General features: G+C 46.1%; 2 protein-coding genes, 2 long non-coding RNA genes and 1 pseudogene across 4 annotated transcripts in view; 4 read left to right on the top strand and 1 right to left on the bottom strand.

Annotated features, from left to right (window-relative positions):
• The first annotated feature begins 9,341 nt into the window (after nucleotides 1-9,341).
• Nucleotides 9,342-22,006, top strand: LOC142915865 (uncharacterized; annotated as a pseudogene).
• A 1,639-nt stretch (nucleotides 22,007-23,645) lies between these two features.
• Nucleotides 23,646-26,072, top strand: LOC142915864 (uncharacterized). The gene has a single exon (XM_076061493.1). It carries the CDS (start codon nucleotides 23,646-23,648, stop codon nucleotides 25,545-25,547), a length of 1,902 nt encoding a protein of 633 aa, XP_075917608.1. The 3' UTR covers nucleotides 25,548-26,072.
• Nucleotides 26,073-34,714: 8,642 nt separating this feature from the next.
• Nucleotides 34,715-67,498, bottom strand: LOC142915863 (uncharacterized). Its single transcript, XM_076061492.1, has 7 exons — nucleotides 67,420-67,498; nucleotides 58,426-58,531; nucleotides 55,375-55,786; nucleotides 46,520-46,634; nucleotides 43,967-44,173; nucleotides 35,519-36,735; nucleotides 34,715-35,003 (listed from the first exon to the last, which is right to left on the bottom strand). The coding sequence occupies exons 2-7, from the start codon at nucleotides 58,529-58,531 to the stop codon at nucleotides 34,715-34,717; spliced, it is 2,346 nt and encodes a 781-aa protein (XP_075917607.1). The 5' UTR covers nucleotides 67,420-67,498.
• Nucleotides 43,721-48,234, top strand: LOC142915892 (uncharacterized). The gene is made up of 3 exons (XR_012936146.1): nucleotides 43,721-44,297; nucleotides 44,785-44,918; nucleotides 46,612-48,234. It is a non-coding gene; the product is annotated as an uncharacterized LOC142915892 (long non-coding RNA).
• A 3,807-nt stretch (nucleotides 67,499-71,305) lies between the features above and the next one.
• LOC142915852 (uncharacterized) overlaps nucleotides 71,306-72,089 on the top strand; it is an 8,292-nt gene continuing 7,508 nt past the window's right edge. Inside the window, exon 1 of the long non-coding RNA XR_012936136.1 lies at nucleotides 71,306-71,365. This is a non-coding gene — a long non-coding RNA (uncharacterized LOC142915852). The remainder of the gene's footprint in view (nucleotides 71,366-72,089) is intronic.

Raw genomic sequence — 72,089 nt, 5'->3', positions numbered from 1 at the left:
CAGACATTTCACTTTACCTTAGAACCTGAGGTGGCACAGCATTAGCAATTCCAAGTTCTTTATGTTACCAATAGCGACGAAAAATGTGGCAAACATTTGCAATGAGTGGGTTATGACGTACCGTACTTCACTCTTATCGAACATTAACATAAGTCTGTGTTACTGGCGTTGTGCTGCCTCGGCTGGTACTAACTTCTTCTTTGACCACGTGGACCACGCGGATGAATGGTCTACGCGGGTCGAGCGACCGATGGAGAAGACCTATGGGGGCACGCGGGGGGAGACTCTCAGGCGAAATCGTGGAAGTGGCGTGACAGAAGCCACGCGTGGAGGATAGATGCATGCTGGCGAGACGTCGTCTTCAGTTTAATTTAAGTTTCACGTGTCAGGTGTAGAGCCCTGTGAGCCGTGCGGCCCTTGACTCGGGTGCAACCGCAACAAACAAAAACGTGAACATATTCATGTTGTGGGTCACTGTTGACGATGTGGGTCCCGATTGAAGATATGGGTCCGGATTAAAGAGGTAAGCGTCCCTTTTGATGTGGGTTTCTATTGACGAGGCGAGCATCCCTGTTGACGATGTTGGTCCCTCATGACGATGTGGGTCCGTGTTAACGATTTTAGCACTGAATTGGTCCTCGTCTAATAGCCTATATGTTCTACCATATGTAAACCCATACGACAATGTTACAATACATAGCATAAGAATTCAAATTCATGTCAACCACCACTCACCCTCCCCTCGACTCACTCCCACGCTCAGCCCTCCACTAGGGTACCCCCCCCCCCGCCCACACCGGTGGCAGAGGGCCTTGTTTGAGCCAAGACACCTCTCCTTCTTTCCACAGAGCTACAAGACAATCAGAGTCTAGTCGTCCTACACATCGTCAGCAAGACGGATGAGGTGAGCTACGTCTGGCTGTGTGTGGCGCCGAGCGTGAAGATTTTCTTCTCTTCTGCAGCGTGCGTCCACGTCAACTTTCACCATCAAGCGCGCCCAGACTCCTCCACGGCTCCGCTGCCTCTCCTGCCCTCGTCTTCCTGCTTCCGCTCCGTCCGATCGCCCCCCTCTCCTCCCGCCCCTTGCCGTCTCTCTTCACACGCGCTCCGACCTCCCTCGCCTTCCACGTCAGGAGGTACGCCCGAGATCACTCGTCCTGCCCGCACCAGCGGCTCACCCATCGTCTGACCGCGTCTCCGTTCATGCAGGTAAGGGCACCATCACGGCGTAGCGGTTAGCGGCGCTGCGCCATTCTCGCTCACGGCCAATACCAGCGACAATTAGGGGCCGTCCGTGAATGACGTCACGCACCTAGAGGGGGGGGGGGGGGGCGGGGTCAGACGTTTGTGACGATGTGTGACAAGGGGGGGGAGGGGGGTTTGAGAAATGTGACGTCACATCAAATTGCGCAACTTTAAATAGACAACACGTTCTACTTACATTTTGATTTAAAGCTTTCGTGACTGCAGTAATTCATATTCTTAGCTCTTTCGGTAAAGTCACGTTGAAGGGAAACAATAAAATAATATATATTATTTTATTGTTTCCCTTCAACGTCACTTTACCGAAAGAACTAAGAATACGTTCTACTTTATTAAAGACTTTGTAATGTTTTCTCCTACATCAGAGTGCAGCGCCACATTAACAATGCACTACAATGACAACAATAGTTTAAAGAGATTTGAAGCATGTTTTATATATATTTTTTGGGGGGGGGCAGAGCTTTGTGACGTCATAATTGAGGGGGGAGGGGTCTGACTTTGTGACGTCGTGTGACGATGGGGGGGGTCAAAAATCCTCTAAAATCACGTGATGTCATTTAAGGTTGGCCCCTTACCTGAAGCAGTCCTGAGCGTCACTTAGGTGGACTCAGCCATAATTAAGGAGGTGGTGAGGTGGGTGGGGGTGCTAACATCAGAATTTGAGAGACGAGCGGCCAGCCGTGGTTCGGTCCACACCAGCCCCTGGTGTTGTTCCATCGCGACCCTCACCGGTGCTCGCTAACAGCGCACGCCCAGTGGGAGTCGATGAGTCCGTGGGTTTCTGTGCGAGTCCGTGGGTCCATGTGTGGGTCTGTGGATGCGTCAGTCTACATTGGGGAGCCTTTGTCTTTGCAGTTTGGGGACTAGTGCAGCACTAGTGTATAGTAGTGTATAGTGTAGTGTATAGTAGTGTAGTGTATAGTAGTGTATAGTGTAGTGTATAGTAGTGTAGTGTATAGTAGTGTATGGTGTAGTGTATAGCTTAGTGTATAGTGTAGTGTATAGTGTAGGGTATAGTAGTGTATAGTGTAGTATATAGTAGCGTAGTGTATAGTGTAGTGTATAGTAGTGTATAGTGTAGTATATAGTAGCGTAGTGTATAGTGTAGTGTATAGTGTAGTGTATAATAGTGTTTAGTGTAGTGTATAGTGTAGTGTATAGTAGTGTAGTGTATAGTGTAGTGTATAGTAGTGTATCGTGTAGTGTATAGTGTAGTGTATAGTTTAGTATACTAGTTATCACGTGACTAGTGTAGCTAGCCAGGTGGTGACCACACTCGTGCGTGCATCTCCACTCGTCCGTGTTTGCAAGTAAGCTCTCGTGTGTATGTGCACCCGCGTGTTTGTTTGTGTCTGTATGTACGCACACTGTTGCACGTGGTTCGCTCGTGTGGGTGTGTAGTAGAACGCACTGCTCATGAAAACGTTGCCTCGTTACGCGGTAAGTGATGCGGCACAACAGGAGGGAACTGCAGGGATGAGGTTCTCCGCTCTTCGTGCTGTGAATTAAAACAGCGTCAGGGTGGAGAGTCCCGTCCCTACAGCTCGTAGCTGTGACGGAGTGAGACAGCCACCATGGTTGCCAGGTAAGGGGAGACTTCACCCGGAACTCTCCTCCACACGTGTTCCCCGTGAACATTGTCGCAATAAACGTACAATCAGGAATCTTTAACATATCCGACCTTTGTCGTTCGGCAAGAATATTAACGCTCAAACTCGTATCGGACTCTTCAGGAATTCACTTGGTCAAACAGTTCAGGTACTCGGCAAATGATTTCACCACCCGGTATGTAACAGTTAAACAATCTACTCCAAATCAACACCGAAGTGTCAAATTATAATCCACCATTGACTTCCACATCGATGGAAGCCATTTGCCAAGACGTCCAAGCCATTAAACACCGGAACAACGAACGTGCCATTCAAGTACATCTTGAAACTCATTATCTGAAGTAGTTTGTATTAAACAATAACTAAATAATAGAAACACGTTTACAATATTGAGCAAAAGTTATAGTCACGGACTCTTTCCAACTTTAGCTCAACAGGACCACAAAAGCTCAGATATGTGGTGCATAATAAATGAATCAATCTGATTGAAATCATCAACTGGCCAAACACTTTTCGATTTCAACATCACCTTATAAAAGAATAACATTTTAAATATGTTGTTTTATTTTTTACCTACGTGACTTTACCGAATAGAACCAAAGAGTATGGATCCTTGCAGTCACGAAAGCTTCAAATCTAGAAATAAGCGCGCAACTTTATCTGTGATGAGCGCTGCACTTTACGTTGTTTTCATGCAGGAGGCGCTGCAAACCGACGCACCCCCTGCATGGACGACGGAGGCGCAGGGACAGACGTTCGATCACGTTGGAATCGATCTGCAGACGGCGGTCTTCTCGCACGGCCAGCTCCGTGTCGCCTTATCTCGATCCCGCAATCCCAAACAGGTGAAAGTTCGCATCGAACCGAACCCCCGGCAAGGCCATCTACTTAATGACGAGAGAAAATTCACACGAAATGTCCTTTTCAATGAAGTCTTCCACATGTAAATTGATACAAGCTTTTAATGAAGAAATAAAATCATCTAATTCAAAACATAACACAATTCAAAGATGTTTCATTTTAAAACTTCAAAACGGAGCATGGGGTACTTGAGTGAATGCGTCCTTCGTGTGCAAATGTTGTTACTTTCCTGGCCTGAAGGCCGTCAATGTGTTGGACCCTTATTGGTGCCCAGCATCTCAACAACAGCAGTGGGGTTAGCTTCAACCGATAGGTACGAACATCCAGACGTGAATCAGCAAGGTGCATTTCTAGTCCCAGTTAGACAAAATCTACGTCAACACGTAAGACAAAACTACAATTCGTGTTGTAGAGAATGTACCTCCTCCTATACGTGTAACTTTTAAGTGGTATGCCTTGTAACTGATGAATGATCCGAGCATGCTTCCTATTTCAAAGAAAATGAGTTGCTCCAGAGGCAGACGCTTCGTGAAACACAAAAGTACCCTTTGACCTGTATCACAAGAACAACGGGTCTCACCTGAGTTCTCTGTACAGGTTACTTCCAAAACACACACACACTTTGACCTAACATCACTTATTCAATGTTTGTTCCTCATACAAAATGTTACACGTACGCACACAATCAGACAAGTATTCATTCTAAATCATTGACGGGCATATTAACATTGGATTACTGCAGCGAAATTGACTGTATCACGTTACATCGTATTAACAAGAAGTTATTTAACAAATACGCACCGTCTGCTTAACAGTGTATGTACAACGTACTATTGTTGCGTCATTCAAAATGAGTAGGCCGTTGCATGCTGGCGTCTGGGTCAAAATGTAGCAAATTTAAAACATTACGCTACAAATAATAGATGACGGCGTTTCGATGGCAACACAAGCAATCGTCATCAAGTGGGACAAGCACAACAGCAATAAGAAGAAACTACTGGAGTAGGCGCCTACTACTTCAGCAGTTTCTCTTGCTGTGGTTGTCCAACCTGATGACGATTGCTTGTGTTGTGATCTAAACGCCGTGATCTGTTATGTTTCTACCCACGTGGTGACTTTACCGAAAGAACTCAAGAGTGTGGATTCCTGCAGTCACGAAAGCTTCGAATCAAGATTACCTACAAACTACACAACTGAGATGACGCATCAATCATCGCCCCCTACTGACAGGCTCTTGTCCACATGCAGGCCGGTGCAGGGCCACCACCTTGTGCCACCCAGGGGCAGCTGCTACTTGGGGATGCTCTTCGAATGTTTCAGACGAGGTACGACACAAAACTCTGAGTTGCTGATGCGATTAAGCAAGCACCGTGTAAATGCAATTATTATTATAACATAGTGAATGCTTGGGGGCTTATTGTCTTTCCCTTCTGGTTAAAGATCTACCCAACCCACAGGTCCACAAAGATTGGCCGCCCTTACTCTGCAGGTTGCACCTAGGAACTGAGTGTCCAACTTCACGTTCTTGTCATTAAAGGCCTGTGACAAAGGTGCATCTATTGGAGCGACATCGTCTCTGGCTTACACATCTACCGGGTCACCACTTGACTTTGTATTGTCTAGGAGGAAGTCCACCCACACCTCCACTTCCACAAACTGCTGGGAGTTGCCTCGCTCTGCCTCACAGTCAGAATTCTCCTCCTGCTTTACGTTGCCTCCATCGATGTGAAGGTCCCATTTTGGAGTTGATATAGTAATAGGTTTTACCCTTTTAACTGGCACAAAAACTGACACCTTTATTCAAGGCATCATGTTTGCAATAACCACAACACAAGCAGTCAAAATGCAAACAAAAGGGTAAAACCTATTTCTGTATCTTGTTACTGGCAAAGGTTTCATAATGTAAATGCTCACCCTGAGCCCTCAATACTCTGATAGTGCGCTGTTTTTGAGTTGTACGCCTTTTGGCGTCTTCTGGTCCAACACCAGTGGAGACTGGGCTCTTAAGAAAAGCCATCTCGGGTGTGGACCAATCAAATTCAAGGACAGTGACAATATTATTATCAGAGTTGTCTCTTTTGTTTGCATTTTGCCTGCTTGTGTTGTGGTTATTGCAAACATGACGCCTTGAATAAAGGTGTCAGTTTTTGTGCCAGTTAAAAGGGTAAAACCTATTTCTATTGACACGTATTCTTGGTTCTTTCGGTAAAGTTACGTAGATAGGAAATAACAATAACAGATAATACAATCAAATTAAATAAAGACCACTTGTGTTGCAATCAAAACGTGTTTTTTTGCTTTATTTAATATATTTTTATTATGTTATTTTATTTTATTTTCTATCTACGTGACTTTACCGAAAGAACCAAGAATATTAATTCCTGCAGTCACCAAAGTTTTAAGTCAAAACATTCACACACGTTGACAAAGCCTCACCTTGTGTTGTTGTGGGCAGGTCGCTTCTGATAACAAGAGCGGTATAGCAGCTCAAGCGGGCTTGGCCTGCTAACAAAAGAAAATAAAAACAGCGTGAATATTTACAATAAAACAAAAGTTACAAAGTGGCGAGCCGGGTGAAGACAAATTAAACTTAAGCGAGATAATTAAAGTAAACGCAATCAGGCGAGGGCAGGAGGCAAGGCCCTGCGTGGCTAGGCCCCGCGTTGTAAAGTTCCAACCTGGACATCGATTCCCATGCTCGCTGCTACTCAACTGACATCCCTATGAGAGAGAGAGGCTCTACCTTGGTAAACAACAACAACAACCACCACAACCACCACCACCACAACGATGAGAATTTCTCACCTCGGATTTCAGTGCAAGCGCGCACACGGCAGCTTCCTGTTGCCTCGCGACAGCAGGAAGTAGTATGACGTCACTTCCCTCCCACGAGCGGCTCTCTAACTGAATAAATTATATTTTGATTTAAAGCTTTCGTGACTGCAGTAATTCATATTCTTAGTTTTTTCGGTAAAGTCACGTTGAAGAGAAACAACAAAATAATAAAATATATATAAAACAATAAAAAATTCTCACGACGTTACGACCATAACTCAAACGGTCATCTTCAGGTGTGTTGGTTTGCATAAATTTATTTTAAAAAAAGATCTCCAAAATCTTGAATAAACACAAGATCCAGGTCCGTTTTAACACATTACATAAAATCCGTGATCTGGTTCCGTCTGTAAAAGATGTGATTCCGGACATACAATACCCTGGTGTCTACAAACTAAGTTGCCTCTGTGGTAGTAGTTACATTGGAGAAACCAAACGCCATGTCTCGGACCGCATTCGTGAACATAAAGCAGACCTTAAACACGGTAGGACCAACACCTCGGCCGTAGCAGATCATTGTTCTAATTCAGTAGGCTCACATGCCATTGACTTTTCCAAGACAGAGGTTCTTTGTAAGCCATCTGGCTTCCATGAGAGATTCGTTCATGAGGCTATCCACATATACAAGCACAGAGACAATTTCAACCGAGAAGATGGATTCTATCTTAGCAATCATTGGAAAGATTTGATAAACCATTTCAGTTCTTAATTGATTGTTCACGCTTACAGTGGCTTTCAGACAGCATACATTATAAAAAAATTTCGTCTCCCCCCTCCTCTTTTCAAAAAATAGAGATGGACTAGTCCTGGGCAAACTGGCAAATCGCTGCGCGTGACGCTAACGTTTTTTTTATAAATAAATAAATGCGCCGTTTAAAAATAAATTTATGCAAACCAACACACCTGAAGATGACCGTTTGAGTTATGGTCGAAACGTCGTGAGAATTTTTTTAATTGTTTTATATATATTTTATTATTTTGTTGTTTCTCTTCAACGTGACTTTACCGAAAAAACTAAGGATATACATTAACATAATGTTCCGTTAAAGCCGTCGCGAGTTTATTGCGACGGGTTCAGCGCCCACGCCCCCATCCCTCGACATATGGGCCGGCCTCATTAACATAATTTATTCAGTTACAGAGCCGCCCTAGGGAGGGAAGTGACGTCATACTACTTCCTGCTGTCGCGAGGTAACAGGAAGCTGCCGTGTGCGCGCTTGCACTGAAATCCGAGGTGAGAAATTCTCATCGTTGTGGTGGTGGTCGTTGTGGTGGTGGTTGTTGTTGTTTACCAAGGTAGAGCCTCTCTCTCGTAGGGATGTCAGTTGAGTAGCAGCGAGCATGGGAATCGATGTCCAGGTTGGAACTTTACAACGCGGGGCCTAGCCACGCGGGGCCTTGCCTCCTGCCCTCGCCTGATTGCATTCACTTTAATTATCTCGCTTAAGTTTAATTTGTCTTCACCCGGCTCGCCACTTTGTAACTTTGTTTTATTGTAAATATTCACGCAGTTTTTATTTTCTTTTGTTAGCAGGCCAAGCCCGCTTGAGCTGCTATTCCGCTCTTGTTATCAGAAGCGACCTGCCCACAACAACACAAGGTGAGGCTTTGTCAACGTGTGTGAATGTTTTGACTTAAAACTTTGGTGACTGCAGGAATTAATATTCTTGGTTCTTTCGGTAAAGTCACGTAAATAGAAAATAAAAATAACAGATAATAATTTTTTCTTTTTTTACAATGAAGCAAAAAACCCCACGACGTTTCTATGGCAACATTAATGTTGAAGATGCGAGGGCTTACAGGAATATTTATGACATTTGCCCTCTCATTCCGTGCCATGACAGTGCTGTTTGCACAGTCACACATAGTCACTGTAAGATGTTTTTCTTGGTCGTGTTTTGTTTTGTTGCTTGTTGTGGTTGCACCCGATTCAAGAGCCGAATGGCTCACGGGACTATAACCAAAATAAATCAAACTGAAAATAAAAAAAAACTGAAAACGCGGGAAGAATTTTGGGAAAGTTTTTCACTGCATCTCCAAATATATATAAAAGGCAAAGTTGTGATTGTGTGTTGTCTGTTCAAAATGTTTAGCGTACTTCCCGACATGCAACAAACTGGAAATTTGCCATGTGGGTACTTTCCAGACTTTACACCGTGCAAACATTATACAAATACATTTTTGTGTTTTTTGGGGGGGGGAGGGGAGCTCAATAATGTATAGTGAGCTGTGACGTCAAATCTGTCTCGTGACCCTCGCATGTGGAAGCGTCACTCATTGTAGTGTAGCGGTTAGCGTTGTCTGTGTGTCTGTGTGTGTGTGTGTGTCTGTGTGTGTCTGTGTGTGTGTGTCTGTGTGTGTATCTGTGTGTGTGTCTGTGTGTGTGTCTGTGTGTGTGTCTGTGTGTGTAAGCGTAACGCATTGTAGTGTAGCGGTTAGCGCTACGCCGCGCTACGAACCCGGCGACCCGAGTTCTATTCCCGCTCTCGGCCACCACCGGTGACGATTATTTGAACCGCTTCTGGGCCTCCCCTAGGTCGACTCAGCCTCGAACGAGTAACTGCTGTGGTGTGAACATCGCCACTGGGGAGACAAAGGCGGCCGAACGTGGTGGATCCAAGTCCCGGGCGAATCCGGGTAGTACAGCTAGTCATGAATACATGAATGAATATAGACGTGTAAGTCACGTGTGACTGTTTATATTAATTCCTCCATGGCTCGATACTGACGTGTAGATGGTGTGGATATTCTTATTTTCTGTCTGCAGCTGACGCTGGTCTAATGGAGCAAAGGCAGTCAGCGCAGCAGCTCGGTACGACAAGTCAACAATGTGACCAGCGTGCATACAGCACGGATCGGACTGGAAATTTGACACAGCACCAGAGAACTCGCATAGAAGAGAAACCCTTCAAGTGCACTGTGTGTGACAAGGCATTTGCATGGCCATCAGTTCTTGAAACCCACCAGAGAACACACACGGGAGAGAAACCCTTCAAGTGCAGTGTGTGTGGGAAGGCATTTTCACGGTCATCTACTCTTAAAATACACCAGAGAACACACACGGGAGAGAAACCCTTCAAGTGCACTGTGTGTGGGAAGACATTTTCAGATTCATCTACTCTTAAAACACACCAGAGAACACACACGGGAGAGAAACCCTTCAGGTGCAGTGTGTGTGGGAAGACATTTTCATGGTCATCTGCTCTTAAAACACACCAGAGAACACACACGGGAGAGAAACCCTTCAAGTGCAGTGTGTGTAGGAAGACGTTTTCAGATTCATCTACTCTTAAAAAACACCAGAGAACACACACGGGAGAGAAACCCTTCAGGTGCAGTGTGTGTCGGAAGACATTTTCAGGTTCATTTGCTCTTAAAACACACCAGAGAACACACACGGGAGAGAAACCCTTCAAGTGCAGTGTGTGTGGGAAGGCATTTTCAGATTCATCTGATCTTCAAAGACACCAGAGAACACACACGGGAGAGAAACCCTTCAAGTGCAGTGTGTGTGACAAGGCATTTGCATGGCCATCAGTTCTTAAGACCCACCAGAGAACTCACAGGAGAGAAACCCTTCAGGTGCAGTGTGTGTGGGAAGGTATTTTCACGGTCATCTGCTCTTAAAATACACCAGAGAACACACACAGGAGAAAAACCCTTCAGGTGCATTTTGTGTGGGATGATGTTTGCAAAGTCATCAAATCTTCAAGTACACGAGAGAACACACATGGGAGAGAAACCCTTCAAGTGCACTCTGTGCGGGAAGGCGTTTTCACAGTCACCACATCTTAAAGTACACCAGAGAACACACACGGGAGAGAACCCCTTCAAGTGCAGTGTCTGTGTGAAGGCATTTTCATGGTCATCTGCTCTTAAAACACACCAGAGAACACACACAGGAGAGAAACCCTTCAGGTGCAGTGTGTGTGGGAAGACATTTTCAGATTCATCTAATCTTCAAAGACACCAGAAAACACACACGGGAGAGAACCCCTTCAAGTGCAGTGTCTGTGTGAAGGCATTTTCACGGTCATCTGCTCTTAAAACACACCAGAGAACACACACGGGAGAGAAACCCTTCAGGTGCAGTGTGTGTGGGAAGGCATTTTCAGATTCATCTAATCTTCAAAGACACCAGAAAACACACACGGGAGAGAAACCCTTCAAGTGCAGTGTGTGTGGGAAGACATTTTCAGGTTCATTTGCTCTTAAAAAACACCAGAGAATGCACACGGGAGAGAAACCCTTCAAGTGCAGTGTTTGTGGGAAGGCATTTTCAGATTCATCTAATCTTCAAAGACACCAGAAAACACACACGGGAGAGAAACCCTTCAAGTGCACTGTTTGTGGGAAGGCATTTTCACGGTCATCTGCTCTTAAAAAACACCAGAGAACACACATGGGAGAGAAACCCTTCAAGTGCAGTGTGTGTGGGAAGTCATTTGCAAATTCATCAAATCTTCAAGTACACCAGAGAACGCACAAGCATCAGAAGATCCACAAGGAGTGCAGTCTGAAATCAGCTTGTGAAAGTCAAAGTGCCGCAATGAGCCCATCCCTCATGAAACACGAACCGGAGGAAAATCCCAGCTTGGACACTTTTAAAGGTATCGAGGTGAAATATGAAGAGGTGATGGTGAAATGTGAAGAAGTGAAGGTGAAATGTGAAGAAGTGATGGTGAAGAGTGAAGAAGTGAAGGTGAAATGTGAAGATGAAGATTCAAATTCAAAATGGGACCTTCACATCGATGGAGGCAACGTGAAGCAGGAGGAGAATTCTGACTGTGAGGCAGAGCGAGGCAACTCCCAGCAGTTTGTGGAAGTGGAGGTGTGGGTGGACTTCCTCCGAGACAATGCAAAGTCAAGTGGAGACCCGGTAGATGTGTAAGCTTGAGACAATGTCGCTCCAATAGATGCACCTTTGTCACAGGCCTTTAATGACAAGAACGTGAAGTTGGTCACTCAGTTCCTTGGTTCAACCTGCAGGGTAAGAGCGGCCAGTCTTTGTGGACCTGTGGGTTGGGTAGATCTTTAACCAGGAGCGAGAGATAATAAGCCCCCAAGCATTCACTATGTTATAATTGCATTTACACGGTGCTTTCTTAACCGCCTCAGCAACTCAGAGTTTTGTGTCGTACCTCGTCTGAAACATCCCCAAGTAGCAGCTGCCCCTGTGTGGCACAAGGTGGTGGCCCTGCACCGGCCTGCATGTGGACAAGAGCCTGTCAGTAGGGGGCGATGATTGATGCGTCATCTCAGTTGTGTAGTTTGTAGGCAATCTTGATTTGAAGCTTTCGTGACTGCAGGAATCCACACTCTTGAATTCTTTCAGTAAAGTCACCACGTAGTAGAAACATAACAGATCACGGCGTTTAGATCACAACACAAGCAATCGTCATCAGGTGGGACAACCACAGCAAGAGAAACTGCTGAAGTAGTAGGCGCCTACTCCAGCAGTTTCTTCTTCTTGCTGCTGTGCTTGTCCCACCTGATGACGATTGCTTGTGTTGCCATCGAAGTGCCGTGATCTATTTGTAGCGTAATGGTTTGAATTTGCTACATTTTGACCCAGGCGCCAGCATGCAACGGCCTACTCGTTTTGAATGACGCAACAATAGTACGTTGTACATACACGGTTAAGCAGACGGTGCGTATTTGTAAAATAACTTCTTGTTAATACGATGTAACGTGATGCAGTCAATTTCGCTGCAGAAATTCTATTTTGTTAATATGCCTGTCAATAATTTAGAATGAATACTTGTCTGATTGTGCGCGTACATGTAACATTTTGTCTGAGGGTCAAACATTGAATAAGTGATGTTAGGACAAAGTGTGTGTGTGTGTTTTGGAAGTAAGCTGTACAGAGAACTCAGTTGAGGTCCGTTGTTCTTGTGATACAGGTCAAAGGGTATTTTTTTGTTCCACTAAGCGTCTGCCTCTGGAGCAACTCATTGTCTTTGAAATAGGGATCACGCTCGGATCATTCATCAGTTACAAGGCATACCACTTGAAAGTTACACGTATAGGAGGAGGTACATTCTCTACAACACGAATTGTAGTTTTGTCTTACGTGTCGACATAGATTTTGTCTAACTAGGACTGGAAGTGCTCCTTGCTGATTGACGTCTGGATGTTCGTACCTATCGGTTGAAGCAAACCACACTGCTGTTGTTGAGACGCTGTGCACCAATAAGGGTCCAACACATTGACGGCTTTCAGGCCAGGAAAGTCACAACATTTGCACACGAAGGATGCATTCACGCAAGTACCCCATGCTCCGTTTTGAAGTTTTAAAATGAAACATCTTTGAATTGTGTTGTGTTTTGGATTAGATTATTGTATTTCTTCATTAAAAGCTTGTCTCAATTTACATCTGGAAGACTTCATTGAAAAGGACATTTCGTGTGAATTTTCTCTCAACGTTAAGTAGACGGCCTTGCCGGGGGTTCGGACTATCACCTGTTTGGGATTGCGGGATCGAGATAAGGCGACACGGAGCTGCTGGCCATGCGAGAAGACCGCCGTCTGCAGATCGATTCCAACGTAATCGAACGTCTGTCCCTGCGCCTCTGTCGTCCATGCAGGGGGTGCGTAGGTTTGCAGCGCCCCCTGCATGAAAACAACGGAAAGGTGCAGCGCTCATCACAGATAGATAAAGTTGTGCGCTTATATTTAAAATGTTATTCTTTTATGAGGTGATGTTGAAATCGAAAAGTGTTTGGCCAGTTGATGATTTCAATCAGATTGATTAATTTATTATGAACCACATCCGAGCTTTTGTGGTCCTGTTGAGCTAAAGTTGGAAAAACTCCGTGACTATAACTTCGCTCAATATTGTAAACGTGTTCTTTGGTTCTTTCGGTAAAGTCACGTAGAATGAGAATAAAATAATAAATTGATAAAATAAAATAACACAATAATATTCTCACGACGTTTCGGCCACAACACAAACGGCCTTCATCAGGTGAAGGGACGAGACTGTCTACGAGACTGTCTACCAGACAGTCTCGTCCCTTCACCTGATGAAAGCCGCTTGTGTTGTGGCCGAAACGTCGTGAGAATATTGTGTTATTTTATTTTATCAATTTATTATTTTATTCTCATTCTACGTGACTTTACCGAAAGAACCAAAGAAGATGAATCATTGCAGTCACGAAAGCTTTAAATCGAAATTGTAAACGTGTTTCTATTATTTAGTTATTGTTTAATACAAAACACTTCAGATAATGGGTTTCAAGATGTATTTGAATGGCACGTTCGTTGTTCCGTTGTTTAATGGCTTGGACGTCATGGCAAATGGCTTCCATCGATGTGGAAGTCAATGGTGGATGATAATTTGACATTTCGGTGTTGATTTGGAGTAGATTGTTTAACTGTTGCATACCGGGTGGTGAAATGCTTTGCCGAGTACCTGAACTGTTTGACCAAGTGAATTCATGAAGAGTTCGATACGAGTTTGAGCGTTAATATTCTTGCGGAACGACGAAGATCTGATATTTTAAAGATTCCTGATCGTACGTTTATTGCGACAATGTTCACGGGGAACACGTGTGGAGGAGAGTTCCAGGTGAAGTCTCCCCTTACCTGGCAACCATGGTGGCTGTCCGCTGATCACTCTCGCTCCGTCACAGCTACGAGCTGTAGGGACAGGATTCTCCACCCTGGCGCTGTTTTAATTCACGGCACCAAGAGTGGAGAGCCTCATCCCTGTAGTGCCCTCCTGTTGTGCCGCATCATTTACCGCGTAACGAGGCAACGTTTTCATTAGTGCGTTCCACTACACACCCACACGAGCGAACCATGTGCAACAGTGTGCGTACATACAGACACGAACAAACACGCGGGTGCACATACACACACGAGCGCTTACTTGCAAACACGGACGAGTGGAGATGCAAACACGGGTGTGGTCACCACCTGGCTAGCTACACTAGTCACGTGATAACTAGTATACTAAACTATACACTACACTATACACTACTATACACTACACTATACACTACACTACTATACACTACACTATACACTGCAACTATACACTACACTACTATACACTACACTACACTATACACTACACACTATACACTACACTACTATACACTACACTATACACTACTACACACTAGTGCTGCACTAGTCCCCAAACTGCAAAGACAAAGGCTCCCCAATGTAGACTGACGCATCCACAGACCCACACATGGACCCACGGACTCGCACAGAAACCCATGGTCTCATCGACTCCCACTGGGCGTGCGCTGTTAGCGAGCACCGGTGAGGGTCGCGATGGAACAACACCAGGGGCTGGTGTGGACAGAACCACGGCTGGCCGCTCTCAAATTCTGATGTTAGCACCCCCACCCCCCTCACCACCACCTTAATTATGGCTGAGTCCACCTAAGTGACGCTCAGGACTGCTTCAGGTAAGGGGCCGACCTTAAATGACGTCACGCGATTTTAGAGGATTTTTGACCCCCGCCCCCATCGTCATATGACGTCACGAAAAGTCATACCCCTCCCCCTCAAATATGACGTAACAAAGCTCTGCCCCCCCCCCCAAAATAAAACATGCTTCAAATCCCTTTAAACTATTATCATTGTAGTGCGTCGTTAATGTGGCGCTGCGCTCTGATGTTGTAGGTAGAAAACAATACAAAGTCTAATTAAGTAGAACGTGTTTATATTTATTTAAAGTTGCGCAATTTGATGTGACGTCACATTTCTCAACCCCCCCCCCCCCTAGGTGTGTGACGTCATTCACGGATGGCCCCTAATTGTCGCTGGTATTGGCCGTGAGCGAGAATGGCGCAGCGCCGCTAACCGCTATGCTGTGATGGTGCCCTTACCTGCATGAACGGAGACGCGGTCGGACGATGGGTGAGCCGCTGGTGCGGGCAGGACGAATGATCTCGGGCGTACCTCCTGACGTGGAAGGCGAGGGAGGTCGGAGTGCGCGTGTGAAGAGAGACGGCAAGGGGCGGGAGGAGAGGGGGGCGATCGGACGGAGCGGAAGCAGGAGGACGAAGGCAGGAGAGACAGCGGAGCCGTGGAGGAGTCTGGGCGTGCTTGATGGTGAAAGTTGACGTGGACGCACGCTGCAGAAGAGAAGAAAATATTCACGCTCGGCGCCACACACAGCCAGACGTAGCTCACCTCATCCGTCTTGCTGACGATGTGAAGGATGACTAGACTCTGATTGTCTTGTAGCTCTGTGGAAAGAAGGAGAGGTGTCTTGGGTCAAACAAGGCCCTCTGCCACCGGTGTGGGCGGGGGGGGGGTACCCTAGTGGAGGGCTGAGCGTGGGAGTGAGTCGAGGGAAGGGTGAGTGGTGGTTGACATGAATTTGAATTCTTATACATGCTATGTATTGTAACATTTATTCTCGTATGGGTTTACATATGGTAGAACATATAGGCTATTAGACGAGGACCAATTCAGTGCTAACATCGTTATCACGGACCCAAATCGTGATCAGGAACCCACATCGTCAACAGGGATGCTCGCCTTGTCAATAGAGACCCACATCAAAAGGGACGCTCACCTCTTTAATCCGGACCCATATCTTCAATTGGGACCCACATCGTCAACAGTGACCCACAACATGAATATGGACACTCACCTCGTCAGTAGGGACCCACATCGTCAACAGTGACCCACAACATGAATATGGATACTCACCTCGTCATTAGGGACCCATATCGTCAACAGTGACCCACAACATGAATATGGACACTCACCTCGTCAGTAGGGACCCACATCATCAACAGTGACCCACAACATGAATATGTTCACGTTTTTGTTTGTTGCAGTTGCACCCGAGTCAAGGGCCGCACGGCTCACAGGGCTCTACACCTGACACATGAAACTTAAATTAAACTGAAGACGACGTCTCGCCAGCATGCATCTATCCTCCACGCTTGGCTTCTGTCACGCGACTTCCACGATTTCGCCTGAGAGTCTCCCACCGCGTGCCCCCATAGGTCTTCTCCATCGGTCGCTCGACTCGCGTAGACCGTTCATCCGTGTGGTCCACGTGGTCAAAGAAGAAGTTGGTACCAGCCAAGGCAGCACAACGCCAGTCACACAGACTTATGTTAGTGGTCGATAAGAGTGAAGTACAGTACGTCATAACCCACTCATTTCAAATGCTTGCCACGTAATTCGTTGCTATTGGTCACATAAAGAACTTGGAATTGCTAATGCTGTGCCACCTCAGGTTCTAAGGCAAAGTGAAATGTCTGCTCTGGGCCGGTCAAGGACACCATTTCTGGGATGAAACTATCACATTCACGACACGTGATAAAGCATTTAAGCAGTATGCCTGCTGTAATCATAGCAGGTACCACCACAGCAGTATGCACTGCTGTAGTGAAAGTAGGTACCACTAGTCAGTATACCTGCTGTAATCTTAGCAGGTACCACCACAGTATGCCCTGATGTAATTATAGCAGGTACCTCTAGTCAGTATACCTGCTGTAATCTTAGCAGGTACCACCACAGTATGCCCTGATGTAATTATAGCAGGTACCTCTAGTCAGTATACCTGCTGTAATCATAGCAGGTACCACCACAGCCAGTATGTACTGCTGTTATAGCATAAAAAAAGTATAACGATACTATCATAGAATGTTAACTAAACGAGCATAAATTTGTAACTAATTTAGGATAAACATTGAACTTAATGAGTATGGATAAATAAACTACATTAGCATACAGATTAAAACTAACTAGCATACCAAAATTAGCATAGGACAACCGTTGACCAATCGCTGCGCACCATCGCCGGAGACGCTCCCAGGTTTGCCTCTCGACCAATCGGATCACTGGCCTTCCCCCCCCCTCCCCACTTTGGCACGCGGCGACCAATCAGATCGCGGGAGGACGCTACCATTTTTAATGCCCTGCACGCTGAATGCCGCGCGCCCATGTGCGTGTGAGTGTTTAGTTTTGTTTTAATTATTTTCATCATTAAAGTTCGCGAGTGTCAAGGTAAGCTACGTTGACTTTATTTTTTTAATCATTTTCTCAAGAGAACCGTTGTTGCTGCTGCTGCGGCTGTTGTTGTGAAAGGCCCGGTACACCCTGAGGCCTTGCCTAGACTAGGACAGCCTTGATGTCACGTGGGTCCACACTCTTTGCGTCTTTCGGTAAAGTCACGGAGGTAGAAAATTAAATTTATTTATGATTTTATTTAATTACTTTTATTTATACCTACGTTAAATTTTATTTAAATTGTAATAAATAAAATTGTATTTATTTTATTTCATACCTACGTTAAATTAAATTGAATTTTTAATAAATTATATATATTTTATTTACATTTATTTTATTTAATACCTACGTTTAATTTAATTTTTAAAATATATTACATTACTTTATTTAAATTAATTTTATTTTATACCTACGTTAAATTAAATTTGTAATAAATTAAATTTATTTCATTTAAAAAATTTAAATTAATTAAATTTATTTAATTTAAATTGCATTCATTTTATACCTACGTTAAATGAAATGAAATGCTTTAATAAATAAAATTAATTTTATTTAAATTAAATGTATTTTATTTCATACCTACACATGTACAGTCATTTTAACTGCTCTGACTGCTACAAGCTAAGTGCGGCCTGGAATCGTATTTATAAGTAATACATTTTACAATTACAATTCCTTATAGAGGAACCCCATACTAATGAACTGACTACGTATATATATAATTAAAAGACCGCACGCAGATATCGCAAAAAAGGACCCCGTTGTCAATGATATAATTCGATACACGTACAGCAGTTGCTGTACGTACATCATTAAAATTACACCGATTGTAATACGTCAACAAAGACACAATTTTAATTTGACCCCCGGGTCTGATCGCGTTAACTGTGCAGGTGGCGGGTCTAGAGGTTACTTGCACGTGTGTGCAGCTTGTTGAATATTGACGTGCGATGACTTGTGGAGAGGAAGAATGATGATGATGGCGATGCAAGTCTTGAAGTCTGACGCTGTTCTCTGAGTCGTGTAGCCTACCGCGTGCCACTTTGGGGATTGCGTAATGTCATTTTAGTTTCCTCTGTGGAACTTTTTATTTTGTTGATTCTAACGATGTAACTGACGTAGGGCGGGCTTGGGAGCGGCGTTGACGATGTGTTTTGGCGTTACACCAACCAGCACCTTTGCATTCAGAAGTTGGAGGTGCTTTGATTGTTACAGCGAGAGGTGGAATCGTCACCGCCATCGTCATGGGTTTAAGTGGGCACGGAGCCCGTCAAGGGAATGGGTAGGTAGAGGAATGGGGTTGGAGAGTATACACAACTTGCATTTCTAGTAATTTCAACAATTTATGGGCATGCGCATCATTAACAGTGTCCTGATGAGCAAAACAAAATCGCAATTTAATCGTGAATCTATTGTCATAAATGAGTCTGAAATATCAATAATCTTGCTCAAAACCGCATTCCTATTATTAAAAATCATTGTACCCCCATTCATGATGACAATTCCAATATCGTCATTATGATGCTCAGAATTACACTTATATTCTCAGAATCATGAACATTTATTAAAACAGCAGTGTGCTCAAAATGCTCATTTAACAATTTCAACATGTACACAATCAATTCCAAGATTCTTATCAAAGTAAGTCCTATGTATCGTGGTGTTTTCATGCTTATCCATTATTGCGCTCCAAAAAAAATAAACAAAAGTCTATTTGTATAATGTTTGCGCGGTGTACAGTCTGGAAATTACCCACATCGCAAATTTCAAGCTTGGTGCGTGTCGGGAAGTACGCTAAACATTTTGAACAGACACACACATTCACAACTTTGCCTTTGATATATATGGAGATTAGTAATAAATTGTTAATTTAACTACTTTCATGTTGACGGATTGGAAATAGGAATAGCACTGGCTCACCACAGGGCTTATCGCGTGGTATCTGGGCACTTTATTTGAAACGTAAACCCCAGTTTGTGAGTACAATTCCTCGCAAGCTGCCTCCACAGAGACAGACAATGAGGTTTCTAGGTAAGAGTAAGAAATGAATCTACGTGTCGAGGAGAGACGAGAGAGCCAAGAGGTCACCTCGGGAGACTGGGCGGCGCGTCAACCTTAGTCACGTGACTGAAGGAGTGTGAGCGTGCCGTGCGGACGTGTGTGTACTGTGTGTGTGTACTGTGTGTGTGTACCGTGTGTGTGTACCGTGTGTGTGTACTGTGTGTGTACTGTGTGTGTGTACTGTGAGTGTGTGTGAGTACCGTGCGTGTGTGTGTGTGTACCGTGCGTGTGTGTGTGTACCGTGCGTGTCTGTACCGTGCGTGTGTGCGTGCGTACCGTGCGTGTGTGTACCGTGAGTGTTTGTACCGTCCGTGTGTGTGTGTACCGTGCGTGTGCGTGTAACGTGCGTGTGTGTGTAACGTGCGTGTGTGTACCGTGCGTGTGTGTACTGTGCGTGTGTGTACTGTGCGTGTGTGTACTGTGCGTGTGTGTCGTGCGTGTGTGCACCGTGTGTGTGTACTGTGCGTGCGTGTGTAGCGTGTGTGTGTGTAACGTGTGTGTGTGTACCATCTGTGTGTGTACTGTGCGTGTGTGTGTGTACTGTGTGTGTGTGTACTGTGCGTGTGTGTGTACTGTGTGTGTGTACTGTGTGTATGTACTGTGTGTGTGTGTGTACTGTGCGTGTGTGTGTACCGTGCGTGTGTGTGCACCGTGTGTGTGTGTCCCGTGCGTGTGTGTACTGTGCGTGTGTGTACTGTGTGTGTGTACAGTGTGTGTGTGTACTGTGTGTGTGTGTACTGTGTGTGTGTGTGTACTGTGTGTGTGTACTGTGCGTGTGTGTGTGTAACGTGTGTGGCGGTAGTCTAGCGGTTAGTACGCTGCTCTACGAACATAACGACCCGAGTTTGATTCCCGCTCACAGCCAACACCCAGTGACGATTATTTGAACCGGTTCTGGGCCTCCCCTATGTCAACTCAGCCTCAAATGAGTGCCCGGTGCGGTGTGTAAACATCATTACTGGGGAGACAAAGGCGGTCGGGCACGGTGCTGGCCACCCACCCCCTCGTGTACTGTTCTGGCCTTCATAGGTGGTGCTGCTACTTGCTAACAGCACTTGCCCCAACAGTCTGTTAAGGCTACATGGGGGATCTTTGTCTTTGTATCACCACCCAGGAGTCACGGAGCTTTTGAGGCTCCGAGCCACGTGGGGATCCACAACAGCGTGAGGCGGTGCCACTCACAGGTGAGACTCGGGGATATGTGATTTCTAATCGATAGCCATCCGTCAGTTAACCCATCGCAACTGCTGAGTCTGTCACGCGACTTCCTCCTTCCAGCGAGCCTTTGACGCTTCACGTGGCCTCAAAGTGTACACAGTGTGTACGTATACACAATAATGTCCACGTTGTTGCTGAGTTCATGCACTCAAGGGAGGGGCAATGGAAAATGAATCTAAATCAACTTAAACTCCATCCCCGTGACCTCATCGGCATGAAGTGGCAGCTAGTGGTGTCATGTCACCAAGGTATTCAGCCCTCCCCCGTTCACAGCGCTCTTGAGCGTGACGTCACCTCCGCTGGGGTCACTGCCGATATCAATCCAGTGGCAATCCTTATTTGGGCAAAGCTACGCCCAGTGACTGGCGGCTCATTAACATAATGTATCCGTTAAAGCCGTCGAGAGTTTATTGCGACGGGTTCAGCAGCCACGCCCCCAACGCTCGACATATGGGCCGACCATTAACATAATTTATTCAGTTACAGAGCCGCTCATTGTGGAAGAGGCGTGTCTCTTACCCCGGGAGTGACGTCATGTTACTTGCTTACCCGCGTGACGTCGCTAGGTAACAGGAGGCTGCCTATCCGCGCTTGCACTGAAATCCGAGGTGAGAAATTCTCATGGTGGTCGTGGTTGTTGTTGTTTACCAAGGTAGAGCCTCTCTCTCTCGTAGGGATGTCAGTTGAGTAGCAGCGAGCATGGGAATCGACGTCCAAGTTGGAACTTTACAACGCGGGGCCTAGCCACCCGGGGCCTTGCCTCCTGCCCTCGCCTGATTGCATTCACTTTAATTATCTCGCTTAAGTTTAATTTGTCTTCACCCGGCTCGCCACTTTGTAACTTTGTTTTATTGTAAATATTCACGCAGTTTTTATTTTCTTTTGTTACCAGGCCAAGCCCGCTTGAGCTGCTATACCGCTCTTGTTATCAGAAGCGACCTGCCCACAACAACACAAGGTGAGGCTTTGTCAACGTGTGTGAATGTTTCGACTTAAAACTTTGGTGACTGCAGGAATTAATATTCTTGGTTCTTTCGGTAAAGTCACGTAGATAGAAAATAAAATAAAAATAACATATATTTTTTTACAATGAAGCAAAAAACCCCACAACGTTTCTATGGCAACATTAATGTTGAAGATGCGACGGCTTACAGGGATATTTATGACATTTGCCCTCTCATTGCGTGCCATGACAGTGCTGTTTGCACAGTCACACATAGTCACTGTAAGATGATTTTCTTGGTCGTGTTTTTGTTTTGTTGCTTGTTGCGGTTGCACCCGATTCAAGAGCCGAATGGCTCACGGGACTATAACCAAAATAAATCAAACTGAAAATAAAAAAAACTGAAACCGCGTGATGAATTTGGGAAAGTTTTTCACTGCATCTCCAAATATATATAAAAGGCAAAGTTGTGATTGTGTGTGTTGTCTGTTCAAAATGTTTAGCGTACTTTCCGACATGCAACAAACTGTACATTTTCCATGTGGGTACTTTCCAGAATGTACACCGTACAAACATTATGCATATACACTTTTAGTTTTTTTAAGGGGGGGGGAGAGCTCAATAATGTATAGATTTTTTGCACGGCAAGTGAGCTGTGACGTCAAATCTTGCATGTGACCCTCGCACGTGGAAGCGTCACGCATTGTAGTATAGCGGTTAGCGTTGTTTGTGTGTGTGTGTCTGTGTGTCTGTGTGTGTGTGTGTGTCTACGATCCATCCTGGGTTTAACCAGACTGGATTGTGTGAGGAGCTCACAAATCCTTGAAAGATCTGGGCAGGGTCCCATCGGTGAGCTCCTCCGGCAGGCAAGGCTGCGTGGGCTGGGTCATGTAGCCCGCATGCCCAGCCACCGCATGCCGAAACAGCTTTTGTTTGGCCGGATTGAGGGGGCTAAGCGGGCGCGGCACGGGCTAGAGAACAGATGGAGTGATGTGGTACAGGAGGACGTGGAGCTGAGTGGACTTGCCGATGACTGGTACCAGCGGTGTCAAGATCGGCCTCTGTGTAGGAGGCTCGTGAAGGATGCTACTGGGCAGTTGGAGGCAGTCACCCTCCAACAACAACGGAGGGCGGAGGAGCGACGCTCACAACAACGAGCGGAGCGCCGGGTGGCTAAAGCACAGCAGGTTGGCACAGTAGGGGGCACAGGTGGTGCATCAGCCAGTCATCTCAGTCAGTCGACCCGTGGCACCTGGGTCTGCCCAGTGACCTCCTGCCAGCGGGCGTTCGACACTTCACGTGGCCTCACGGTGCACATAGCCTGGCACAAGCGTCGTGGTGACGTCACCGCCACTTAGTGGCGAATGGCGGTTGTTGTTGTTGTTGTGTGTGTGTCTGTGTGTGTGTGTCTGTGTGTGTGTGTGTGTCTGTGTGTTTGTGTCTGTGTGTTTGTGTATGTGTCTGTGTGTGTGTGTGTGCGTCTGTGTGTGTGTGTAAGCGTAACGCATTGTAGTGTAGCGGTTAGCGCTACGCTACGAACCCGGCGACCCGAGTTCGATTCCCACTCACGGACACCACCGGCGACGATTATTTTAACCGCTTCTGGGCCTCCCCTAGGTCGACTCAGCCTCAAACGAGTAACTGTTGCGATGTAAACATCGCCACTGGGGAGACAAATGCGGCTGGACGTGGTGGATCCAAGTCCCGGGCGAAGCCGGGTAGTACAGCTAGTCGTGAATATATGAATGAATATAGACGTGTAATTCACGTGTGACTGTATATATTAATTCCTCCATGGCTCGATACTGACGTGTAGATGGTGTGGATATTCTTATTTTCTGTCTGCAGCTGACGCTGGTCTGATGGAGCAAAGGCCCTCAGCACAGCAGCTCGGTACGACAAGTCAACAATGCGACCAGCGTGCATACAGCACGGATCGGACTGGAAATTTGACACAGCACCAGAGAACTCGCACAGGAGAGAAACCCTTCAAGTGCACTGTGTGTGGGAAGGCATTTTCACAGTCATCTGCTCTTAAAATACACCAGAGAACACACACGGGAGAGAAACCCTTCAGGTGTAGTGTGTGTGGGAAGACATTTTCAGATTCATCTGCTCTTAAAACACACCAGAGAACACACACAGGAGAGAAATCCTTCAAGTGCAGTGTGTGTGGGATGGCATTTTCACGGTCATCTGCTCTTAAAACACACCAGAGAACACACACGGGAGAGAAACCCTTCAGGTGCAGTGTGTGTGGGAAGGCATTTCCTGATTCATTTAATCTTCAAAGGCACCAGAGAACACACACGGGAGAGAAACCCTTCAAGTGCAGTGTGTGTGTGAAGGCATTTTCACAGTCATCTGCTCTTAAAAAACACCGGAGAACACACACGGGAGAGAAACCCTTCAAGTGCAGTGTGTGTGTGAAGGAATTTTCACAGTCATCTGCTCTTAAAACACACCAGAGAACACACACGGGAGAGAAACCCTTCAGGTGCAGTGTGTGTGGGAAGACATTTTCAGATTCATCTACTCTTAAAAAACACCACAGAACACACACGGGAGAGAAACCCTTCAAGTGCAGTGTGTGTGAGAAGGCATTTCCAGATTCATTTCATATTAAAACACACCAGAGAACACACACGGGAGAGAAACCCTTCAAGTGCAGTGTGTGTGGGAAGACATTTTCAGATTCATCTAATCTTAAAACACACCAGAGAACACACACGGGAGAGAAACCCTTCAGGTGCAGTGTGTGTGGGAAGACATTTTCACAATCATCTGCTCTTAAAAAACACCAGAGAACACATACAGGAGAGAAACCCTTCAAGTGCAGTGTGTGCGGGAAGGCGTTTGCACATTCATCTAATCTTGTAGAACACCAGAGAACACACACAGGAGAGAAACCCTTCAAGTGCAGTGTGTGTGGGAAAGCGTTTGCACATTCATCTGCTCTTGTAGCACACCAGAGAACACACACAGGAGAGAAACCCTTCAGGTGCAGTGTGTGTGGGAAGGCGTTTCCACGTTCATGTTCTCTTGTAATACACCAGAGAACACACACGGGAGAGAAACCCTTCAGGTGCAGTGTGTGTGGGAAGACATTTTCATGGTCATCCGCTCTTAAAACACACCAGAGAACACACACGGGAGAGAAACCCTTCAAGTGCAGTGTGTGTGGGAAGACATTTTCAGATTCATCTACTCTTAAAAAACACCAGAGAACACACACGGGAGAGAAACCCTTCAGGTGCAGTGTGTGTGGGAAGGCATTTTCAGATTCATTTGCTCTTAAAACACACCAGAGAACACACACCGGAGAGAAACCCTTCAAGTGCATTCCGTGCGAGATAACGTTTGCACAGCAACAACATCTTCAAGTACACCAGAGAACACAGAAGCATCAGAAGATCCACAAGGAGTGGAGTCTGAAATCAGCTTGTGAAAGTCAAAGTGCCGCAATGAGCCCATCCCTTATTAAACAAGAACCGGAAGAAAATCCCAGCTTGGACACTTTTAAAGGTATAGAGGTGAAATATGAAGAGGTGATGGTGAAGAGGGAAGAAGTGAAGGTGAAATGTGAAGATGAAGATGCAACTCCAAAATCGGACCTTCACATCGACGGAGACAGCGTGAAGCAGGAGGTGAATTCTGCCTGTGAGGCAGAGCGAGGCAACTCCCAGCAGTTTGTGGAAGTGGAGGTGTGGGTGGACTTCTTCCGAGACAATACAAAGTCAAATGGAGACGCGGTAGATGTGTAAGCTTGAGACGATGTCGCTCCAATAGATGCACCTTTGTCACAGGCCTTTAATGACAAGAATGTGAAGTTGGACACTCAGTTGCTAGGTTCAACCTGCAGAGTAAGAGCGGCCAGTCTTTGTGGACCTGTGGGTTGGGTAGATCTCTAACCAGGAGCGAGAGACAATACGCTCCCAAGCATTCACTATGTTATAATAATTGCATTTACACGGTGCTTGCTTAACCGCTTCAGCAACTCGGAGTTTTGTATCTCGTCTGAAACACTCGAAGAGCATCCCCAAGTAGCAGCTGCCCCTGTGTGGCACAAGGTGGTGGCCCTGCATCGGCCTGCATGTGGAGAAGAGCCTGTCAGTAGGGGGCGATGATTGATGCGTCATCCCAGTTGTGTAGTTTGTAGGCAATCTTGATTCGAAGCTTTCGTGACTGCAGGAATCCACACTCTCGAGTTCTTTTGGTAAAGTCACCACGTGGGTAGAAACAACAGATCACGGCGTTTAGATCACAACACAAGCAATCGTCATCAGGTGGGACAACCACAGCAAGAGAAACTGCTGAAGTAGGCGCCTACTCCAGCAGTTTCTTCTTCTTGCTGCTGTGCTTGTCCCACCTGATGACGATTGCTTGTGTTGTGATCTAAACGCCGTGATCTATTATTTGTAGCGTAATGTTTAGAATTTGCTGCATTTTGACCCAGACGCCAGCATGCAACGGCCTACTCGTTTTGAATGACGCAACAATAGTACGTTGTACATACACTGTTAAGCAGACGGTGCGTATTTGTAAAATAACTTCTTGTTAATACGATGTAACGTGATGCAGTCAATTTTGCTGCAGTAATTCAATGTTGTAATATGCCCGCCAATGATTTAGAATTAATACTTGTCTGATTGTGCGCGTGCATGTAACATTTTGTCTGAGGGTCACACATTGAATAAGTGATGTTAGGACAAAGTGTGTGTGTGTGTGTTTTTTGGAAGTAACCTGTACAGAGAAGTCAGGTGAGACCCGTTGTTCTTGTGATACAGGTCAAAGGGTACTTTTGTGTTTCACGAAGCGTTTGCCTCTGCAGCAACTCATTGTCTTTGAAATAGGGAGCACGCTCGGATCATTCATCAGTTACAAGGCATACCACTTGAAAGTTACACGTATAGGAGGAGGTACATTCTCTACAACACGAATTGTAGTTTTGTCTTACGTGTTGACGTAAATTTTGTCTAACTGGGACTAGAAATGCTCCTTGCTGATTGACGTCTGGATGTTCGTTACCTATCGCTTGAAGCAAACCCCACTGCTCTTGTTGAGACGCTGTACACCAATAAGGGTCCAACACATTGACGGCCTTCAGGCCAGGAAAGTCACAACATTTACGGCACACGAAGGACGCATTCACGCAAGTACCCCATGCTCCGTTTTGAAGTTTTAAAATGAAACATTTTTGAATTGTGTTGTGTTTTGGTTTACATTATTTCTTCATTAAAAGTTCATTTTACATCTGGAAGACTTCGTTGCAAAGGACATTTCGCGTGAATTTTATCCCGTTAAGTAGATGGCCTTGCCGGGGGTTCGGTTCGATGCGGACTTTCACCTGGTAGGGGATCGCGGGATCGAGATAAGGCGACACGGAGCTGCTGGTCGTCTGCAGATCGATTCCAACGTAATCGAGCGTCTGTCCCTGCGCCTCCGTCGTTCGCATGCAGGGGGTGCGTGTAGGTTTACAGCGCCCCCTGCAGGAAAACGACAAAGTGCAGCGTTCATCACGGATAAAGTTGTGCGCTTATATTTTAAATGTTATTCTTTTATAAGGTGATGTTGATATCGAAAACTGACACATAGCTGGCATGCCATAAATAGGAAATTAACTCTGCTTATTTGAATCAATATTCATATATGTTGATTAACTGTTTTCAAGCAGATTTTGTGTCTCTAACGGCGACTACAGGGACTACGTGATTGTTTAAAAATGTCTTTGATTATAACTATAATTGCCTACAATTCGTCATGTGTAGCTTATTTAGACTATAATTTATTCACTACCCAAACTGTATTTACTTGAAAACATAGAGCTGATATGTATTCTTGGTTCTTTCGGTAAAGTCACGTAGAAGGGAAACAATAAAATAACAAAAATATAAAACAATTACATTCTCGCGACATTTTGACTGCAACACAAGCAATCATCATCAGGTGTCACACACAGGCACACACGCAGAGACACAGGCACACAGAGATACAGGCACACACACTGTGTATACACACACAGTGTATACACATAGTGTACACGCACACAGTGTGTACACACAGAAACAGTGTGTACACACAGAAACAGTGTGTACACACAGAAACAGTGTGTACACACAGTAATGTCCACGTTGTAGTTGCTGAGCTCACGCACCCAAGGGGTTTCTGTTCAAGAGATGGAACAATGGAAAATGAATCTAAATCAACTTAAACTCCATTCCCGCTCTGTGACGTCACTACTCAGCATGACCTCATCGGTGTGAAACGCCAGGGGGATGTGTGCCTCGCTAGTGACGTCATGTCACCAAGATTTTCACCTCACCCCCGTCCACCGCTTGAGCGTGACGTCACCTCTGCTTGGTCACTGCCGATATCTGTTCCAGTACAATCCTTATTTGGGCAAAGCTACGCCCAGTGACTGGCGGGTCATTAACATATTGAGTTCGTGAAAAGCCGTCGCGAGTTGATTGGGACGGGTTCAGCACTCACGCCCCCATCCTTCGACATATGGCCCTGGCTCATTAACATAATTTATTCAGTTACAGAGCCGCTCGTGGGAGGGGAGTGTCTTGTACCCCCGGACGTGACGTCATGTCACTTGCAGCTGCCGCATATAGTCACGAAGTAACAGGAAGCGATCGCTTCGCTCTTGCACTGAAATCCGAGGTGAGAAATTATCATCGTGTTGGTGGTCGTGGTTGTTGTGGTTGTTGTTGTTGTTTACCAAGGTAGAGCCTCTCTCTCTCACGTAGGGATGTCAGTTGAGTAGCAGCGAGCATGGGAATCGATGTCCAGGTTGGAACTTTACAACGCGGTGCCTAGCCATGCGGGGCCTTGCCTCCTGCCCTCGCCTGATTGCATTCACTTTAATTATCTCGCTTAAGTTTAATTTGTCTTCACCCGGCTCGCCACTTTGTAAGTTTGTTTTATTGTAAATATTCACGCAGTTTTTATTTTCGTTATTTTGTTACCAGGCCAAGCCCGCTTGAGCTGCTATACCGCTCTTGTTATCAGAAGCGACCTGCCCACAACAACACAAGGTGAGGCTTGTGGTGACTGCAGGAATTAATATTCTTGGTTCTTTCGGTAAAGTCACGTAGATAGAAAATTAAATAAAAATAACATAATTTTTCTTTTTTTACAATGAAGCAAAAAACCCCACAACGTTTCCGTGGCAAGATTAATGTTGAAGATGCGAGGGCTTACAGGAATATTTATGACATTTGCCCTCTCATTGCGTGCCATGACAGTGCTGTTTGCACAGTCACACATAGTCACTGTAAGATGTTTTTCTTGGTCGTGTTTTTGTTTTGTTGCTTGTTGTGGTTGCACCCGATTCAAGAGCCGAATGGCTCACGGGACTATAACCAAAATAAATCAAACTGAAAATCAAAAAACTGAAACCGCGCGATGAATTTTGGGAACGTTTTTCACTGCATCTCCAAATATATATGAAAGGCAAAGTTGTGATTGTGTGTGTTGTCTGTTCAAAATGTTTAGCGTACTTCCTGACATGCAACAAACTGGAAATTTGCCATGTGGGTACTTTCCAGACTGTATACCGTACAAACATTATACAAATACACTTTTGTGTTTTTGTTGGGGGGGGGGGGGAGCTCAATAATGTATAGATTTTTTGCACGGCAAGTGAGCTGTGACGTCAAATCTGTCACGTGGAAGCGTCACGCATTGTAGTGTAGCGGTTAGCGTTGTCTGTGTGTGTGTCTGTGTGTGTGTGTCTGTGTGTGTCTGTGTGTGTGTCTGTGTGTATGTCTGTGTGTGTATGTGTGTGTCTGTGTGTGTGTCTGTGTGTGTGTCTGTGTGTGTGTCTGTGTGTGTGTGTCTGTGTGTGTGTCTGTGTGTCTGTAGTCCGGCAAAACAACCCCCTACCTCCTCGCGGTGCCGGACGGGCAACTCTATCGTGGACAGTGCTGTGGGGGGAGATCCAATTTTGATTGGCTCCTCTCCTCATGGCGTCTGTCACCACCACAGGGGCTAAACGAGGGCTCTGGACGGGTGCGAGGGGCTGGTAACCCCTGCACCTTCAATTAACTACCACGAAACCACGAGTTAAACTGAAATATGTAACTAATAAGCTTGTGCCGGAGGCCCCGGGGGGCCAGGCGTCTATGACGTCTCCTGGCCAAACCCCAATTGGCGGAGCCAGGAGATTGAATACCTACCCTCGGGGCTACTCCAGAAACAACAAAAAGCCACTACGGGTGGCCACGTGGAATGTTCGAACGCTCACTGCGGAGGAGAGGCTGCCACTCCTCTGTCGGGAGCTGGACCGGTACCGCCTGGATCTATGCGGCATTCAGGAGGTCCGGTGGACCGGCTCTGGATCCTGCCACCATGAGGGGTGGACAGTCCTCTACTCGGGGCAGCAGACTGCCAAACAACAGGGTGTGGCTCTTCTTTTGAACAAAAGAATGAAGGGGGTGTGGGAGCGTGGCGGTGAGGTGTGGGAAGCTGTAAGCCCCAGGCTACTTTGGGCTCGCCTTCCCATCAACCGGAGGCGAGGAATGGTGGTCGTGGTTACTTATGCCCCCACCGAAGATGAACATCCGTGGAGGGATGCAGGCAAAGCCGATGAGTCAGATTCCTTCTATGACCTCCTGTCACAGGTGCTGGCTAAAGTGGCCCCTTGGGATAGAGTCATCATGTTGGGTGACTTCAATGCCCGAGTTGGTCATGATACTGGCACCTGGTCTGGAGTGATTGGAGGGCATGGGCCAGATCAGCTCAATAACAACGGTAGGAGGCTGCTAGATTTTTGTGCAGCCCATGGGCTTGTAATTACCAACACGCTGTTCCGGCATCGGCGCATCGACACAACATCATGGATGCATGCCGGGTCCAAGCAAGAACATCTGCTGGACTACATAGTGACGGACCAGCGGATGCGAGCCCATGTCCTTGACACCAGGACCTACCGTGGAGCTGATCTGCCCTCTGACCATCGACTAGTCATCTGTAAGATGTGCCTGCCATTCTTCCACTCCGGTGGTGGGTGTACACCCAGGGCCCCATTCCGACCTAAAGTGGCCTGATCTCAGTTATCTGATGAAAGTTGCAAGCGAGAATTTCATCATCGCTTGCGGCTGGGATTGGCATCGTCCCCGACTCCTCCTGATGTCGAGGGTAAATGGGCGATGTTTAGGACTGTGACTCATGCAGCTGCAATGGCTTCTTTGGGTACACAAGTCCAGACCTCCCCAGAGACCCTGGCTGACAGAGGAGGTGTTCAGGATGGTTGAGAAAAAGCGACAGGCCCACTGCCATCGGCTACAGAATCCCACGTCAGAGAATGAGGAGGCTTACCGCAGCCTTCACTCGGAGGTTCGGAGAGCCGTGAGGCGCTGCAAGGATGGGTGGTGGTCGCGGGTTGCTGAGGAGATGGAGTCTGCCTCAGTGGCCCGTGATAACAAATCTCTATTTAACTCCATCAAAAAAGTAACCTGCAGCGCCACACCTATTACCATCATTAGGGGAAAAAACGGTGATCCAATCTCCGACCCCCAGGAACTGGTTTGCAGATTTGCTGAGCATTTCTGTGAGGTCCTGGGGGAGGGAAAATCCCTCAGCCAGGAAAACATCGTGGCACAAAGTGAGAATGACCCTGCTGAGGCTGCGGTGCCTCAAATATTGGAAGAAGTCACCCCCTGTGAGTGGCTGGCTGAGGTGCCATCTGTTGAGGAAGTACTGAAGGCGATCCGGAGTCTGAGACCAGGAAAGGCAGCGGGCAGAGATGATCTCCCAAGTGAAATGCTGAGGGAGGGTGGCGTTTGTGCACAGACTTCCCTATATGACATCATAACAACAGTCTGGACCACTGGACGGGTTCCGCAGGATTGGGAGGATGCCCTGGTGGTCCCACTTTATAAGAAGGGGGACCGCACAGACTGTAACAACTACAGGGGCATCTCACTCCTCAGTGTGCCGGGAAAGGTCCTGGCAAGGATTATTCAGCATCGCCTTGCCAGGCACGCTGAGGAGAGGCTTGCAGAGCCCCAATGCGGTTTCAGGATAGGGCGGTCCTGCACAGATGCCATATTTTCTGTCCGTCTGCTACAGCAGAGGTGTAGGGAATTCCAACAAGACCTAAATCTTTGCCTTATTGACCTTGTCAAGGCCTGTGATACCATCAGTAAGCCTGGGCTTTGGGTCGTTCTTCGTGCTTTTGGAGTACCTGACCCTCTGCTCACGATCATTAAGGACCTTCATGATGGTGAGCGGGCCCGGGTAAAACTACGTGGCCGGGAGTCAGAGCCATTCCCTGTACACCTTGGGGTGCGACAGGGATGTCCTCTGCCTCCCACATTATTTAACATCTATTTTGACCACGTAGTTCATGAAGCCTTCAATAGCTGTACCGGGGGAATCTCCGTATGGTACAGATATAATGGGAGGCTGATCGACGCCCGGGTGCGGTCAAGGGATGGCTCCTTATTGCTCAACCACGTTATGTATGCTGATGATATGGTAATAGCTGCTCATTCAGAGGAGCAGTTGGAGACGCTGCTGCTGAGACTGGAGCGTGCCACTAAGAGGTGGGGCCTTACCATCAGCCCCACCAAAACTAAGCACCTGCCTGGGTATTTTGTACCATCGGACACTCCACCCCCACAACTCCCGATCGGTGATGGGGCAGTTGTGGAGAGAGTGGAGAGTTTCCCACACCTGGGCAGTGTGCTTATGACTGGCTCCAGTTTTACAGCAGAGGTCTCACTCCGAATCAGTCGAGCGGCAATATATTTCATCAGTTGCGTAACGCTGTGTGGTAGCTACCTGGTCTGTCGCTCCGCACTAAGCTTCAGATCTTCTCGGCCACGGTCATTCCCTCCCTTCTCTACGCTTGCGAAACGTGGACCCCCCTAATGGAACATCTTCGCCGGTTAGAAACATTTAGGCTGGCCTGCCTACGATCCATCCTGGGTTTAACCAGACTGGATTGTGTGAGGCGCTCACAAATCCTTGAAAGATCTGGGCAAGATCCCATCGGTGAGCTCCGGCGGGCAAGGCTGCGATGGCTGGGTCATGTAGCCCGCATGCCCAGCCACCGCATGCCGAAACAGCTTTTGTTCGGCCGGATTGAGGTGGCAAAGCGGGCGCGGCACGGGCTAGAGAAGAGATGGAGTGATGTGGTACAGGAGGACGTGGAGCTGAGTGGACTTGCCGATGACTGGTACCAGCGGTGTCAAGATCGGCCTCTGTGGAGGAGGCTCGTGAAGGACGCTATTGGGCAGTTGGAGGCGGTCGCCCTCCAACGGAGGGCGGAGGAGCGATGCTCACAACAACGAGCGGAGCGCCGGGTGGCTTAAATGGTGCACAGCGTCTCAACAACAGCAGTGGGGTTTGCTTCAATCGATAGGTAACGAACATCCAGACGTGAATCAGCAAGGACTATTTCTAGCCCTAGTTAGACAAAATCTACGTCAACACGCAAGACAAAACTACAATTTGTGTTGTAGAGAATGTACCTCCTCCTATACGTGTAGCTTGTAAGTGGTATGCCTTGTAACTGATGAATGATCCGAGCGTGCTTCCTATTTCAAAGACGATGAGTTGCTCCAGAGGCAGACGCTTCGTGAAACACAAAAGTACCCTTTGACCTGTATCACAAGAACAACGGGTCTCACCTGAGTTCTCTGTACAGGTTACTTCCAAACACACACACACGTACTCCACAACTCCAGCCTCATGAACCATCGTTGGCCGAGACAATGACGTCTCTCCTCTTACCCCACCCCCGCTCCTGCCAGTATAGTCGCATGGATAATGAGTTTATGGGACTGTACCAACCAATCACGTCAGCCGGGGGGTGGGAGGGGGGGGTGTCGGGGCTCTACCGACAGACGTGGTTGCCAGCAGGCGGTGATGTGCAACCTTGCGGTGTGCCACCGCCTGCGTTTTGAATGGTTCAACTAATCACGACTAATCACGACTATAATCACGACTAATCACGACTAATCACGACTCTAATCACGACTCTAATCACGACTAATCACTTTTAGGCGGTGGAGTTGGGGCAGCAAGCAATGAGGCCTCCTGCCCCGTTTTCAGCGCTGTGGAAATATAAGCTTTATATATATTAAAATAATAATAACCATGTTGATTTGAGCTTGGCCTCTGTAGCTGTTAACTTGCCGAGTACAACATTTATTTAAGTGCCTATTTGGGTTCAGCACTGGGCGCCGGCTCAGCAGAGCTGCCGTGCCAGGGGGCATGGCGGGGGGGGGGGGTGGGGGCGGAGCGGTGGGTGGGGCGGTGAGCCGGCCGTGGCAGCAACCGCGCCCCGCGGAGACGGAGCCGCTTGCCGTCACAGAGCCAGGCGGAACTGCTTGCCGTCACAGAGCCAGGCAGAACCGCTTGCCGTCACAGAGCCGGGCGGAACTGCTTGCCGTCACAGAGCCAGGCAGAACCGCTTGCCGTCACAGAGCCAGGCGGAACCGCTCGCGGTGACGTAGCCGCCACGGCGGTGCGACGTAACCGCGGCAACGTAAAACCACGGCGATGGAGCTGCCCGTGGCGACGTCACCACGTCGACGTGAGCCGCGCGCCGACACCGATTGGACCGTGGTGCTAGAGGCCCTCGCGTCGTAATGGAACCACGCTCGGTGAGCGAACCACGCTCGCGGTTACAGAACCACCACCACCGCCGCCCCCTCATATCGAGACTCGCAGGGCTCTAACCAGCACCATGCGCAGCGCACGATTGATTTTGTTTTAGTTTCATTTATTTTTGTTAATCGGGTACAACCGCAACGAACATAAAAAAAAAACATGAAAATATCTTAAAGTGAACGGGAACCGGACCGGCGCACGTGCCGAGCGGAAATTGAACGACGACAAACAGAAACGCGAGGCCGGCGGCCGGACCTCGGGCCGCGTGCTCGACCGCGGGGAGGGCACGGCCGAAGCCGGACTACTAGCGCAGTGGCCTCCGGCGCTCGCGCCAAGCTAAGTGTGCCCCATTCACCGCTCGCACGGTAAACGGGGCATCTCTCGTCTCTCGCGCGTGCGAGCGCCGCCGTCCGATGCGAGCGCCGGCTGGGAGGGGCGGCCCCGGCTCGCGCTCGGGGCGCCGGCTCGAGCGGAGGCCAGAGGGCGACTCGGCGCCGCGGCAGGGAGAGCCGGAGTCGAGGAGGGCGCCCGCGGCGCCGAGATTCTCCGCCAGGCCGAGGCCGACGACGGATGGCGGCGAGAACTCGGGACGGCTGGCGGGGCGATTCGCCGTCGATGTCCACCGAGGGGCCTGGCGATGTTTGGAAAGATAAAATGTCACTGTTCGATAACTTCCACGTGTTCGTTAAAGGAGAGCTGAAAAAACTGTCAGGTTTTCTTGCAGCGGCTGCGTACGCCGCTGCGATTTGTCTGGACGATGTTCATTTGAAATTGCCAGCCCCTTCTCTCGAGACGGGGGGGCGCATGTTTGAGCACACGGGTTGGCGAAAGGGAGGCCCAGGAGCGGTTCGGGCATGAGCCTCCATCGATGTGAAGGTCCCATTGTGGAGTTGAATCTTCATCTTCACATTTCACCTTCACTTCTTCGCTCTTCACCATCACTTCTTCACTCTTCACCATCACTTCTTCACATTTCACCTTCACCTCTTCATATTTCACCTCGATATCTTTAAAAGTGTCCAAGCTGGGATTTTCTTCCGGTTCTTGTTTCATGAGGGATGGGCTCATTGCGGCACTTTGACTTTCACAAGCTGATTTCAGACTCCACTCCTTGTTGATCTTCTGATGCTTATGTGTTGTCTGGTGTCCATGAAGAGTTGATGACTGTGAAAACGCCTTCCCACACACACTGCACTTGAAGGGTTTCTCTCCTGTGTGTGTTCTCTGGGGTGTTACAAGAGAAGATGAATGTGCAAACACCTTCCCACACACGCTGCACTTGAAGGGTTTCTCTCCCGTGTGTGTTCTCTGGTGTGTTACAAGAGCAGATGAAACTGAAAACGCCTTCCCACACACACTGCACTTGAAGGGTTTATCTCCTGTATGAGTTCTCTGGTGTACATGAAGATGTGGTGACTGTGCAAATGCCTTCCCACACACCCCGCACTTGAAGGGTTTTTCTCCCGTGTGTGTTCTCTGGTGTCTTTGAAGATTTGGTGACTGTGAAAACGCCTTCCCACACACACTGCACTTGAAGGTTTTCTCTCCCGTGTGTGTTCTCTGGTGTTTTACAAGAGTAGATGAATGTGCAAACGCCTTCCCACATACACTGCACTTGAAGGGTTTCTCTCCCGTGTGTGTTCTCTGGTGTGTTACAAGAGCAGATGAAACTGAAAACGCCTTCCCACACACACTGCACTTGAAGGGTTTATCTCCTGTGTGAGTTCTCTGGTGTACATGAAGATGTGGTGACTGTGCAAACGCCTTCCCACACACCCCGCACTTGAAGGGTTTTTCTCCCGTGTGTGTTCTCTGGTGTCTTTGAAGATTTGGTGACTGTGAAAACGCCTTCCCACACACACTGCACTTGAAGGGTTTCTCTCCCGTGTGTGTTCTCTGGTGTGTTACAAGAGCAGATGAAACTGAAAAGGCCTTCCCACACACACTGCACTTGAAGGGTTTATCTCCTGTGTGAGTTCTCTGGTGTACATGAAGATGTGGTGACTGTGCAAACGCCTTTCCACACACCCCGCACTTGAAGGGTTTCTCTCCCGTGTGTCTTCTCTGGTGTCTTTGAAGATTTGGTGACTGTGAAAACGCCTTCCCACACACACTGCACTTGAAGGTTTTCTCTCCCGTGTGTGTTCTCTGGTGTGTTACAAGAGTAGATGAACGTGAAAACGCCTTCCCACACACACTGCACTTGAAGGGTTTCTCCCCTGTGTGAGTTCTCTGGTGCAATGTCAAATGTTCAGTACGATCCGTGCTGTATGGACACCGGTCGCATTGATGCCTTTTTGCACCGAGCTGCACCGAGTGCCTTTGCTCCATCAGTAAAATTCTGCAGAGGAAGCGACAGCTGCAGAGAGAAAAAAATAATATCCACACCATCTACATGTCAGTATCGATGCACAGAGGAATGCATATATACAGTCACACGTGACTAACACGTCTATACTTATTCATATATTCATGTTATAGTGAAAAAGTGTCCCAAATTCATCACACGAGCTGTTATGGCACGCAATGAGGGCAAATGTCATAAACGTGCCTGGAAGCGCTCGTATCTTCAAAATGAATGTTAACCCAAAACTCCGAGCACACAATTTCGGCTGTCTGGCTTCAAAATGAATATTTATGAAAGCTAAATTCAGCTGACATAGCAAAGGGTGTTGAAAATAATACTATTTGTGTTATGCAGAAATGCATAAATTAATGTTCAATCGCAACTTAGAGGTGTGAAGCCAGGCACAGATGTCCTTGAATGCTGGGATGAACAGTTCCGACCAGCTGCACGTGTGCTGTGATAACTTCCCGACTACATTCTTAGAAAGAGTAGCAGAGGAAAACAAAAATAAACTACTGTTTTTATATAACCTCTGTGCTCAATTGAGTTAGACTTTACTGCAAATACAAACTTGACCCTGTCACACACTCAGAGGTGGAGCCAGGATTTTCAGGTAGGAGGGGCAACCCCTTCAACAATGAAAAATGATGAGTTAGTAAGTAAGGAGTTGTTAGTAGGGAGTTGTTAGTACATAAGGAGTTGTTAGTAGGGAGTTGTTAGTAAGTAGGGAGTTCGTAAGGAGTTGTTACTAAGGACTTGTCCCTTATATTCTTAGCTCTTTCGGTAAAGTCACGTTGAAGGGAAACAATAATAAAATAATAAATTTATAAAACAATAAAAATTCTCACGTTTTATATATTTTATATATTGAATATAAATTACTGCAGTCACGAAAGCTTTAAATCAAAATTTAGCTTGTGTTGCGCCCGAAACGTGATTTATTTTGTACCTACCACGTGATGACTTTAACCTGAAAGGACCAAAGAGCATCACGCTGAAGAATATTCTCCGTGTCTCTGGTGGACTGGAGTAGGCACGTGGCTCGTGGTCACAGCTGTGGGTGACAAGCGTGGCGGATGCGGCGTGCCCAGCCGACTTGGGGACAGATCTGGCTGAAATGAAGCTTTGTACATGACCCGCAGTGGTGAAGTATGGTCAAACAACCTCCTCCCCATTATCGCCATGGAGTTGGGGAAGCCTTCATCCATTGGTGGAATGAGATGGGCGGAGTTTATTTCTTCTGTATCAACGATATATTGAAATGACAAGAGGGACCTTGAAAGTGTTTCTCAGAGGGGAGAAACACCTTAGGCTTAAGTTTCAACGCGTACCATTGTAAAGTATTGTTCATTGTAAGAGCTGGCTAAGTGTACATGTAGAAGAATAAAAAAAGATTTCCCCCAAAAAAATATTGCTCAAAATGCCCCCCCCCCATATATTGCTATTCAAAATATTTAAACAAAAATAATTGCTATGCTATGTAAATAAAAATAACAATTTTCTAAACCTTGGCCACAATATGTGGACTTGTCTTCATGTAACAATGCATAGATTTCTGTTTATATGATTGTGGTTATGAAGAAAAAACAGAGCAACGTAATAGAATAACACTCTTAGACATTAAATTTCGATTTAAAGCTTTCGTGACTGCAATGATTCATCTTTGGTTCTTTCGGTAAAGTCACGTAGAGTGAGAATAAAATAATAAATTGATAAAATAACACAATATTCTCACGACGTTTCGGCCACAACACAAGCGGCCTTCATCAGGTGAAGGGACGAGACTGTCTGGTAGGACAGCGCTGGAGTGAAAGAGCCACGTTCAGATCACGGCCTTTGAGCTGTGTGAGAGGAACAAAGCGCCTTGACAAAGGAATTAGCATATAATTTAGCATTGAAATGGCTGAATGATTAGCTTGTGACTGGTCACAGAAATAGCTATGTTAAAAGTTAAAGCATACACATCCGCAGAGGCACCCCTTGATAAAGGAATTAGCATAGAATTTAGCATTGAAATAGCTAAGTTAAAGCATACACATCCGCAGAGGCACCCCTTGACAAAGGAATTAGCATAGAATTTAGCATTGAAATAGCTGAGTGATTAGCTTGTAACTGGTCACAGAAATAGCTACGTTAAAGTCAGAGCATACACATTCACCGAGGCACTTAGTACAAATCAAACAGGAGAATTTAGCATTGAAATAACTAGGCGAATTTAGCATTGAAATAACTGAGTGATTAGCTAGTGACTGGTCACAGAAATGACTATGTTGAAGTCAAGGCCTACACATCTGAGCTATTCACAGTACTCTATAGTGAACCAATAAAAAACTAAAATAAATTACCTTAATGTTATCAATAAACTCTATATTCTCCAATCAGCTAAGCTTCCAACAATAAGTCGTTATATATCACAATGCTATATGGCGAAAAAATGGGTGGATTCTTACCCTCAACTTTAGCACCACGGATAGCTACGGGCCCCGTTCAGACGGACGAGTTCATCCATGGTCGGAACAGAGGAGGGGGAGAGAGACAGCTGCGAGGCGCTATTATACTCCATGTTGTAAACCATACCATTAACCGTGGTGTGAGAGGTATTAAGAGTCAATGCTGGCGAAAGAGCTGCGGTCTGAAGGTCATCGTAAAAATAAATTAATTAAGAACAGAAATGGTTTAAAACATCTTTCCAGTTGTTACTAAGCCAGAATCCATCTCGGTTGAAATTGTCTCTGTGCTTGTATATGTGAATGGCCTCATGAACGAATCATGGTAGCCGGTTGGTTTGCAAAGAACCTCCGTCTTGGAGAAGTCAATGTCATGTGAGCCCACTGAATTATAACAGTGATCTGCCACGGCAGAGGAGTTCGTCCTACCGTGTTTCAAGTCTGCTTTATGTTCGCGGATGCGGTCCGAGATATGTCGTTTGGTTTCTCCAATGTAGCTACTACCACAGAGGCACTTTAGTTTGTAAACGCCCGGGTACTGTATGTCTGGAACAGCGTCTTTTACAGATGGAACTAAATCACGGATTTTATGTACCGTGTTGAATCGGACCTGGATCTTGTGTTTATTCAGGATTTTGGAGATATTTTTAGTGACCCCTGCAATGTAGGGTAAGGTGATGGTTTTGAGTGGCTCCACAAGAGGATCCTTCTTCATGACTGGAGTGATGGCTTTGCGGATTGTGTAGTCGGAGTAACCATTAGCCCTGAGAGCCTGGTGTACGTGCTTGAGTTCACTGGTAATGTGTTCCTGGTCGGAAATGCATTGGGCTCTATGGTATAGAGTCTTGATGAGGGAGTTCTTCTGGGATGGATGGTGGTGGGAATCCGGTTTCAAGTAAGCATCTGTATGGATAGCTTTCCTGTAGACAGAGTGGCTCATTGAACCATCATGTCTCCTTTTAATTAAGACATCCAAAAAGGGTAGTTTGCCATCTTTTTCGACCTCCATGGTAAATCTGATGGCTGGGTGTATGGAATTGATGTGGTCGCGGAATTGGTCTAGAGCAGGCTGGCCATGTGGCCAGATGACAAAGGTGTCATCAACGTACCTCTTCCATAAGGTCGGGCGTAGAGTGGCAGTCTGGATGGCGTCAGTTTCAAATTTTTCCATGAATACGTTGGCTACAACCGGAGATAGGGGGGAGCCCATTGGGGTGCCCTCAGTTTGTAGAAAGTTCCATTCCGTGATTTAGTTCCATCTGTAAAAGATGCTGTTCCAGACATACAGTACCCGGGCGTTTACAAACTAAAGTGCCTCTGTGGTAGTAGCTACATTGGAGAAACCAAACGACATATCTCGGACCGCATCCGCGAACATAAAGCAGACTTGAAACACGGTAGGACGAACTCCTCTGCCGTGGCAGATCACTGTTATAATTCAGTGGGCTCACATGACATTGACTTCTCCAAGACGGAGGTTCTTTGCAAACCAACCGGCTACCATGAGAGATTCGTTCATGAGGCCATTCACATATACAAGCACAGAGACAATTTCAACCGAGAAGATGGATTCTGGCTTAGTAACCACTGGAAAGATGTTTTAAACCATTTCTGTTCTTAATTTATTTATTTTTACGATGACCTTCAGACCGCAGCTCTTTCGCCAGCATTGACTCTTAATACCTCTCACACCACGGTTAATGGTATAGTTTACAACATGGAGTATAATAGCGCCTCGCAGCTGTCTTTCTCCCCCTCCTCTGTTCCGACCATGGATGAACTCGTCCGTCTGAACGGGGCCCGTAGCTATCCGTGGTGCTAAAGTTGAGGGTAAGAATCCACCCATTTTTTCGCCATATAGCATTGTGATATATAACGACTTATTGTTGGAAGCTTAGCTGATTGGAGAATATAGAGTTTATTGATAACATTAAGGTAATTTATATTTTAGTTTTTTATTGGTTCACTATATAGTACTGTGAATAGCTCAGATGTGTAGGCCTTGACTTCAACATAGTCATTTCTGTGACCAGTCACTAGCTAATCACTCAGTTATTTCAATGCTAAATTCGCCTAGTTATTTCAATGCTAAATTCTCCTGTTTGATTTGTACTAAGTGCCTCGGTGAATGTGTATGCTCTGACTTTAACGTAGCTATTTCTGTAACCAGTTACAAGCTAATCACTCAGCTATTTCAATGCTAAATTCTATGCTAATTCCTTTGTCAAGGGGTGCCTCTGCGGATGTGTATACTTTAACTTAGCTATTTCAATACTAAATTCTATGCTAATTCCTTTATCAATGGGTGCCTCTGCGGATGTGTATGCTTTAACTTTTAACATAGCAATTTCTGTGACCAGTCACAAGCTAATCACTCAGCCATTTCAATGCTAAATTATATGCTAATTCCTTTGTCAAGGCGCTTTGTTCCTCTCACACAGCTTAAAGGTCATGATCTGAACGTGGCTCTCTCACTCCAGTGCTGTCCTACCAGACAGTCTCGTCCCTTCACCTGATGAAGGCCGCTTGTGTTGTGGCCGAAACGTCGTGAGAATATTATTGTGTTATTTTATTTTATCAATTTATTATTTTATTCTCATTCTACGTGACTTTACCGAAAGAACCAAAGAAGATGACTCTTAGACATTATTGTTAAAAAATAACATGGAAACGATTCCCGTTGCGGCTTCCGACGTTCAGATGGAGTCGATTCCCGTTGCGGCTTCCAACCTTCAGATTGAGTCGATTCCCGTTGCCGCTTCCAACGTTCAGATAGAGTCGATTCCCGTTGCGGCTTCCGACGTTCAGATGGAGTCGATTCCCGTTGCGGCTTCCGACGTTTTAGATGGAGTCGATTCCCGTTGTTGATAACATGGGAATCGATTGTTGGCGAATGGAGCTCGTGGAATCGATTTTCAATGGGGGGGGGGGGGGGATAAAGCGGGAATCGAGATGGTGGTAGTGATTATAGCTGATGGAATCGATTACCATTGGGATAATATTGGTGGAGTTATAGTATTGTTACTGCTCCTCTGTTTAAATATAATTTACGTGCAAACTTTGCCGACTACACACTTATCGAAACAATGCTCTCCATAACTTTTACCCCGGGGTTTAAATATTGTTTTGTGATCATAAAAACCCCGAAAGAGCGGGAAACATTGAACGGCCTGCTCACTGATTGGTCCAAGCGGCACCCGGCCACCTCCCACCATCGCCTTCTCCTTTTGGACGCTGCCTTCAGCAGCGTTGCGCTCCTATTGGCTCAGCAAACGCGGACCACGATTCGCGTTTCGTAATCATAGCTCGACACGATTCAGGACGAGAAGGAAACGAAACAACGGAATCGCGTTTGAGTAAAAAAACATTTTATTTAAATATGGTACGTCAACAATAAAACTTTTATTTTTTTACATTTATTTACAACGCGCGAATGCCAACGCGAGTTTTATTGTTGATGTTGAGTTTTGTAATTTCGTACTTTAAAAAAAAGTTTTCCTCAAAGTCGCTCCGCCTCAGAGCCAATCAGATTTGGCGTCTCCCTTCCCACGTGACGCGAAGTTTTTTTTGTTTTCCCGCCAATTTGTTTTGGCTCCTCCCCTTCACCCACCGCCATTTTTTAATTCGAGAGGGGGGTGCAGACGCCGGAAAATTGATTTTTGTTGATCAATTAACGACGACGACGACCCGCTAGGAGTGTGAGGTCACTACTTTTGAGAGAAAACGTGAGGTAAAGAATGTCCTCTAACATCCAGTCCGTGATTTGCAGATGATTTGCAGGTGCAGTGTTGAGTCTATTGTGCAGTGTTGAGTCTATGGTGTAGTGTTGAGTCTATGGTGCAGTGCTGAGTCTATGTGTAGTGTTGAGTCTATGGTGCAGTGCTGAGTCTATGGGCAGTGTTGAGTCTATGGTGCAGTGTTGAATCTATGGGGCAGTGTTGAGTCTATGGGGCAGTGTTGAATCTATGTTGCAGTGTTGAATCTATGGTGCAGTGTTGAATCTATGGTGCAGTGCTGAGTCTATGGTGCAGTGTTGAGTCTGGTGCAGTGTTGAGTCTATGGGTAGTGTTGAGTCTATGGTGCAGTGTTGAGTCTATGGTGCAGTGTTGAGTCTATGGTGCAGTGTTGAGTCTATGGTGCAGTGTTGAGTCTATGGGCAGTGTTCAGTCTATGGGCAGTGCTGAGTCTATGGTGCAGTGTTGAGTCTATGGGTAGTGTTGGTTTTTCTCACACCAGATAACCCTCGAAACTCCGTTTGGTACAGGACCTTCCAGACTGTGCGTGTCCCCGTTTATTGCTGTGCAGACGTTTGTCAGAAGTGACAGACTGAACTGTTTAATTTTTAACACGTAGGCTTTGGCGATAAATATCATCCATAATAGAGGTTGGTGGCGGGTTTAACATTAATATATTTACGCGATCTAACCCCCAAAAAACCTCTGTTATGGATTAATTGTTTTAACCAAATATTTCAAGTCACTAAAAGGTGTCCGCTTTTAATGATGCTTGCCGCCCAACATTTTTTTCCCGTATTCAGGAGCTGTCAAGGGTGACAACAGGAGTCGTGCCATTTCCCATCGCCGGTTTTTAAACTACCCATCGAGCTACGAGCTACGAGCCCCGGGATCTCTTTTACGTCGGAAAGGAGAAGGCACGACGTTTCTCGAGTGATCTTTAACAAGAGAGCCCGGGCGGACTTGTCCATTGCAAAAGCATTCGCACGACGACTTCTTTTCCCCCAAATTGCCCCGTATTTTCTCGCCCGGTCGATGTCGCACATCGTAGACAATCGGGCCTTTCGCAGAGCGTTGGCGGGGAGACGCTCCGCTCCTCCGACGTCCCACTTCGACTGGATCCCGCGACCGTTGGCCTCGGAGATGCACGCCGAAGCGGCCAGGCTGCTGTCGTTCTCCGAGGGGTGGCCGGAGTCGTCCCCCGTATGGCCCGCGGGCTTGGCGCGGGCCGGACTCTACCGCATGGGACCCAGCGACCTGGTGGCCTGTTTCCACTGCGGCGGGACGATGCATCACTGGGAGGCGGGAGACGACCCCGCTCGGGAGCACGCCAGGCACTTCCCTGCCTGCGCTTTCACGGTGGGTGACGCCAGCGAGGGCGCCGGTAACGTCCTGACGCTCGTTTGGGGCAAGGCTGGGTCCTTCCTAAAACTAATGCAGGGTGCTTCTGAAAATTTGCAACAATGCCACAAAGGAATGTGCCTCCGGGCTCTGGGTACCATCTGGAGAGGATTCCAGGCATGTTTCGAAAACGATGGCGAACAAGTGGAGACTCTCTGACTTTGTGACTCTATTGGCATACATTTGTGGTCATATTTTTGTTCAATTAAAAACAATTGTCCCAAATAAGTGTGAACATTTTTTTTAAGCACCCTGTGCTAAACAATTATTCTTAACCTGGTGAGGGCCCAACTGAGCTGCGATGACATAGCTATTTGTTTCAGATGCCGACCCTCTCCATCACACAAAGCAGCGACATAGCTCAACGAAGTGGGCTCACCATCGTCGCGTGGACATTTATATTTGCCGAATACCTTTACACGTGACCTGTATTCTAAATGTGTAGGGGAGAAACCGGAGGTCCCGGAGAAAAATCCACGCGACCATGGGGGGAGAGAGAGAGAGAGAGACACGCAAACTCCAAATAGGCAGCAGCAGGTGTCAGGGTTGGGATCGAGCCCATGACCTCCTGCATACCAGGTGAGGTCGTTAACATCTCCTAGCTACCACTGCGCCCTTGTGGATGAGTCTCAATTCTTCAATGCTTTGTGCCTATAACCATGTTCCTGTGATAAGACTTTCCTGCTCCCGCGCAGAAGAGTCGGCTCATTTGACAGCAGAGCCACGACAACAAAATCAATTAAACTCTGCCCACTGTTGTAAAGACATTGCAACTGCTGTGCTGTAAAGGCGATCACGTGGATTTCGGATTAACCGGGGCAACATATTTGTTCGGTTTAAGCACCGCGTGACTTGTAATAAAAATTTCCAAGAATTACCAATGTTGTATAAACTGTTTTTAGATTATTTGAATATCCACAAGTTTTTAATCTCCGTCAAAATTTCAGGTGTGCGGTTCATCTGCAAATTGAACAAACCAATAATCCAGAGTCTACTGTAATTCAAATCAAGATTCTACTGTGATGTTATTTTCTCTATAATTTCCCCCACCCCCATACTATTTGGTGGGGTATTCATAACTGGATCACCCTGTGCTTATACCGTTGATTCCAGATGACCTCGTTCAAAAATAAAAGCCTCTTATGGATGATATTGGACGTGAAAGCCTACGTGTTAAAAAAAATATGACTTGATGTTAACACACTTCTTTGGTTTTTTCGGAAAAGTCACGTAGGTAAAATAAAATAAATGAAAACTAAATTAAATCACGACGTTTCGGAGACAACACAAGCTTTCGTCTTGAGGTGGAACAGACAGCAAAATTAGCTGTATCAAGTGAACAGCTCTAGGACACACGAGATTATTTAGAGGTTAACGAGGGGGAGGAGCCAGGAAGGGGGCTAAGTTAAGCCGCCTTTTGTTATGCTGCAGGGGGTTCAGGGGGAGGGTGATGGCGTGCTGCACGAGAGCGAGTACAATCCTGGTAGAAACGGAAATGGCTGAATAATTATAAGCCAGCTAAAGTTTGACTTGGAATATATAATCTCGTGTGTCCCAGAGCTGTTCACTTGATACAGCTAATTTTGCTGCGTCTGTTCCACCTGAAGACGGAAGCTTGTGTTGCCTCCGAACGTCGTGATTTAATTTAGTGGTTTTCATTTATTTTATTTTATCTACGTGACTTTACCGAAAAAACCAAAGAGTATAAAAACTTGCAGTCACAAAAGCTTCAAATCTAGAATTAATGTTAACAATCGATGAAACAAATCAAACTTTACTTACACACCGCGATTCGTGTGTGAAAGTGCTTTACAAGACAAATGAACAGCGACCGACATAATTCAAACAAGAGTAAGGTTATCTACATCATGAGACCTGCTTTGCCAGAAACAAAATATAAGAATAGGTTTTTTCCCCTCTGGTGTGGGCCAATCAGTTTCAAGGACAATGCATATATTATCAGTGTATTTTTTTTTCATTCTGAGTATTGTGGTTAATGCAGACATGATTCCTCGTTAATACGTAAACAAAAGTTACGTGACGAACTAAAAGCCCTAATCAAAAGGCCAGTCTAAAAAGGTTTTGTTTTGAAGATGTCGTTTAAAAAAAATGATTATAATGCCCTCACGGCTTCCTGGGGAGCCGTTCCAAAGGGCGGGGAAATTCGATGAGCTCATTGCGTCGTCGTCGCCATTGATGCTGTCGTTGTAGTCGTCATCGTCACCATTGTCGTCGTTGCGTTTGTCCCTGGGTGGTGCCTTTTTTCCCGCAGGCCCCGTTGCCGCCAGCTCCGCGCTGAGTCCAGAGATGCGTTCGTTCGGGGCGCGACTCAGATCCTTCGCTAGATGGCCGCATACCGCCAATGTGTCCCCGCATGAGCTGGCGTACGCAGGCTTCTACTATTCCGGTACGGTTTGTGCTGCTGCTGTTACGTAGAAGTGGGTGGAGGCCTTCCCCGGCGCTGTAGTCTGCCCTCGTGTAGTGGGGAGAGGGGTGGCACTTGGGGGGCAAGCGCCATGGTGGCTAGGAGATGTTGACTACCTCGCCTGGAAGACAGGAGGTAGTGGGTTCCATTCTGACCCTGACGCCTGATGTATATTTGGAATTTCCGTGCCTCTGTCCCCATGGTCACGTGGATTTTGTCTGCCGGTCCTCCGGTTTTTTCCTTACACATTTAGAAACACGCGTTTAGAGTATTTGGCTGAATTTAAATTACCACGCGATAAGCCACTTCGTTGAGCTATCGTTTGTGATAGCCAGGTGGTCACTTCTGAAGAAGAGCTAAAAAGCAACTCAATGGTCCTAACACCTGGCATCATAAAATCGTTTAAATGTTGGTTAATAGTTTTGGTCAAACACCTGAGGGAGGTCAGAATCAGAATATTTATCTATACTGGAGGAATCTATTGAGCTGCAAAGCTCTTTTTCGCATGATGCCCAGTCGGGGCACGGGGGTAAGAACGTAACGGCAACGAACAGTTTACAACTAACACGATAGGAGTGCAAAGTCCAAAGAAAGGCAAACGAATCGCCTAAACTCAGACAAATACAACAAACTAAACCATCCCCCACCCTACCAGGCAAAGCCCTATAGCGGGCAGGGGTCGTTCGCCCGGTGCGCACAAACACATCGACTTATACACATGGACGCACACACGCACACATCGATTTACATACATCGACCCACGCACATACACATCGTCTTGCGCGCACACGGTCCGTACCGGGTGCGGTGGTCATCCGCCGTCTCCCGGCACGAAGGGGCTCGTTTGGTCATACAGGCGTGGTGTGCGTGGCATGATGTGCGTTAGTTTAATGCGTTGGGAGGCTTTCATGACCAATATCATCGATAGCACAGGTGTTTTTGTTGTTTGGGTTAGTTCGCGTAAATATAAATGTGGTGTCGTTAAACCCGCCGCCACCCGATACGGCCAATTATAAGGTTTGTCACGTTAACAGAACGTGCTAATTTTATCTAAGTTAAAAAACCTGTATTGTAGATAATGTGTGTTGATTACCCTATGAATAACTCAATCGGTAATGGATACCCATTGTAATTTATATGCACGCATTAACCCTCCACCATGCCCCCCTTATGACCTTCGCACGTGATTGGCTCGCAAGTGACTCCATCACATTTATCCCCTCTATTTAAGACCGAGGCGGGAGGATTTCTCCACAACTCTGGCCGTTGCCTTATGATGCTGATATAATTACCGATAATACGTCACGGTACTCAAATTTGTAAACGTCGTTGCGGATTTACTCTCCAACACACCGGGTGTGCTGAACCAGTAACTAATTGGCACGTTTTGTTTACGTGACAACAGAGAGTTGTTGGTGGAATCCTCCTCCTGTTTCGGTCTTAAATAGAGGTGGGGATAGATGTGATGTCATCACGTGTGAGCCAATCAGGTGCGATGACGAGAGGGACGGGGGGTCAATGCTACCCTGGCAGACTTTTTATTAATTGTAGTTTTTTTTATGTAAATTGGTACATTGTCCTTTAAATTTTTGCCATTTGTAAAAAAATATTAATTTCCTAATTTTCATAAAAGTATCAAATCATTATTTGTTTATTGCAGCCTTGCATCATTAAAATCAAATTTCATGTCATAACATTGTCCATAAGTGACACAAACATCCTTTGACACATTTGAGGGATCTGTCTGAGAGCAATTTGACACTTTGCAGATGAGCAAGTGGTTCACATGGACTCTGTTCATATACACAGGATTCTTCTTTCATATCGCGTTAGAATAAAGCAACAGGACTACAAATGTATGTTTAGCATTGTAAGCCATGACATTCCATCCGAGGTGGTAGCTGTGTGGAGTCTGCTTGTTCCACCAGAATACAATTGTTGTATTGGGGCAGTCATCAGTGATATTGTTTGCACCTCACTACATTCACAGTTTGTTAAGTCCTTGATCTTCTATTCATGGGCAGAAATGGGCAGCTCGATGGGTTGCATTTAGACTAAAATGGGTAAGATATTTTTTTCATAATTAGATTTTGTAGTCATTGGTAACAGAACTGAAATAACAAACTTGCGAGCCTTGGCAACTTACTTTAATCTCATCTGGCCAGTCAGAGTCAAACCCAAGATGTCAAGTAGTAGCCGATCCGGTGCTTGGGCAAAGGCAAAGCAATGTCCCAATGAGACAACCTGCCGCCACCACCACCACTTTTTCTGTTAATCACCGACTGACTTTATCATCGCACGGTGAAAGGTCAGTGTTGTAAAAAATATTCAAGCATTTTTTTCGCATTTCACATCATTAATGGTTCTCCATCGTTATATATCAATAGTGGACACCTTGTTCACATTTTGAATGTAAATGACTATAATCTTAATTTTCATCTTATTGAGATGGAGATTTTAGTTTTTATCTAAGTGTTATAACAAGAAAATGCCACATCTACTTCGAGAAAGAGACTGATTTTCTGCTAAAGGCAACCTCCTTTCTACGCAAACACGATTTACAATTAAGTGTAATGGTTTGTATGGACTGTGTCATATAAAACAGAGGCCACAAACAATAAACCAGTCATCATTAAGAGACACGGTGAAGCCGATACATTATTAACGAAAAAATAATGTACACCCCTTTGTCACTCGACTGTTGGATGACAGTCTTCCCACATTGTTTTACGATTTTTTAAAATTTGATTCTCATTCGGCCCGATGGTGTCAAGTGTAGTCTCCATCCCTGATTCACTCTCTCTCTGTGTGGCCTCTCTGTTTACGTATTATAAAGAATGGACATTGCCCAAAAACATCACCAATTATATACTTTTTATTTCAAAAGCAATGTTAATGACAAATATGTTGAGGCTTGATTACGTTTTTTTTAACTTTTAGATAAGAATCACGATCACTGGCACACCGCTGCAGAATGCATCTGTGAATCAGCTGTTTTCAAGGCATTTAATATGTCCTGGCCATACAAACATCAGGTCGCATTATAGGACACGCCATAATTCACGGGCTGTCATAACACTGGGATTCCCCCAGGATATAGCACAGGTTAGCAGTCCCAGCACACATGAACGCAGGCCCTGTCTCAATCCTCATTAATTCTCATTACCGTGCCTTCGCATGGCTGGGCAAAAGGCATTTCTGCTAAACCCAAAACATTCAAGCAATGGAGGAGTTGTATGGCGGGATCCACGGAGTAGGAGCCAGCCGCATCAATGTTCTGCACCCACTGGAATAAAAAAAACTCGGTAAAACCAGGCCTAAATTAAGCACCGAGTAAGGGCAGCCTCCTCAGGTTAACATAGCTCTGTGGTCAGGTTGAACAGTCAGTTTGCTCACCACCGGAACAGTTTTGCGTGGAGTTGACCGATCAATTTCACAAACCACCCAGTAATTTCTTTAGGAAATTTGCAACTGACATTAAAGTCTTTGTAACATAAATTTACAAGGGCGGGCCATTGTGCACGCCAGTGTCATTTGCCGAATTCGATGTTTTGCTTGTAAAATAGGCAAAAAAAGCGACAATTAAGGTTGTCCCTTCATTTGTCAAATCGTCGGATGTAGCCAGCAAAGTAGATAGATCATATTTCCCAAAGGGCAGGAGGCTGTTTAAAAGACCTCGGAGTTGACACCGCTGTGTAGGTTTTCGCTGTATCGTTGAGTTTGTGCTGAAAATGTTTCACGTTCATTTCCTGAAGAAGACCTCAGCACCTGGGGGCGAAACGTCGCGCGCGTTGCTGAAAAACACGCAGTGCGACTCAACTCACTCAACAGAAGAAAAAGCTTGGCCAGCCGCCAACAAAGTGTCAGCAGCTCCACAGAAAGAGCGCGCGCCGGTGCAGCTCATCCAGCAGTGGAGAGAACGGCTGTCAGCGAACCAGCATGGGCGCGTTCGCGCATCTTCAAGGAGAGAGAGCGCACGCCATCAGCACCAGCGCTGAGAGGGCAGCGGGCCCGCACTCGACACCCATCATCGTGCGACGACGGCAAGCGTCGTGCTGACTAATCCAGCCAGCGGTGGACAGAAACTGTGACAAAGCCGTTCGTATGCCCCCCCCTCCCCCACACTCTCCCCCTCACTCCCCCACCACGCCGCAACACACAGGAAACACATTTTGGACACAAGAGATGCTAACCTCGGCGTCTACTTTACGCAAAGATTTGAACCAGTCATAAAGAAGACACATGATACGCATATCGGGATAATCAAGAAGGATTGCCACTCCAAGGTGGTGCATTAAAAATCAATTCATAACGAAAAATACTGCTGTCATTGAGTTGCATAATAACTAATCGTCCTACTGTTAACAATGTGATAAGAATTGACTTGAAGGTCAATTAATGGATGTGGTACTGTGTGGGCAATGTTTAAACACGAATTTACATATTATAAGGTTAAGGTTTTGATAGAATAGTTGCATGTTTTAATCTCTCAACAACCGATTGATTGCGTTACGCGTCGGGAATTAACCACAGGTGCCGTTATCGAAGTGAAACAACGCAATTGTGATGTGTACCATGTTAATGCTGTGTTGAAATCCCGATATTTGAGAGTTCTCATCTTATTCAAAAATTAAAGTTTAGCTAGAAAATATAATTGATTAAAGCATAAAGGTTGTGTGTGATTCTTCCTGAAATTCTGCGTAAAATTGTTCTGCGAATGAGATTATGAACCTTGAGGGGACCTATCACCACACATAATCCATAACACATAATTCATAATGTTCAATCGAGAGTAATCGTATCCTTATCGATAATACGGAATTAAATAGCAGAGTCGAACCGACTCTCTCTCATTCATGCTCATAACACCTACGAAACTGCATACGATTAATTGCGTTATTCCAATTCATAACACAATCCTCGTCACGGAGGCTGGACCTAATTATCATAACGACCTGCATTATATTTTGATTTAAAGCTTTCGTGACTGCAGTAATTCATATTCTTAGTTTTTTCGGTAAAGTCACGTTGAAGAGAAACAACAAAATAACAAAATATATATAAAACAATAAAAAATTCTCACGACGTTTCGACCATAACTCAAACGGTCATCATCACACCTGATGATGACCGTTTGAGTTATGGTCGAAACGTCGTGAGAATTTTTTATTGTTTTATATATATTTTGTTATTTTGTTGTTTCTCTTCAACGTGACTTTACCGAAAAAACTAAGAATATGACCTGCATTATCATAACCACACCCACTCGCATAAAGTAATACGATTATCTCTCGAATCAGCATAATTTATGCACATAATTACACGAATTAACATAACTTCGGGTAAATTATGCAAATTCAAATTTCATTTAATTTTCATTATCTTCATCAATTTTCATAACACCCACATATACAACACTGAACAGGCCCGCTCACCATCATGAAGGTCCTTAATGATCGTGAGCAGAGGGCCAGGGACTTCGAAAGCACAAAGAACAACCAAGACCCCAGGCCTACTGATGGTATCATAGGCCTTGACCAGGTCAATAAAGCAGAGATGTAGGTCTTCTTGGAATTCCCTACACCTCTGCTGTAGCAGACGGATAGAAAATATGGCATCTGTGCAGGACCGCCCTTTCCTGAAACTGCATTGGGGCTCCGCAAACCTCTCCTCAGCATGCCTGGCAAGGCGATGTTGAATAATCCTTGCCAGGACCTTTCCCGGCACACTGAGGAGGTTTTAAACCTGGGTGAGTGATGGTGTTATCATTGTGGGCCTATCCGATGCGAAGACCAGAGGGGGGTTGATGTAGGCATTAACGCTTCAATGAATTTTGGTTAATCTCAGAAAATGCACCACCTATTATTGGTGGGTTTAACGACCCATTTATATTTACGCGATCGAACCCAAAAAAGCCTGATGGGTATCGGTCGCGAAAGCCTACGTGTTCAACATTATATGACTATCATTAGACCTCCTTTGCCAGTACCAAAATGTAATAATAGGGTTTTCCCCTTTTTTTCTGGCAACAAAACTGAAACCTTTTTGCAAGGATTCATGTCTGCATTAACCACAATACCTGCAGTCAAAATGCAAACAAAAAACATACTATGATAATATATGCATTGTCCTTGAAACTGATTGGTCCACACCAAGGGACGGCTATCTTTTGAGCCTCGACCCAACTGGTGCTCGACCACATGACGCCAGAAGGCGTACAGCTCAAAGACAATGCACTATCAAAGTAATGAGGGCTTGGGTGAGCATCTACATCATTAGACCTCTTTGCCAGTACCAAAATGTAATAGGGTTTTTCCCCTTTTTTTCTGGCAACAAAACTGAAACCTTTTTGCAAGGATTCATGTCTGCATTAACCACAATACCTGCAGTCAAAATGCAAACAAAAAACATACTATGATAATATATGCATTGTCCTTGAAACTGATTGGTCCACACCAAGGGACGGCTTTCTTTCGAGCCTCGACCCAATTGGTGCTCGACCATATGACGCAAGAAGGCGTACAGCTCAAAGACAATGCACTCATTATTTTGATAGTGCATTGTCTTTGAGCTGTACGCCTTCTGGTGTTATGTGGTCGAGCACCAATTGGGTCGAGGCTCAAAAGAAAGCCGTCCCTTGGTGTGGACCAATCAGTTTCAAGGACAATGCATATATTATCATAGTATGTTTTTGTTTGCATTTTGACTGCAGGTATTGTGGTTAATGCAGACATGATCCTTGCAAAAAGGTTTCAGTTTTGTTGCCAGAAAAAAAGGGGAAAAACACTATTACATTTTGGTACTGGCAAAGAGGTCTAATGATGTAGATGCTCACCCCAAGCCCTCATTACTTTGATAGTGCATTGTCTTTGAGCTGTACGCCTTCTGGCGTCATGTGGTCGAGCACCAGTTGGGTCGAGGCTCAAAAGATAGCCGTCCCTTGGTGTGGACCAATCAGTTTCAAGGACAATGCATATATTATCATAGTATGTTTTTTGTTTGCATTTTGACTGCAGGTATTGTGGTTAATGCAGACATGAATCCTTGCAAAAAGGTTTCAGTTTTGTTGCCAGAAAAAAAGGGGAAAAACCCTATTATTACATTATATGACTGCTCAGCCTGAGCCATGTTAACGATCTGATATTTGCATTGCCCTTGGACTGCTCGCCCTTGTAAAGGTGTTGTTTTCTGGTCTCCTAACACCGGTGTTGTTTCTGGTCTCCTAACACCGGTGCAGAGACAGGGCAATGAAGGATTGCCGTGTCTGGGTGTCGGATAATCAGCTGTCTAAGGACAACGCCGCACATTGTTTTCAAAGCATCTTTGTTTCCACGTTTTTTGCCACAAGCGTGACGCGCGTGGTTATAACGTGGACGCTCCATGATGCCCTGCACGAGGTGTGTGTCTGTTGGGTGTGTGAATATCTCAACACCTCCAGTATTACTGCTGGAGAGGGTAATAAAGGCTTTTTATTCATAACAGGCGTCGTTTTTAAAGCGCGGGAAACCAAAGCTTGCTCACTTACAAGCTTGACCAGTAAGAAATTATTATCCTGACTCAATGTTAATGTGAACAAAACAACTCAATAGGAACATGTGTGTGTGTGTGGGGGGGTATAAGATATACAGGGTGTCCGACATGAATATACAAAGAAGTTGAATAGTTTAGTTTAACACGTAGGCTTTCGTGACCAATATCATCCACAATACAGGTTTTTTAAGGGTTAGATCACGTATAAATCTAACCCAAAAAACCCTTATTATAGTTGAATAGTTTAATTGTTATTCGTGATGCTGACATACATTTTATCTCTATAAATACATTAGACTTACGAGTTTTAGTTTGTGAATATATCAATTGGCACTTGTTTCAGGTTAAAATCCCCAGTTTCTGATATAGCGGAAAGTCCGCCCGTTCGCCCGACTTAATGCCATTCGATGTTTTAGCTCTGGCGGTGTTAAAGGTAAAGTCTTACGCGAACAAACTAAGGGGACCTTGAAGAGCAGTGTCGATGCAGTGTCATCATCACCCACACCTACAGCTGTGTTGGGAAACGTTTCCTTAAAATTAGATTGATTGCAGTGAATGTCGGGACAGCGTGTTTATTAATCATAAAGTATTTTGGGTTAGATCGCATTAAGTATAAATGTGTTGTAACCCTCCACCACCCGAAAACAGCCAGTAAGGTTTGTCACGTAAACAACGTGCCAATTAGTTACCAGTATATTTCATATACTAATAGTGTATAGCAGTGTGTGGTGTAGTGTATAGTGTAGTCTATAGTGTCGTGTATAGTGTAGTGTATAGTCGTGTAGTGTATAGGAGTGTAGCGTATAGTGTAGTGTATAGTAGTGTAGTGTATAGTAGTGTAGTGTATAGTGTAGAATACACTGCACTTTCGCGGTGTATTTCGAAACGTCTCATTTCCTTAAGACTCCTCGAGGTACTTCCCATCGTAGTCTCCGTGCACACGGAGAGTTTTTTCTTGATATAATTCCCGACGCCCCCCGAGCCCACGGCCGCTCACGGCCGCGTGAGTGCGTCCCAGCGTGCGCCACAAAACGGTGTTCGGAAAAAAGACCCCCTCCCTAGACTCCTCATATGGCTGGCCCCTCCCTGTGAGTCACCGAATGCCGCAGAAGGTGGCGACGAAAAGCAAAACTCTTGCCGCACACGGCGCACACGTACGGCCTCTCGCTCATGTGCGCCCTTGCGTGCGGGTGCAAGCTGTGCGCCTGCGTGAACCCCTGCCCGCACTCATCACACACGTACGGCTTCTCGCCCGTGTGCGTCCTGGCATGCTTCTTCATGTTGGAGCACCTGGGAAAACTCTTCCCGCACTCCATGCACACGTACGGCCTCTCGCCCGTGTGCGTCCTCACTTGCAAGTTCAAGTTGCAGGCCTGCGCGAAGCCCTTGCCGCACTCAAGGCACACGTACGACGTCTCGCCCATGAAGCACTTGCCGCACTGCCCGCACGCGTGCCGCTTGTCGCCGGGGGCGCTCGCAGTCTTCTTGTCTCCTGCAAAGGTATGGACGGGCGGGGTGAGCGGTGTGGTGGGAGCGTTGTCTGGGTGCATTGTGCCCGTACGTGGCTTCCCGTCAGCGTTGGGCTTAAGGTTTGGGCTTAAGGTTCGGGTTAGATCACGTTGTTAAACCCGCCACCACCCAACACAGTAGTAAGTGCACCCCAATGTGTGCACTTACTACTATAGTCCTTAGATACAACTACTGTAGAGCGGGTGGGGGGATGGTGGGGGAGGGGTAGCAGCCCAGCCCCAGCCTGCAAAGGTGCCACCTTGGCCGGCTGGGCAATCTAGGCGAGGCCGGCGGCTCTCCACGGGACTAGGCCTCACCACGGCACTTTGTATAGTTAGTAGATACTGCTAGAGTCGATATATACTTTTATAGAGTCGGTATATACGATTATTGAGTCGGTAGATACTACTATAGAGTCGGTAGATACTAATATAGAGTTGGTATATACTGCTATAGAGTCGGTAGATACTACTATAGAGTTAGATACTACTATGGTCAGTATATACTACTGTAGTGATAGCAGATACTGCTATAGAGTCGATGGATTATATTACAGAGTCAGAAGATACTACTACAGTCAGTAGATACTACTATAGTCAGTTTCTACTGCTATCAAGTCGGTAGATACTCCTATAGAGTTAGTAGATACTACTATAGTCAGTATATACTACTGTACAGTTATTAGATACTACTATAGAGTCAGTAGACATACTACAGTCAGTAGATACCACTACAGTCAAAATATACTGCTGCAGAGTCAGTAGATACGTCTATAGAGTTTGCATATACTGCTATAGAGTCAGCAGATACTACTGTAGAGTCAGCAGATAATACTATAGTTAGTAGTTACCATAATCAGTAGATACTATGCTATTATTTAATTTATTTTTCTTTCTATGTGAATTTACCGAAAGAACCAAAGAGTAATTCCTGCAGTCATGAAAGCTCCAAATCAAGTTTCTACTCCTATAGAGTTGCTATATACGACTCTAGAGTCAGTAAATACTATTACGGGCAGTTGATACTACTACAGTCAGTAGATACTACTACAGTCAATAGATACTACAATACAGTCAGTAGATGCTACTATACTCAGTAGATACTACTGCACAGTCAATAGATACTACTAAAGAGTTTCGAGATACAACTATAGAGTCAATAGATGCTACTATAGAATCAATAGATACTACTCACTTTATTGTATATAGGGTGTGTAGGTATATTTGCCTATGGTGGGTAAAAACATTATTTTAGGGGGGGTCGACAATTTTCGGAAACCTTTTAGATCAACTATTTACCCCCACTTTGTTACTTTTTGATTCAGGACTTCTGCAAGCCTCTAATAATTTTGTTGACGGACAAATGGACAGACAAATGGAACACCGGGCTTCCACAACAGCTTAGTATTTGTGTATGTTATGTTTTTAAGAGAAGACAAGTTTCGAAATATATTTTCCCCCCAGGCAATGCCGGGTACTTCCCATTAGTACACTATACACTGGTGCTTCCTGATTTGCTATGTCGGGTGGTGGCAGGTTTAACGACACATTTATATTTACGCAATCCAATTAACAAAAATATATAAATTATGGATGTCGGTTGCGAAAGCCGGCAAGGTGTTAAACTAAAGGTTTGATTACAGTAAACCTACGCTACGCACCAACGCTGGATTCGTTTAGTTTAGCAAATTTGCAAGTTACTAGATGCGTGCCAATTCCCCCAATGGCAAGTCCACTCAGCTCCACGTCCTCCTGTACCACATCACTCCATCTCTTCTCTAGCTTATGCCGTGCCCATTTAGCCCCCGAACAAGCTGTGGTGGCTGGACAGGTGGCCTACATGGCCCAGCCATCACCACCACCACCTCCATCGTCTTCAAATCGTCATCATCATCATCATCATCAAAGGTAATTAAAGAACACAGTTATTTTTAATGGATTATTTATTTATCGCAGTAATTGTTATTGAACAAACTTGATTTGGCGCTTTTGTGACTGCAGGAATTACTCTTTGGTTCTTTCGGTAAAGTCACCAAAAGAACCAAGAAGATGAATCCCTGCAGTCACGCAAAGCTTTAAATCAAAATGTACTCTTTGGTTCTTTTGGTAAAGTCACGTATAAAGAGGAATTAATTAATTAAATAATAGCATGCGACGTTTCGATTGCAACACAAGCAATAATCATCAGGTACAAATGAAAGAGAAAACAAACCTAGTAAACTTAGAAATATAATGCAATACAACACACACAGTCGGCCAACATAACAGTCAACACCCTACCTGGTTGATCACGTTCTTCCAAAGATTGCCAAATTTAAGAGAAAGATAAAACACAGAACCAGAGACACATAGACAGACACATAAGCAGAGAGAGATGACACAGAGACAGAGAGAGAGACACACAGGCACAGAGAGGTGTGTGTGTCGGGATCGAACCCACGACCTCCTGTATACCAGGCGATGTAGTCAACATCTCCTAGCCACCGTGATGCTGATGAGAGAGATACAAGCAAACTCCAAATATACAGCAGGCAGTGTCAGGGTCGGGATCGAACCCACGACCTCCTGTATACCAGGCGAGGTAGTCAACGTCTGCTATCCACCGTGGTGCCACCGTGCTCACCAGCATCAATGTCTTGCAGTCTCTCCATGAAATCTAGCCACGTCCCAAGCCCTGCATTCTCATCTATTTCTTGCTTGACGAACGCCAATTGAATGTCAGAAGCCATCTGGCAGGGGGAAAGCAAAGAAAAACAACGACAATGAACGTAGACAACCAAACAGATCCATAATAGAGGTTTGTTTGTTTGGGTTAGATGGCGTAAATATATAAATGTTGAGCTGTCGATAAACCCGCCACCACCCGACACAGCCATTTACTAAGGTTTAGTGCCACGTGAACAGAACGTGCTAATTCATTACGAAGTACAGCACTAGTGTGGAGTGTATGGTGTAGTGTATAGTTTATAGTGTAGTGTATAGTGTAGTGCATAGCAGTGTATAGTGTGGCATATAGTGTAATGTCGTGCATGGGGGAGTGGTAGTGTTGCGGTTAGCACGCTGCGCTATGCACCCGGCGACCCCGGTACGATTCCCGCTCATAGCCAACACCAGTGACGATGATCTGAACCAGTCCTGGGCCTCCCCTAGGTCGATTCGGCCTCAAATGAGTACCTGGTGCGGTGTGTAGTAGTGGCACTCTGAGTGACCCCGGCTGGACACGTGACCAGATCCAGGTGGGGGCCAGGGGCCCTGGGGGACCCTGGGGGTTACGTGGTCAGGGAGTGGAGCCTTCTTGTGGGTTCGAGGAGGGCGTGGCTAGGGTGTGGCCAGCCACGCCAGGGGGGCTTATAAGTCGGCTCAGCACAGAGAGCTGAGCTGTTCATGCCTGGGATGAAGACGTCTCATGAAGAATCTGAAGGAAGAAGCCTCCAGTCATCGTGGCCAAGCAGAAGCCCTCCTGGCTTGGCCACGCCAAGTAGAACCCGAGTGTTAGCGAGAGTAGGCGGTGGTCACCACCTCATGTGTAGGGTGTGTTGCAGTTGTGTTGCAGTTGTGTTAAATAAATAAGTGTTGCCTCCACAAGAGTGTGCACGCCTCTGTCGAACCATTACAGCAGTATCTGACTCTCCAGTAGTAACTGACGCTATAGTAGTAACTACTAACTCTATAGCAGTATCTACTGACTCTAAAGCAGTATCTACTGACTCTGCAGCAGTATATACTGACTGTAGTGGCATCTGACTGTAGTATTATCTACTGACTCTATAGTAGTATCTACCGAATCTACGGCAGTATCTACCGATTATAGTAGTATCTACTGACTGCAGGAGTATCAAATGACTCTATAGTAGTATCCAGACTATAGTAGTATCTATTGACTGCAGTAGTATCAACTGACCGTATAATAGTATCTACTGACTGTAGAAGTATTTACTGACCATAGTAGTAGTATCTACTACCTCTACAGCAGTATCTACTGTCTCAATAGTAGTATCAACCAACTCTATGGTAGTAAATAGTGACTGTAAGTAGTATCTAATGATTATAGTAGTATCTACTGAATCTATAGTATATATTGATTGTAGAGGTATTTACTGACTGTAGGAGGATCTACTAATTCAACAGTGATATCTACTGACTCAATAGTAGTAACTACTGATGGTAGGAGTATCCACTGACTATAGTAGTAACTACTAATGCTACAGTAGTATCTACTCTATAGTAGTATCTACTGAAGTATTAAAGCTTTCGTAACTGCATAAAATTACTCATACGTGACTTTACCGAAAAAACCAATGAGTAATTTTATGCAGTCACGAAAGCTTTAATACTTTATTATCACACTTTTACGGGGAAGTTACCGTTGTAATTATGTGTAAGATGTGCCCTTTTTTGAGCTGCCGTTTTGTATTCACAAGAAGTGGTCATTTTTTGAGCTGCCGTTTTGTATTTACAAGAGGTGGTCCTTTTTTGAGCTGCCGTTTTGTATGTGTAAGATGTGCATGTTTGAGCTGCCGCTCTCACTCTGGCCCCTCCCCCCCTCCAACCGTATTTCCTATTTAAGCTTCTGTTCATCCCTCCGGGCCCCCCCCCCCTCTCTCTTCCTCCCTGTTCGTCTTTCCTCCCTCCTTACCTCTTGCTGGACTTGTATATGTATTTCTACTGTGTACCTCGTATTTTTCATTCTATCTATGCTGGTATGTGCAATCCAAAGGTTGAACACGAAATTTAACACTCTTCTGAAATTCGTGGTCCGCCAGGAAGTTTTTAACTGTGTTGTTGGCCTGACTGGATGTGCATCACATAATGTTTTTTTCAGGTTTGTTGAATTCTCGTCTCTCATCTTTTTGTTGTATTTACCTCCATGATTTGTTCTTGACACCTGATGAAGATCGCTAGTATTGTGATCGAAACGTCATGATTGTTTGTTTTAATATAATTTTATTGTGTTTCTACATACGTGACTTTACCGAAAAAACCAATGAGTAATTTTATGCAGTCACGAAAGCTTTAATACTTTATTATCACACTTCTACGGGGAAGTTACCGTTGTAATTACGTGTAAGATGTGCCCTTTTTTGAACTGCCGTTTTGTATTTACAAGAGGTGGTCATTTTTTGAGCTGCCGTTTTGTATTTACAAGAGGTGGTCCTTTTTTGAGCTGCCGTTTTGTATGTGTAAGATGTGCGTGTTTGAGCTGCCGCTCTCACTCTGGCCCCTCCCCCCCTCCAACCGTATTTCCTATTTAAGCTTCTGTTCATCCCTCCGCCCCCCCCCCCTCTCTCTCTGCCTCCCTGTCCGTCTTTCCTCCCTCCTTACCTCTTGCTGGACTTGTATATGTATTTCTACTGACCGTGTACCTCGTATTTTTCATTCTATCTATGCTGGTATGTGCAATCCAAAGGTTGAACATGAAATTTAACACTCTTCTGAAATTCGTGGTCTGCCAGGAAGTGTCTGTGTTGTTGGCCTGACTGGATGTGCTTCACATAATGTTTTTTCAGGTTTGTTGAATTCTCATCTCTCATCTTTTTGTTGTATTTACCTCCGTGATTTGTTCTTGACACCTGATGAAGATCGCTTGCATTGTGATCGAAACGTCGTGATTTTTTTTGTTTTAATATGATTTTATTGTATTTCTACATACGTGACTTTACCGAAAAAAACAATGAGTATCTACTGACTCTATAGTAGTATCCACTGACCATAGTAGTATCTACTGACTGTATAGTAGTATCTACTGACTATAGCAGTCTTTACTGACCGTAGTGGTACCTACTGAGGACAGTAGTTTCTACTGACTCAATAGTATCTGCTGACTATAGTAGTATCAACCAACTCTATAGTATATACTAACTCTACAGTAGTTTCTAATGACTATAGTAGTATCTACTGAATCTATAGTCATATCTATTGACTCTAAAGTAGTATCAACTAACTATAGCAGTAACTGCTGACTCTATAGCAATATCTAATGAGAAGATTGGCATGTTAGAGAACAGGGCACGAGGTGGCTTTTGTGCCCGGTTCTCTGACACTGACTTGCCAATCTTCTCATTAACACAGCCGCTACTGCGGGAGCCATCTCACATTGACATGCTAATCTATAATTTCTAGCAATACAATAGCCGCCTCTTCAGCACCCTATTCGTGGGGTTACATTAACAGATTGACATGCTAATCTTCTGCAATACAATCGGCGCCTCTTTAGCACCGTAGTCGTGAGGTATATCAGGCTCTCCGATCTTACATTTACATGCAAATTCCATCTCTAGCCCTACCCACTTACCCTTGGGTTGCACCCATCTCAAACCTATATAACCTCTTGATGCAGCAGCTCTCCCGCTATATTTCTCCTGCTGTATTTTTTTCCCCTGAAGACGTTTGCGATCGAAACGTCATGGTTTTTATTATTTTTCTATCTACGTGACTTTACCAAAAGACCCAAAGAGTATAGTATCTGCACACTCGATAGCAGTATCTACTGACTCTACAGTACCATCTACCGACTCTGCAGTAGTATCTCCCGACTTTACAGTAGTATCTACCGACTCTACAGTAGTATCTACTGACTCTATAATCGTATCTACCGACTCTATAATAGTATCTAGTAAGTATACAAAGTGTCGTTGTGAGGCCTAGTCCCGTGGAGAGCCCCCGGCCTTGCCTAGATTGCCCAGCTGGCCGAGGTGGTGCCTTAGCAGGCTGCGGCTGGGCTGCTATACCCCCCCCCCCCCACTGCCCACTCTACAGTAGAAGTAACTAAATATTCTGCAGTAGTATCTACCTACTCTACAGTAGTATCTCTCTATAGTCGTATATACCGACTCTATAATAGTGTAGTTGGCGCCTTGGCAGGCTGGGGCTGGGCTGCTATAATGTAGCGGCATCGTTGAGCGCTGTACGTGATTGCCACTACTTGTAGCGTGTAATAACGGCCTCGAGTCAACAGGGAGCAGAAGGGAGTCTAAGGGTGATGAGTCTGGCCGTTGAGCTAAGGTAATCCTAAGGCAGCTCGGGACCACAAGTACAAACCCCCAGACCCCCAGGAAGACGGTTCCAGAAGGGAGGAGTGGCCAGGGGCGGGTGAGGCAGAATCCGGTATAAAAGACAGTCCGCTGAACGGGTACGGCAGTCGTCGTTCACCTGAAGACTCAAGAGCCATACTCTTTGGTTCTTTCTGTAAAGTCACGTAGGTGTAAAAAAATTAATGAAATAAATAAATCACGACGTTACGATTGCAACACAAGCAATCATCATCAGGTGTGACAACCACAGCAAGGAATTTTTCACTGAAGTGTGAGAGAGACCAGGGTTAGGGCAGTTAAATAAGTCAGAGAGGGGGAGGCTAGGGGGGGTGAATGGTGCGAGGAGTGCGAACGCTGCAAGTACAGCAGAGACGCTGAGAGTAATGAGGGCAACATGATTTCTGCCAAGATAGATGATGACATCCAAAGCAAAATAGCCACACTGCTAGGTAAAATAGACTAATACCCGGCAAATAAGATGGAACAACTTTGAACAGGTAAATTTTACTTGGTTAATAACATCTTAATAACTCAAGAGCCACCCTGGAGCTGTAACCTTGAAGACCCGAAGCGAAGAGCCCAAAGGGCTGAACCAAAAGCTTAACCAGTGAAGAGGCTAGAGCATACTCTTTGGCTCTATTCGGTAAAGTCACGTAGGTAAAAAATAAAATAACAAAAAATCACGACGTTTCGGCCACAACACAAGTGGCCTTCATCAGGTGAAGGGATTGGACTGTCCAGAGGACAGCGTTGGAGTGAAGACAGCAAGCCCAGGTCGCGTCTTTTAAGCTGTGTGGGAGGAAACAAAAAACGCCTTGACAAAGGAATTAGCATAAAATGATGTACTGGACCGGCACGGTGGGGGGGAGTTTACATAATGTTGGTGTGAAGGGAAATTAGCTGCTGTGAAAGTTTGGAATACCACTACTTGAATAAATATACTGTACCATTGAAAGTTAGTTTAATGTTTGGTTTGATTTAGAACATCTTTCCAATGATTGCTTAATTTGAAACCATTCTCTCGGTTGAAATTGTGTCTGTGTTTGTAAATCTGAATTGCCTCGTGGACAAATCTGATAAAAACCCGTGGGTTTGCAGAGAACCTTGGTATCGGAGAAAACTATATCGTGATCATCCACAGCGTTGTAACAGTGATCAGCTACGGCAGAAGAATTTGTTCTGCCGTGTTTCGAATCTGATTTGTGCTCGCGAATTCGGTCAGAGACATGTCGTTTCGTCTCCCCGATATAGTAGTCACCACAGGTGCAGCTCAGTTTGTAAACCCCGGGGTACTGTAAGTCAGGAACGACATCCTTCACGGATGGGATCAGGTCACGGATTTTGTGTACTGTATTGAACCGGACCAGGATCTTGTGTTTGTTTAGAATTTAGATCTTTTTAGTAATGCCTGCTATATATGGTAGTGTGATGGTTTTGACCGGAGTATCAAGTGGATGTTTCTGTATGGAGGGAGAAAGAGCTTGGCGGATGGTACAGTCAGAGTATCCGTTTCTCTTGAGGGCCAGGTGTACATGTTTTAATTCACTGGTCAGGTGGTGTTGGTCCGAAATGCAATGTGCCCTGTGGTATAACGTTTTGATGAGATAATTATTTTGAGCTGGGTGGTGGTGGGATTCAGGTTTCAAGTAGGAATCTGTGTGGGTGGGTTTCCTGTAGACAGAATGCCCTAGTGAGCCATCAGGTCTCCTCTCAAACAGAACATCCAAGAATGGTAGCTTGCCATCTTTCTCCACTTCCATGGTGAATTTGATGGCGGGATGTCTGGAGTTGATGTGGTGTAGGAAAAGGTTCAAAGCTGGGAGGCCATGTGGCCAAATGACGAAAGTGTCATCCACATATCTCTTCCACAGGGAAGGTCTGAGAGTGGAAGTCTGGATGGCATCTGATTCAAATTTCTCCATGAAAACATTGCCTATCACTGGTGATAAGGGAGAACCCATGGGGGTACCCTCATTTTGTTTGTAGGTGAGGCAGTGCTAGAGCATAGCCAATGTTAGGTAGGCTAGCCGGAGGAATCTCTCCATAATTATCGGAAGGGGCCGTACCCCTTTGTGTTATTGTTACGTGCTGCCTCCAGAAGAGAGAAGTCTCCGCATGTTTTATACCCACTACAATAGTATATATCGACTCTATAATAGTACTAATTTCACAGAGTGTAGTGGTGAGGCCCAGTCCTGGTGCAGTGTCCCCGGTTTCTCCTAGATTGCCCAGCCGGCTGATGTGGCACCTTTGCAGGCTGGGGGTGGGCTGCTACCCCCCTCCCCCACCATCCCCCCGCCCGCTCAACAATAATATTATCCAAGCACTATAATCGTAGCATCTACCGACCCTATAGTAGTAAGTGCACAATTGGGGAGAAGACATCACACTGAAGAATTGACCTCAGCGTTGGGTATTTTTGTTGCATTTTTAACACGAACGAGAATTCCGCCAACCCGATGGCGTGTGTGCGTTGCTAGGGGCAATCACCACCGCGGAGCCGACTTTCTCGCACATGCGCAGATGCGTGCTCTGGCACCACTCCGTGCTTATAAAACGGAATAAATTGTTCACTTAACTACTTTAAACTTGACAGACGTGAAATACGAAGAGCGATTTTTCGTCCCAGGGCATACGGCGTGGTATCTGTGTACTTTTTCGATGCGTAAACCCCACAGTTTGTAAGTCAAAAACGTCACAAGGTACCCACGCAGACAGACACGCAGACAGACACGCAGACACACAGACAAAAAATGACTTTTAGAGGTAAGGTATCGTGTAGTGTATAGTGTAGTGCAAGGCCGTAGCCATGGAGTCAACATTGGGGGGGACCAGATCTTCCAAGGGGTCTGGGGGTCCCTCCCCCCCGCCCCCCAGAAAAATATCTCAATTTGAAAAATTATTTCCTGCCATTTCCTGCCTAAAATATTAAAAATTCACCAACACATGGGATAGACTTTTTATTTACAATAATGTCTAATAGTGTATTCCATTGCTCTGTTTTTACTTTTTTACCATTTCTTGCTTCATTGTATGTAATGTTTGAGATTAGGGATTAATAAAGTACAACCATAACCACAATCATATAAACAGAAATCTATGCATTGATTTATATGAAGACAAGTCCAGATGTTGTGGCCAAGATTTAGCAAATTGCATAGCAATTATTACTTTTAAAACATTTTTTATAGCAATATATTGGGGGGGACATTTTGAGCACATTTGAATATCGGGGGGGGATGTGTGCCCCCCAATATATTATAACTAGCTGTACTACCCAGCTTCGCCTGGGACTTGGATTCAGCACGCCCGGCCGTCTTTGTCTCCCCAGTGGCGATGTTCACACCACAACAGTTACTCGTTTGAGGCTGAGTCGACCTAGAAGAGGCCCAGGACCGGTTCAAATAATCGTCAACGGGGTTGGCCGTGAGCGGGAATCGAACTCGGGTCGCCGGGTTCGTAGCGCTTACCGCTACACTACTACTTAGACCTGCAACACATTTGTATTTCACTTTACCCGCGGAGGGTGTGGGGGGACATCAGCAGGCATACTCTGTTACGCTTCCGCATAGGGTCACATCTGTCACATGACAGCTCACTTACCGTGCAAAATAAATGCATTATTGCGCCCACCCCCCCCCCCAAAAAAAGTGTATTTTTATAATTATTGCATGGTGTACAGTCTGGAAAGTACCCACATGGCAAATTTAAAGTCTGGTGCATGTCGGGAAGTACGCTAAACATTTTGAACAGGCACAATCAAAAATTTCCCTTTTATATACTGTATATAGAGGAAGATTACGGCCTTGGTGTAGTGTATAGTGTAGTGTACTAGTACAGCACACCGGTGTGTTGGAGATCAAAGCCACACCATCATCGGTGTGCTGTACTAGTCACGAATTGGCACGTTCTGTTGACGTGACAACCCCACTGATTGGCTGTAGTGATGTATCAGAGGAGCTGGTGCCAGGCGCAGTGCAGCTACTGTAGTGAAGAATCAGTGGAGCTGGTACCAGGCGCAGTGCAGCTACTGTAGTGATGTAGCAGTGGAGCTGGTGCCAGGCGCAGTGCAGCTACTGTAGTGAAGTATCAGTGGAGCTGGTGCCAGGCGCAGTGCAGCTACTGTAGCGATGTAGCAGTGGAGCTGGTGCCAGGCGCAGTGCAGCTACTGTAGTGAAGAATCAGTGGAGCTGGTACCAGGCGCAGTGCAGCTACTGTAGTGAAGTATCAGTGGAGCTGGTGCCAGGCGCAGTGCAGCTACTGTAGTGATGTAGCAGTGGTGCTGGTGCCAGGCGCAGTGCAGCTACTGTAGCGATGTAGCAGTGGAGCTGGTGCCAGGCGCAGTGCAGCTACTGTAGTGAAGAATCAGTGGAGCTGGTACCAGGCGCAGTGCAGCTACTGTAGCGATGTAGCAGTGGAGCTGGTGCCAGGCGCAGTGCAGCTACTGTAGCGATGTATCAGAGGAGCTGGTGCCAGGCGCAGTGCAGCTACTGTAGTGATGTAGCAGTGGAGCTGGTGCCAGGCTCAGTGCACCTAGAGCCGCAGTCGCGACGAGACCGAGTAAGGGGGAGCATCTTGAAGCTCACCAATTGGTCCAAGCAGCGGAGCTGGTGCCATGCTAGGTGCACCTGGAGCCACCATCGCCTCCTCCGATTGGACGGCGCCTTCCAGCAGCGTACGCTTCTATTGGCTCAGCCACGCAGACCACGTTGTAGCCGATTCGATTCTTAATCATAGCTCAACACGATTCAACCGCTGTAAATCAAAGGGGGCGTTGAAAATCGATGCTCGAATCGATAAATCGCTTGTTATTGGATACCCAGACTGGAGAGAATCGATTTGGTGAGCAAGCCGTTGATAGATTCTGGAGTCGGGAAGGATTCGAAACTACGGAATCACGTTTGAGTAAAATTTTTTATTGAAATTTACTTCTGATATTTCCGCGTTTATTTAATGTACTTCAACAACAAAGCAATTTTTTTTTTATTTACATCTCCGCGAATGCCAACGGGAGTTTTATTGTTGAGTTTTTTTTTGCAATTCGGTACTTTAAAATATTTCCTCAAAGTCGCCTCTGCCTTGGACTCACACTGGTTGGGTGTCTCGCCTCCCACGTGACGCGAAGTTTTTTTTCCCGCCAAAACTTTTCGGCTCCTGCCCCTCGCCCGCCGCCATTTTAGGGGGGCCGGGGGTGAAGGCGGTGGCCATGGAGTTGTGTTGATAAGTTGATAAGTTGACGACGATCGGCCCGGAGTGCGAGGTCTCTCCACTTGTGAGGTAAATAATGCCCTCCAACGTCCAGTCCGTGATTTTCAGATGATTTGCAGGTGCAGTGTTGAGTCTATGGGTGGCAGTGTTGAGTCTATGGGTGGCAGTGTTGAGTCTATGGGCAGTGTTGAGTCTATGGTACAGTGTTGAGTCTATGGTGCAGTGTTGAGTCTAGGGTAGTGTTGAGTCTATGGTGCAGTGTTGAGTCTATGGTGTAGTGCTGAGTCTATGGTGCAGTGTTGAGTCTATGGTGTAGTTCATAGTTTATTTATTTGGTATAGCCCTGTGAGCCATTCGGCTCTTGAATCGGGTGAAACCTCAACAAACAAAAAACATGAACAAGAAAACATCTTAAAGTGATTATGTGACTGCAAACAGAAAATCCAGGAAAAAAAACAATCAAAATATTCCTGAAATAGCACCATACACCAACGCTGTGTGCAAAAATCCCAGTGGGAAGCAAGTCAAACAACAACAACCACAAGACAACTAAGATTAAGGCCATCAGTCTAACTCCGTACTACAATAAACAAAAAAATGGCCAAAACCAAAAAAAACGTTTTCGAAATCACCAAAATAAAAGCCATAAATGCAATGTAACAGTGATCATAGGGACTGTGACCGAATTTTTAACAATAAACTACGTAAATAAATTATAACACCAAAATCTAGAGCCATATTTTAGGCCACTGAATAGCAGTGGCAGCTAGGGGTGTACAACTCCTCTAGAGCAGTTTTGAGTGAAGATCTCATAGGTAGTGATTCAAGTTGCAGTTTATTGGCAATAGCATTCCAGACCCTGGGGACATCAATAGCAAAGGCCCTTCCTCCGGTTTTTGTATGGCAATAGGGAATGTGAAGCTGGTAGCTTAGCGAAGACCTGAGGTCAAATTTGTTCTTTGAAACAAGAGAGGAGATCCAGTAGGTAGTCTGCGGATTTTTTTTGTAAGTACATCGTGAATAAATAAGATCTGGTGCTGAGTCTATAGTGCATAGTTTTCATTTCATAGTTTCATTTATTTGGTATAGCTGTGGTGCCGCCACAGCGGAGCCGTACCCACCGGCGCGACACCGTCACCGATGCCTCGGATTTCCCGCCACTCTCCTGGGGCCGGTGCCTTCTCAGACGTCCGCGTTTTGCCCACTGCACAGTCACGAGGCCGCCGCAGCAGAGCCGCTCTGCCGAGGCCGTGCCCGCCGCCGTGAAGCCGCCACCGGGGGATGCCGACGCGGCGCACCCTCGCCACCCCCCCCCTTTCCCCCCCCCCCCACACGAACGCACACACGCCCCACGTAGAGCCGAGAGGAGCTGTCACCTGGCCGATAGGTTTTTTTCCAGAAGTCCCTAATGGGATCGAACTTCATGGTTTCCTGCGGCCGGGAAATTGGGCGATCTTCCCCCTGTAGCTGACATGCACTGCGGCGCCGCGACCTAATATTAAAGTTGCATGGTCACGGCAAGGGCCATCGAGCCACCGCGAGTGGAGCCACACACGCACAAGCACGGGTCAGTGGATTGGTAGCGGGAGAACAGAGAGCGGACGTCGGAGAGATCACTGCGGCGACGTCACCCGAGCTGGGATCCGGGTATCGAAAGGGCGGGAAAATCCGAGCCCCTGATTGGACGGGAGGCCAAGGGAGCGAAACGGCGGAATTCTTTGTTGTAGGTGGGATAAAGGAAGGGGGATTCAGGTAGCAAGGTGAGTTCTTCAAAATCTTCGCGGTCTACGGAGCAACAGAGTCAGCCGTTCGGGACGTCCGTGTGACGAACTCCAACGCAGCCAGGCTCCACTCTCGACGAGGCCGACCTACCATCTCCTCCTTCTACAACGTTCAGCGCAGCTTAAGGGAAGTAAGCGTGTGTAAGAGAAGTGAGTCCGGAGTCAGTTAATCGGGAGTAGAGAGCGGAGCGATAGACAGTAGGTTCAGCCTAGAATCCCCGGGAGGTTAGGCTGGCAGCCACTGACGTACACACACACGCGTAGTTAAACGAGTTGCTCAGGTAAATCAAATTCGCTAGTGGGGGGATTAAACTGTGTTGTGTGGTCTTTTGGGAGCGTGAAGTGGAGGGCAGAGTGTGCTGGGTGTCTACGTGTATGCGCGGCTGTTCACCTCGGGACGAAGTGTGTGGTGTTTACGTACCCGCACGATTGTTTACAATAGCGCGTAGCGCTCACATACCAGTGTGACTGCGTTGCGATCGCGCACCCGTGCAACTGTGTACAGTACTGTGCGGCGTGTACGGGCATACGTGGCGATTTTCGGTGGTGGCCAGTGCTCGCGTACCGTGATATCGCTCAGAGAGAGGAACACGCAAACTCCAAATATACAGCAGCAGTAGCAACAGCAGGCAGTGTCAGGGTCGTGGATCGAACCCACGACCTCCTTGTAGACCGGGCGAGGTCGTCAACATCTCCTAGCCACCGTGGGTGCTGACCAGAATGGATGTCTTGCAAGTCTCTCGGTGGAGTCTGGCCACGTCCCTGCTGCATTCTTGTCAATTTCTCGTTTGACGCGTGCCAACTAAATGTGAGAAGCCATCTGACAACCAAATATAACCATGATAGAGGTTTGTTTGAATCTTGACTTAAAAGCTGTCGTGACTGCAGGAATTCATTTTCTTTGAGTCTTTCGGTAAAGTCAACGGGGGGTTTCAAAATTAATAAATTAAAAATAATGAATAAAAAACCTCGACGTGCCAGTCTCAACACAAAGCAGTCATCTTCAGGTGTGGGGGCATCAACGGGAGATCAGATTCAGACACTGTTCAGCTAAAGGTGTGCTGGAATCGACGATAGAATCTAAGAATCGTTTGTTAATGCATTGAAAGAATGGAGAGAATCGATTTGAGGATTAAGCCGCAGATCGATTCTGATGGATCGAGTCGGGAAAGAATCTTAACTACAGAATATCATTTGGGTCATTTTTTTGTAACTCAAGATGAGATTTCTGATATTACCGCGTTTTGTAAATATTTACATAACCAATAAAAATTTGTGTTTATTTATTCAGACCGCGCCAATGCCAACGCGAGTGTTTATTGTTGATGGTGAGTTTTGTAAATTCATCGTACGGTTAAAAAGAATAAAGTTTTCCCGTAAAAAAAATAAAAATCTCTCCGCCTTGGAGCCAATCAGGTTTCAGTTTCTCCCCTCCCACGTGACGCGAAGTTTTCTGGCTCCTCCCCCTCCTCGCTTGCCGCCATTTTGAGAGTCGTGAGGGAGGTGAAGCCTGCGGCCTTGACAACGACGAAGATTCACCAGGGTCAGTGACAACCTCACACACACACACTGTGACAACCTCACACACTCACATACTGACAACCTCACACTCACACACACTGTGACAACCTCACACTCACACACACTGTGACAACCTCACACACACACACTGTGACAACCTCACACACAGTGACAACCTCACACTCACGCACTGACAACCTCACACACACACACTGACAACCTCACACTCACACACACTGACAACCTCACACTCACACACTGACAACCTCACACTCACACACACTGACAACCTCACACTCACACACTGACAACCTCACACTCACACACTGACAACCTCACACTCACACACACTGACAATCTCACACTCACACACACTGACAATCTCACACACACACACACAGGCAGACAATCACACACACTGACAATCTCACACACACAGACTGACAATCTCACACACACACACAGGCTGACAATCTCACACACACACACTGACAATCTCTCACACACACACAGGCTGACAATCTCACACTCACACAGGCTGACAATCTCACACACACTGACAATCTCTCACACACACATAGGCAGACAACCTCACACACACACAGGCAGACAATCTCACACACACACACTGACAACCTCACACACACACAGGCAGACAATCTCACACAAACACACAGACTGACAATCTCACACACACACAGGCAGACAATCTCACCCACACACACAGGCAGACAATCTCACACACA

Source organism: Petromyzon marinus, unplaced genomic scaffold (genome assembly GCF_048934315.1).
Source record: "Petromyzon marinus isolate PM22_M1 ecotype Great Lakes invasive population unplaced genomic scaffold, UKy_Petmar_22M1.pri1.0 PM_G_Scaffold_36, whole genome shotgun sequence".
NCBI classification, from domain to species: Eukaryota; Metazoa; Chordata; class Hyperoartia; order Petromyzontiformes; family Petromyzontidae; genus Petromyzon; species Petromyzon marinus.
This window is presented reverse-complemented; position numbering and strand designations above follow the sequence as displayed.

Bases quoted from the DNA above. Each gene is read 5' to 3' on its own strand.
- LOC142915864 (XM_076061493.1), top strand. From the start codon at position 23,646: ATGGAGCAAAGGCCCTCAGCACAGCAGCTCGGTACGACAAGTCAACAA.
- LOC142915863 (XM_076061492.1), bottom strand. From the start codon at position 58,531: ATGGCTTCTGACATTCAATTGGCGTTCGTCAAGCAAGAAATAGATGAG. The intron at 44,174-46,519 runs GCAATGAGCTCA...CCCATGCGGTAG, and splicing joins GCATCAATGGCGACGACGAC to AGTCCGGCCCGCGCCAAGCC. The intron at 36,736-43,966 runs GCGAGAAAATAC...TTACTGATGGAG, and splicing joins CGATGTGCGACATCGACCGG to CAAAGGCACTCGGTGCAGCT.